The 71,470-nt window shown below is 36.6% G+C and overlaps 5 protein-coding genes, 5 long non-coding RNA genes and 3 pseudogenes across 10 annotated transcripts in view; 5 read left to right on the top strand and 8 right to left on the bottom strand.

Annotated features, from left to right (window-relative positions):
- The window catches only part of LOC125201191 (F-box family protein), a 4,138-nt gene extending 2,664 nt beyond the window's left edge, over nt 1–1,474 (top strand). The window contains exon 2 of the mRNA XM_048099200.2: nt 1,194–1,474. Coding sequence (XP_047955157.1) covers nt 1,194–1,206 — 13 coding nt within the window. The 3' untranslated portion in view covers nt 1,207–1,474. The remainder of the gene's footprint in view (nt 1–1,193) is intronic.
- Nucleotides 1,475–6,333: 4,859 nt separating this feature from the next.
- On the bottom strand, nt 6,334–9,015 carry LOC148932229 (uncharacterized). The gene is made up of 2 exons (XR_016135133.1): nt 8,521–9,015; nt 6,334–6,525 (listed from the first exon to the last, which is right to left on the bottom strand). It is a non-coding gene; the product is annotated as an uncharacterized LOC148932229 (long non-coding RNA).
- Nucleotides 7,783–9,226, top strand: LOC148932228 (uncharacterized). The gene is made up of 2 exons (XR_016135134.1): nt 7,783–8,220; nt 9,012–9,226. It is a non-coding gene; the product is annotated as an uncharacterized LOC148932228 (long non-coding RNA).
- Nucleotides 9,227–9,875: 649 nt separating this feature from the next.
- Nucleotides 9,876–17,124, bottom strand: LOC125193181 (transcription factor MYB3-like). The gene is made up of 4 exons (XM_089065038.1): nt 17,016–17,124; nt 16,812–16,941; nt 10,022–10,269; nt 9,876–9,928 (listed from the first exon to the last, which is right to left on the bottom strand). The coding sequence occupies exons 1-4, from the start codon at nt 17,122–17,124 to the stop codon at nt 9,876–9,878; spliced, it is 540 nt and encodes a 179-aa protein (XP_088921164.1).
- A 3,676-nt stretch (nt 17,125–20,800) lies between these two features.
- LOC125193190 (transcription factor MYB7 pseudogene) lies at nt 20,801–21,931 on the bottom strand (annotated as a pseudogene).
- Nucleotides 21,932–26,392: 4,461 nt separating this feature from the next.
- LOC148932227 (transcription factor MYB7 pseudogene) lies at nt 26,393–27,605 on the bottom strand (annotated as a pseudogene).
- Nucleotides 27,606–43,221: 15,616 nt separating this feature from the next.
- LOC125193201 (transcription factor MYB7 pseudogene) lies at nt 43,222–44,425 on the bottom strand (annotated as a pseudogene).
- A 1,116-nt stretch (nt 44,426–45,541) lies between these two features.
- LOC148932226 (uncharacterized) lies at nt 45,542–46,226 on the bottom strand. The gene is made up of 2 exons (XR_016135046.1): nt 46,153–46,226; nt 45,542–45,690 (listed from the first exon to the last, which is right to left on the bottom strand). It is a non-coding gene; the product is annotated as an uncharacterized LOC148932226 (long non-coding RNA).
- A 548-nt stretch (nt 46,227–46,774) lies between these two features.
- LOC125197934 (uncharacterized) lies at nt 46,775–48,706 on the top strand. The gene is made up of 2 exons (XR_016135294.1): nt 46,775–47,184; nt 47,278–48,706. It is a non-coding gene; the product is annotated as an uncharacterized LOC125197934 (long non-coding RNA).
- A 3,267-nt stretch (nt 48,707–51,973) lies between these two features.
- On the bottom strand, nt 51,974–53,423 carry LOC148932225 (uncharacterized). The gene is made up of 2 exons (XM_089065037.1): nt 52,343–53,423; nt 51,974–52,032 (listed from the first exon to the last, which is right to left on the bottom strand). Exons 1-2 carry the CDS (start codon nt 53,421–53,423, stop codon nt 51,974–51,976), a joined length of 1,140 nt encoding a protein of 379 aa, XP_088921163.1.
- Nucleotides 53,424–57,085: 3,662 nt separating this feature from the next.
- On the top strand, nt 57,086–59,017 carry LOC148932224 (uncharacterized). The gene is made up of 3 exons (XR_016135290.1): nt 57,086–57,473; nt 57,567–58,634; nt 58,722–59,017. It is a non-coding gene; the product is annotated as an uncharacterized LOC148932224 (long non-coding RNA).
- Nucleotides 59,018–61,246: 2,229 nt separating this feature from the next.
- LOC148932223 (transcription factor MYB7-like) lies at nt 61,247–62,452 on the bottom strand. Its single transcript, XM_089063711.1, has 3 exons — nt 62,344–62,452; nt 62,142–62,271; nt 61,247–61,715 (listed from the first exon to the last, which is right to left on the bottom strand). Exons 1-3 carry the CDS (start codon nt 62,450–62,452, stop codon nt 61,286–61,288), a joined length of 669 nt encoding a protein of 222 aa, XP_088919837.1. The 3' UTR covers nt 61,247–61,285.
- Nucleotides 62,453–65,588: 3,136 nt separating this feature from the next.
- On the top strand, nt 65,589–70,123 carry LOC148932222 (uncharacterized). Its single transcript, XM_089065036.1, has 6 exons — nt 65,589–66,496; nt 66,623–66,719; nt 66,774–67,252; nt 67,355–67,502; nt 67,572–67,655; nt 68,318–70,123. The coding sequence occupies exons 1-6, from the start codon at nt 65,589–65,591 to the stop codon at nt 70,121–70,123; spliced, it is 3,522 nt and encodes a 1,173-aa protein (XP_088921162.1).
- Nucleotides 70,124–71,470: the final 1,347 nt, after the last annotated feature.

Raw genomic sequence — 71,470 nt, 5'->3', positions numbered from 1 at the left:
ATTTCTATAACAAAATGTATAACTCTCATTTCACAAGTATAAGGAAATTGAGCTGAACAACATGCTTCTATCTCATAAAATCATGTAATGATGTCTTTATATCTCAAATAGCTTATAGTATAATATGAGGTTATTCGGTTGCTTTTTATCCATGAACCATTTTGTTTCAAGAATAAAAAGTTTCTGTTAAATAATGAAATAAATTTAGGATAGTATTATAGAGTCTTTAGTTGCCTAAGCCACGGACTAGAAAATGAGGAAGAGAAAGTGCCATCCCTCACCCAACTTCTACCTTTTATGTCCTCTATTCCTATAATTATTGTGCCTCCTAAAGTTTCTACGAGTTCCTAAGTAGGTTCATAACAACTTTGGAACTGATCCGTCTTAGTTGTCCATCAAGATTGTCAGAGTGACTATATAAGCAGATTTGATAGATTTTCAAAAGGATTAATTTTCAGGGTGCTATAAGTAGATATGATAGTTGTCAAACGGATTAATTGTCAGCGTGCTGTAGTAGACTTTATGATTGTTGACTAATATCTCGAGTCTCCATAGATGATCAGATTCTTTTGGTCTCTGGGAACTGTAGTTGAAAACCTTAGTTCTAATAGGTGTGGTTTTATCTCCAAATTTTGACATCAGAATAATAACAAACGACTCTGTTTCTGTATATACAGAACATAATTGCCTCTTGATATTTCAGTGTAAGGATCCTATTCAGTACTTGAAACTAACCCTCCCACCAAGGATGAAAACGTGGTGTTTATGAAAATATTAGTATTGCATCTTACTATATATTGGCGGATATATCGATATGAAGATCGATATTGGCATGAAAAATGATATTTTCCTTATATTCTCTGTATATTTCTTCATATTGTTAAACTTGTGCTATAAAACTCACAGATTTTGATATTTACATATTTACCGAAATTCAAGTGGAAAATTACTTGCCCCTAGTTTAACCCTGCCGCATTAAAACAAACTAGCAACAACAGAACATCTAGCCATGTAAGCGCGGTTCATGCAACTGTGGATGCATAGGCTGGTGTAGTTTGCTAGTCCTTTTTGAGATAACATAAGCAAAAATGTTCTTTACCACACTTTGATCTATTCATACTAGTTTTTGCATCGTGTTATCCACCCCAGGTATGTTCTTTTTGAAATCTTGATTTCTGATTATCTGTTCGCAGGCAATACATGTAAAGAACAACCTCTATCTCGTTGGGTGGCAGAGAACTTCACAGTGATCAAAGGAATGTTTAGATTTGTCTTGTACACCAAAAGAAGAGCTCCCTCTCCTGAATACAGAGGTTTGACACGTATTTCCAACTGTAGTTATTGTGATACGATTATTGAATCAGAAAATAAGCCAATGTATAAATTTGGCATTTGGAAATGTAAATTGTGATGTCTTAGCAGCAAGGAATTGTACCATAATTATTTAAGCAATGATAGAGTGTTCATTCCTCGACGACGAAGAGCGTCTAGTTGGTAAAACACTTCTCCCCCTTATAGAGGTGCCCACGGTTCAGGAACCGGCGGTTACGGTTCGGAACCGCCGGTTCCGGTTTTGGAAATTGTTGAAGCGGAACCGAACCGCGAGGGTGTTTCGCGGTTACGGTTCCGGTTCCAAAACCGCCGGTTTTGGTTTCGGTTCGGAACCGGCGGTGTTTCGGTGGTTTTTTTACGGTTTTTCACGGTTCCGAACCACCAGTTTTTTGCGGTTCCGGTTTAGTTTCACGGTTTTCCGGCGGTTTTTTGCGGTTCCGGCACGGTTTCGGTTCGAAATTTTTTGAACCTGAACCGAACAACGGTTCAAAAATCGACGGTTTCGGTTCGGGTAAATTCTCACGGTTTCGGTTCGGAACCGCAACCGACGGTTACAGTTTCGGTTTTAACTGCCGGTTCGGTAAACCTTGGGCAGGTCTACCTTGAAGTTTCAAGCCAGTTTTCGGGGACATGGTTGTGTGTGAGTTGCAACTCTCAAAATTTCTCAAAATTTCGAGATTTGATCCCAAAATCTGAAAAGCAACAACTTCGGTTAACAACAAAATATGTAGAATATTGAATTGAATTGATCTTACATTATGAGGTTCTACTCACTTGTTCTTTTCCCTCCTCTAAACAAGATACTATTAATTGCAGAAAAGATGGAATTGAAATTCGATAAATAGGACCAAATCCCTCCTTGTTGCTTGATATCTCATTTGTACACATCTCTTTGTTTCATGAGCCTCTAGTGAGTCAAACAAAGTTTGAAAATGTTAAATCTTTAATGGTTTCATCATCTATCATTGAGTTATGAAACTGAGGATATATAGATGATAAGAACACGTAGAGCTCATATTCTACTAACTCAATCTCACGCATATTACTCCCTTCGCCCTATAAATATGTCTCACTAAAAGATGTCACATTTTTACTTTTGAGAAAAGTTCTCTCTTAAATAAATAAAAAATTTATATTTTCTCTTACAACTTAAAACACAACCAACTAAAACTCTTAAAGTCCCGTGCCTTTCCACAAGTGTGACATTTTTAAGGAGTATTTAAAAATAGGACCAGCATCTTAGTAATTTTTTCAACTCACTTTTTTATTTCATTTCTTAAAATTCGTGCTCGATTAAAATGTGACAAAATTTAAGGGACGAAGAGAGTAAAGATGTTTCCCCCCACTTTGTGACTTATTGTAATATGTTAATATGTTGATTAGTTTATTTTTTATTTTTTCATAAATTTACAGCAATTCAAAGTTTACTAAATTAATTACTCTTACTCGATTATTAAATTAAAAATTAAATAAGTGACGATACTACAAAAACGGTGAAAAGTGTAAGAAAATTAATTAGGTAATTTTTTTTCCTTTTTCTAACTTTAATAAATCAAATCCAAAAAATAGATTTTGCTAGAATAAAATCTCTTAGGGTTGGTAGACATAATTTGAATTGAATTGTAATTAGAATTCTACGGAATTGTAATTCAATTCCAAATCCTTCATCCGTTAAAATAATAAACGAAATTGAATTTAAAGGAATTGATATGAAGTGTGTGCAATGTTTGTGTAGTGTGTGTGCAATATGTGTGCAGACTGCACTGTGTGTGCAATGTGTGTGCACTGTGGGAATAGACTTACACATTTAAACCCTGGTTTCTTTGTAGTTGGTAACACCTACCTTCACCATCTTCAGTCCTTTGAAATCACAAAAAACCACAAAAAGAAAATGAATTAACAAGTTAACTAATTCAAAACCAAAGGGAACAGACTCTATTTCCAAAAAATGTCTTAATTTTGCAGCTTCATCATTTGATGATCAGTAGAGATGAGATGAGGTCTTATGGATAGTTCCAAATTGATTTGTGGACGAGGTTTGATGGAAAGATCCAAACTGATTTGGGGACGAGGTCTCATGGAAAGATCCAAATTGATATTGGGACGACGATTTGCAGCCGTAAATACATTAAAACCGACGTCGTTTCTGATCGTCATGGACTCGTCTCTCTGCATGGAGACAATTCAAGGGTTTTGGTTGTTCGATAGCCGTGGATAGAAGGGTGTGTGGGTTTGACTTTGGGGTGATTTTACATGCTTTGGGGGATATAATGCACAAATCGTGTGTTTAAGCGTGTAGGATGGCTACTGGATCAGTTAAACAGTGCAAACTAGCCGAGCAGATGCACATGAACCAAAATGGAGTGAAAATGCAGAAATGCCGCCCAACTGATCAAGAGGAATTACCATAAAGAGCATGCAATGTAAGGAGTAGGGGGGAAGAGAGAGAATTCGAAGATACCCTTTGCTGTAAGGGTACAAATGTCAAATTATGAAGGATATACCCTAGGGATTGGAGCTTGGATCCGTCCTATATAAAGGAATCAACATTGAAGGAAGAAGAGAGCCCCTTTTTGATAGAGTCTCTCCACACACACTCACAGCAGCAAGTCCACTCCACACTCCAGATTTGCTCTCTGCCTCCTAGCTCGGAGGGGGGGCACCTAATTAGCTCTTGCCGTTTTAACCATTCCGTTAATATTCCAACGCTCTACGAAACGAAGATACAATCTTTTATTTCTGTTTTGCAATCGCTTTAGTTCTATTTCTCAAGTGTTTTAGTGTTTTGGTTGTTTGATCTGGATATTGTCATTTGAAGCTTTGGATACTGTTCTATTTTGAGATTATGGAAGTTCTTTGGAATTTTGTGATGTTCGGTTTCGTTTCTGTTTGTTGGATGCTTTACGCAGTTGTTAGTTGTTTCGAACCTTTTAGATCTGTTTTACTTCGTGATTTAATGCATGATTATGGTTCATTCATGCTTATTCGTCACTCTAGTTGATCAGTTAGCGTAGATCCAATAGTTTCTAGCTTAAATTTCTCGTTTACATTCCGTATGAAGCATGTTCTGTTTTCTTAAAGGAAAAAGGAGAGTGTGGGATGAGAAGAGACAAAGAAGGTTTAGAGTTGTTAGACTAAGTTGGTGTGTGTGTGAGTAAGTGAGATACTACTTGAATGGTTGGTGCTCTGATACCAAATTATGCAAAAATGAACGAAGAATCGTATGAGAATGACTGAACTGGTAATAAAAGACTCAAAGAATTGAGAACTTCAGAGTATAAAACTCAATGTAAAATTATATACTCAAAGTCTGTCTTTTAAGATCAACAATGAGGCCTTTATATAGACAAAGGGAAATCCTAAACTTATGGAAAGAAAATAACTAAAAAGATAATAAGCAAAAATAACTATAAGGAAAATAAGCAAAGCAAAGGAAAACCTAATTTAGTAGAAGGAAAAACCAATTACTCCTAATATTTTTCCATCTACTAATTCTATTAACTAGGAAATAAATAAAAACAAAAATATATTTTTCTTAGCCTCCTAGACTTGTCTTCCATAACTGCATCATAGGTTTATTTTTATTTGTCAAGTTTCATTTACTTTCCATTTAATTAATCTCTGGTTTATTTTTATTTGTCAAGTTTCATTTACATTCCATTTAATTAATCTCTGACTTTTCTTTCATTCAAATTTCTTAATCCCAACCATTTTATTTCTGTGCATTTTATATGGTGTAAATTGGTAGTGACTGTTGCTAGGCTCGTATAAAGAGTTACTCTTTTTGTTTATTAAAACTTTAGATTCATTGCAATGTTCTCTTCAATTTTTTGTGTGCGGTTTCGACTCATACGGAGGAATTTTCAATTTTTTGTTGGTAGTTTTGCAGTGGACGGAGGAGTATTCAATCAAAGATTTTAACAATTGAACTATTTGTATTTAGAATGAGTTGTATGGAGAGTGAAGAGGGAAGGGGGATTGTAAAGGAGGACAAAGGGAGTGTGGGATGAGAAGAGACAAAGAGGGGATAGAACCGTTTGACTAAGTTGTTGTTTGAGTGTGTGTTAGTTAGATACTTGAGTGGCTGTTTTATTTTTTGGGTTGGTAGGGTAGTGATAGAATACAAACTCTATATATTATAAAAACTCTAAACTCCTCAAAACAGTGCCAATACATTGTAAAATTTCATGATTTTGAAGTTAACTCACTGTCAATACATTATCAACACAATGTCAACCGTTGACATTTTCTAACGGTCCAAGTCATAGTTTGGAGTTTGTACAATATATAGAGTTTCAGTTTGCATTTAATTACATTCGTAGGTAAGTATTTTTTTATAAAATTTTTATTTATTTTACATAAATTTATCTCTTCCTTTCCTTTGATTCAAATATCTTAATCTCAACCTTTTTGTTTTTGTGTGCTTTATGTGGTGTAAATTGTTAGTTACTTCATCCGTCCCATAAATTTTGTCACATTTGACTGGGCACGAGTTTTAAAAAATATAATGGAAAGTGAGTTGAAAAAGTTATTGAAATGTGGGTCATACATTTACATGTTAGTTATATAATAAAATGTGACCGAGAATGAGTTAGTGGAATATGAGATCCACTATTAAAATGGTTAAAAAAAGAGAAATATGACAAATTTTGTGGGACGAGCGGAAACGGAAAAATGTGACAAACTTTCTGGGATGGAGGGAGTACTACTTATAGGCGCATATGAGGAACTATTCTTTTTGTTTATTATCTATTCAGATTCATTACAATGTGCTCTTCAATTTTCTGTGTGCGATTTTGACTCATGTTGATGAATTTTTCAAATTTTTGTAGTTTTGCAGTGGATGGAGGAGTATATACATTCAATTAGATATTTTTACTATTAGACTATATCTGTCACGACCGCACTTTCTAAGGATAGAAAACCCGGTTGATCGTGACTAGGGGAGGATGAAAGAAGCGGGGAAGAAAGGGGAAAACTGTGGCACAACTGATCTTGAACTGAAATAACTTGGAATATATATAAAAATCAGAGTGCATGGTACAAGAGAATGAAATCTCGACTTTTACATTGCAGCGGAAGAGTCAAGAGCAGATGACGTCGTGTATGGAGACACGACGCATCCAAGTACTATTCTATCGAAGGATCTTCATCGTCTATGCTCAACACCGCCCGCCGTCATCACTGCTCAACCTGCACATTTTTAAAACATATGCAGGGCTGAGTACTTGGTGTACTCAATGGACACGTGCCGAAATATTTTACTAAAAAAAAACTGGTTTTGTCAAGCCACTCTTGAGTGAACTCGGGGTTTTAGGAAAAGTTCCGAGAACACTAAAACATTTTTCTTCTCATTTTTTCAAAAGCGATCTGTCGATCTATTTTCCTGGAACATATGCCATATCTGACTAACTCCTGGGGAACATAAGCCCACTAAAACTCCTAGTGAACAGAATTCACGAAACTCCTGGTGAACTGGAATGTATGGGCTCATCCCACTTACAAACCCGAATTCACAAAACTGAAACTCCTGGTCTAGTAGCGACATTGTCCTTGCTAGTCAATCAGATAGGCAAAGTTCAAAACAAAACATGGCTTGGCATAACCTTTGCAACTTTAATTTTCTCATAAAACCTTTTTGGAACATAAACTCATTTTTCTTTTATCAAATGCCGAGCACATACTTTCAAGACTTCCTTTCCTCATAAACATTTTCGACTAAAACTCATTTTTCTATCGGTCAAAGCCGAACTCATAACTTTCAAAACTTCTTTTTCCTCGTAAATATATTTGGAACAAAACTCATTTCTATCGGTCAAAGCCGAACTCATGACTTCGACAAAGGCTAAACAGTTCACAAGTACTCGTAAGGCAACACATAACATCATACTATAAATCACATCACTTTCACTTTATGCAAATAGCACTTTTCATAAAACTGCACATTAAATAGCAAGCTCGCACTTAACATCATATCTTAAGTAGAAAGCGCACCAAATACTTTTCATAAAAACTGCAATCATACTTTCAACTGAAAGCTCACTAAACACTTTAGTTCGAAAGCCCACCTCGTTCGCTTAAAGCTCCCTAACTTGAATTTTTCCTGACTCCACCCTTAACTCGCGGAGATAACTTTTTTTTAAAAAAAAACAACGCAACTTACTAACAAGACTTAAGAAAATTCTTAAACTTTTAATTAGAATGCATGCCCCTAAGAAATCTTGGCCCAAGAACTTAATTTAGAATTCTAGTATAAGACCAAATTAATTTAAGCCCAAGCTCCTTCGTAAAATAATTCTATCCGGCCCAATACACTCCTCCCATTTATCCTCTTCTCTAGGCCCAAATCAAATAAATCCTTGGCCCAAAACATCAACAATATGAAGCAGCCCAACTATTAATTTATGTTGCCCAAAATGTTAGGCAGCCCACAAATTATACTCCCCCATCGGTCCCTCTCTCCAATAACATTCCCAAATTCATTCTTCTCTCTTTAAATCCCTCTTCGTTGTTTGATTCCAGAGGCAGCGCCGCTGCCGCCTCTCGTCCTTTCACGGTGATTCAGCTCCGTCACCGGAGAGCACTTCTCGCTCCCTTTCCCTCTACAATTTGTTACTGAAATCAGAGAACTAAAATTTCCTTCTCCATCTTTCTTCTACACATCTCTCTCATTTCCCAATTTAAATCTCAATCCAGCCCTACGCTTTCTCTCTTCTAAATTCGACAGCCTCTCTACTTTGCACCTCTCCGCCGAGCTCCCCGGAAGGCAGCGACTCCATCGCCCCTCTCTCTATCTTCACTCGGCAGCGCCGAACCAGCCGCCGCTATGATCAGCTCTCCGGAGCTCCGTCCTCACCCCGTCATCACCGGAAATCATCTACTCACTAAGCTAAGCCTCTAACTCCCATCATCTAGTTCATTATGTTGAGTTCCTCTTTGGGCATTAGCTTTGTGAGATTAAAATTCTTGTATTTGATGGGTAATCAAAACTGGAAAGGGCTTGTGTATGGTTTTTGTGGGTTTGCTACTGAATTTGAGCATAAAGGCAGCTACTGTACTCTTGTTCCATTTATGTGCTAAAGCTCTAGTTAAGAATGCTACTGTCATGAGATTTCTATAGCCATGATTCCATGTTCTTGAGCCTAGCATGATGTTCGACATAAAGCAGAGGGTGTTCTAGTCTATTACCTCATTCTCGATGACTCCTTCGAATGCCGGGCTGCTCTTAAGCTCGCCGCCATTTCCTTCTCCTCCGAAAATTTTGGTATTTTAAGGGTGGTGAGAATGAGGTGGTGATGGGCTGCTTATATAGGCCTCTTGTGTTGGAAACTTGGGGACAAAGACTCTCATATTTGGCTGCCAGCTTGCTCCCTTTCGAACATGATGTTTATGCTTGGTATGCTATTTTGGAGTAAGCTGGGGCTGCCTCTCTAGGCTGCTATCTCAGCCTCGGTTGATGAGGAAAGAGAATCTGCCTCGGTTGAGGAGGAAAGAGAATCTGATGTTGCCTCTAAAAGGCCATAGGGATGAGCTCACTCCTTGCTCATTCTTGTCTTTTTCCTTTCTTGGAAGATTGATGATGCATTGTATAGATTGTCATACTTACTAATTGAAGAAGTCTCCAATCTTGAGCCTTTGTGAAGCCTATTTCTAATATCCTTTTCGGTGCTAATTCTTAGGTATATGGGTTGTCATCCTTGGAGCTTGTGGAGGCCGAAAATCGAGAAGGATGGGAAAGAGAAGAGAGTAGAGTAGAAGATCTTGTACTGTAAAAATGTAGCTTTGAAAGGAGTCTTACTTGTAGCTCCATGTATCCAATTTGTATAGCATGTGTTGTATTTTGTACTAATTTATTCTCTTTCCTTCTTCAATAATTGTAGCTTACAAACTTAAATTTCCTTGCACTTTACTTTCAGTCATTTCTTTGTCAAATTTTTTTTTTACTCCAAAACTAGTGCTCGAAAACTCGGGTTGTTACAATATCTTTATCGAGAATTGTTCTTGCTATCAGATATTTATATATGTGAACACCACCAAAATTAAAAACAATAAAAAGACTATTCCACCATTGAAATAAGACTCCTATTCGTGGACTTAGTGTGTGTGCGCAGTGTGTGAATGTGCCAAATTTTATTAATTTTTTAATTATTTGAAATTTTAATTATCTATTTTTGATATGAAGTTCAAATTGTGGAATTGAAATTTTAATTCAATTCCAAATCCAAATACTTGGTGTACCAAACATTGGATTTGGAATTCAAGACACCGATTTCGATTCCGCTTGCTCAATTCCATGATACGGAATAGAGCCTTACTTCGGTTCAGATACGACATAAGTTTAATTCGAATCGCAAGGTTAACTATATATGAACTCATAATGAGTAACAAAGAGAAAAATGCATTCATATTTTTATTTCATAAAGGCCAAAAACTTCCACATTTAATCAAAGGGTACAGACTCAGACACAATAACAATTAGTTAATGATAATTGTCGAGAGCCATTTCCAAAAAAATGTGTTAATTTTGCAGCTTCACTCGATGATCAGTAGTGATTAGGAGGTCTGATGGAAAGATCCAAATTAATTTGGTAACTAGGTCTGATAGATAGATCCAAATTGATTTGGGGACGAGGTTGGATGGGTAGATCCAAATTGGTTTGTGGAAGAGGTCTGGTGGAAAGATCCAAATTGATATTGGGACGACGATTCGCAGCTGTAAAAACATTAAAACCGACATTGTTTCTGACCATCAAGGGCGCGTCCCTATGCGTAGAGAAAATTCTAGGGCTTTGGTTTATCGATAGCGACAGATTGAGGTTTATGTGGGTTTGAGGGTCAATGCCACGGCCGAGGAGCATCCGTTTCACATGACGGTTCCAGTAGTTTTTGATATCATTGTCTGTTCTCCCGGGCAATTGGGCAGCGATAAGAGCCCATCTGCATGGTTAATTAAGATAGTAAATGTCACGACCGCACTTTTGCTAAGGATAGCAAAGCCGGGAACCGGTGACTAGGGGTGGGAAATAAGAAGAAGGGAATAGAAGGGGATAACAATAACTAAAACTTTCACTTAAAAATCAAGGAAGACAAATTCAAAATAACTCTTGGTCACCAGGATTTTGAATCAAAACCTAAATCATCAATAGCCATTTATCACATTGTGGAAGAACAGTCGATGGTATGAATACTCATTCAGAAATAAAGTGGAACCAACTTCAAATTAACTCTTGATCACTATAATTGGAATGGAATCTTACTGTTCAATAAATAATTATCAGAGTATAGGAGAGTAGTCAATGTTATCTAGAACCTTAGTAGGCAACGAAATGAACAAGGTCACATGTGTGAAGACATGCACCTCTGAGAGCCTCTACTTAAAATAAAAAGAAAATCATAACTCTGCTCAGCATTCTCCACCGTCACTGCTCAACCTGCACATTTAGAAATATATGCAGGGCTGAGTATAAATGTCACGACCACAACTCCCTAGTACTATGAGCGTAACTATTTCGTGACTAAAATAGTCTCATCGTTCATGGAATAAACATAAGGGGAAATAATTCAACTCTAGGTAATAATTACGAAGGCGAACGAATGGGTACATAGTCAAAAGAGAATCAGAGTATCAAGATTTCAAAATCATAAGTTTCTAGGACATAGTTCTACTGCAGCGGAAGAGTCCAAGACAGAATAGTATGTATGAAGACATACTACTTTGGGGCTACCTAACTGCTTATTAATGATCATTTCCCAACACCTTCGCCTCCTCGTACACGTTCAACCTGCACATTAGAAAAGAAACATGCAGGGCTGAGTACTTGATATACTCAGTGGGCACATTGCCAAAAACATAATTTTCGTAAAAGTTTTGTTAGCCAGTTGAGTGATCACGGGGTTTTAACTTAAAAGGCCCGAGTCACTAAAAGTACTTTTGTTTTGTAGTATTGATTGCGCAATCACGTAACATATATACCATATCTGAAACGTATGTGAACCGGGAATGTGGCCACATTCCACGACGGTCACTGGACCGGCCAACTGAAAGCTAGCTCACGATCCCCATATGTGTACACTAGTCCGAGTAGGCTTTACTTTTCGATTAAACATAATTGGCATAGCCAAGCAGATAGGTAATCCATAAAACATAAAATGGCATGACAAAACATAAATAGCACAATTTTCACATAATCATGCTAAAAGGCAAGTTCACATTTTGAAAGAAATGCCCACCTCAAAAGCTATCTCTCTAGCCAAACAAACTCCTTGAGTTGAATTCACACGACGCGCGAAGACGTCCCTTTAGAAATCATAGAAATAATACTTAATTAGGCTTACTAAGCCACATGAACTCAACATGAATGCATCCTAATCATTTTATTCCCTTCTTTTACTTCCTTAACTCGCAAAAGTCTTTTAGCGCTAACTACTCGAGCGACTTAAATCATTTGGAGGTTTTAACAAAATTAAACAAGTGATTAACTAAAACCCATCAATTTCATTTATCATCGTGGAATTTAATTAGTGGCCCAACTTAGAGGAATTAATACACAAAGGTAGTCCATTTCTCTAATTGATTTCTTAGTACCTGTTTTTAATTAAAGAGGCCCAACATGCACTCCCTTAATTTAAATCCTCTGGCCCAAAGACAAATAAATAAAAAGAGGCCCAGACTTCTCCTAAATTCCATCGGTTCTTACTCTCTCTCTCTCCTTTCCATTTCACCAAATCGATTTGGGGGAAAAAGAAATCCCTAGACTCATCTCCCTCCTTCCTCTCGGTGAAGGCGCCGCTCCACCCGGGTTGCCGGAGCGACGCCGGCGTTTCCCCTCGGCGTCTCGCGTCACTGCCCATCGCCGGATGAATCGCCGCTGCTGCTCACATCTCCGTCACTTCCCACGGTGGCTCTGCACGGTCGGTTTCACCGCCGCCGTCGCGCCTTACTGGAGCTCGGCGGATCTGTGGCGTCAGGACAGAGGAGGCATTGCCTCCGTGACTCCCTCTACCATTACTCTCGTTCGATCCCCAGCCGAACCATCTCCACAGCCTTCATCTCCGGCGAGGGATGATCGGCATCATCGGGACCTGTCTCTCCCTCCGTCTTGCCGCGACGCGGCTGTTGTCCGAGAGCTTGGAAGCTGCTCGTCGCGGCCTCCCGTTGCCGTCGCCGACGCTGCTCAGTCTGCTTCTCAGACCAGCGCCGACGCTACCGTGCCTCGCATCCCTCCGTCGTCGTCCAGATCGGGCAGCCCAATACAAATTTTTTTTTTAAAAGCTAAGTCCTTTATACAACTTCTTTTAATTTGTTTGGCAGTAGCTTATGTTTTGGGATGAAGTCTTGTATAAGCTAATGTTGTAGGAATCTATTGAGCTCTATGTTCTCTAAGTTCTTGGCTAAACTGTGTTGTTCTACAATGATGCAAGAGGGACTTGTTGAGGGGGGGTTACCTCTCGAAATTGACAGTAGCTTGAATCTCTAGTTTCCAAATTTTTCAAAGTTTACACCTTCTCCGAAGCTCCTAGTTTCAGTGTGAGGGAAAAGATGTGAGCTTGAGTTGAGCAAAGAAATGCTTGTGGGAAGAAGAAAAGAAAAGAAAAAATATAAAAATGTTACCTAGGGGTGTAGGAGCCGTCTGCAAGAGCTCTTCTCCTCACTCACAACTCTCTATTGTGGCTGAAAATTTTATGTGGAATTATGTTGTTGAAAAGTGGAGAGGGGAAGTGAGAGGGGCTGCTTTTATAAGCCTCAAACCTTGGCTTCTTGTAGCAGATTCTTGGGCAATGGAGTTCCTATTTTTGGCTACAATTTTAGTTCCCTTTTAAGCTTTATGATTAGGCTTCCATGACTACTTTGGTGTAACTTATGAGGCTTCCTTCTTGGCTGCTCCAAAACGTCTATATGGGTCAAACTTGGGCTGCCCCTTTTTCAAGATCCTTACTCTTTTTATCTTACCACATTAACCTATGAATTGCTGGACTTGTACTTATTCTATTTTTGGTGGTACCTTGGCAGGTTGATGTGGAGGTTCTCTTTTGGCACCTCTCTGGTCTCCAAGACCGAGAAAGATGTGAGAGGGGAAGAAGGTTTACTTATCATTTTTTTTTTGTCTCTTATCCCCTTTGATTAATCCTTCATTCTAGGTTAGAGATAGATGAAAGTTGTACTCCCATTTCCATGTAATACTAGGTATTGGAGTTGTTAAAGAAGTGTATAGTATTCTTTATTTTAGTATTCTTCAATTAAGCATCATGATCATGATGTGGAAATGGTCATGCATAGTTGAATCTGCCTATATGTTTACTCCCAAGTATAAATATATATATATATATATATATATATATATATATTCATTATTCATTTACTTTCATACTTTACAAATTCTTTATCACTCCTTTAATAGAAGTGCCCCCTTTTGATTTCTCCATTTTGAAATTGTTCAAGCCCTTTATTTATGAAACAAAATAGTTAGCATTCAAAGGTCGAGATTACAACGAGAGTTCTATGAGCACACAACTTCCAAAAGAAGCTAATTAAGTTAAAAGTTTCCGATTTATCTTGAAATGAAAGAATGAAATTCCGGGGCGTCACAATAAAAATACTCAGTGAACACATTGCCAAAATATATATACATAAAATGAAAATATTGTCATGCCATCACAGTAACACTCGAGAGTTTTCTCTTAAAAGGCCCGAGCTTACTAAATTCTTTGTGAGCTAAAGTTCGATTGATCAGTCTAAGTTCTTTCTGTACTTTTGCCATATCTGAACACCAAGTGCCGTGGAGATGATGCTCTCCCACGGTCACCTACCTTTTTCTCTAGCCGGGGAGGTGGCCACCTCCCAACGGCCTCCACTTTATCATCTTTGCGCCGTGGAAGGTGGCCACCTTCCACGGTCACTTGTGTACACTAATCCGAGTAGGGACACCACCCTCACTCGGACCCGAATTCGATTCTTACGTTCCAACTAAATAGATAGGCTTCATAAAACAAATCATTTATGGCAAGACAACATCATTTGTATAACTAAATATCAGCTCAAAAGTATTTGACATTTTATCCACATTAGTATGTAGGACAGGAAAGTTCACTTCGTTCGTTTAATTTCCTTAACTTGAATTTCTCGCTCCAACCTTAACTTGCGGAGATAACCTTTTTGAAGACATCACAATATAAAATACTAATCAATCTTCAAGAAATTCTTAAACTTTAATAGGAATGCATGCCTCCTAATTAAGCGTTTTATTCTTCATCGACTTCTAGGAAATTGTAGAGAACTTTCATAAGTCTTAATTAAATCAAGGAATAATATTTTTTTCTATTTTTTTTAAAGTTTACAACCCATCTTCTTTAAATTTAGAGACCCGAGGCTTAATTATATTAAATGGACCAAGACTAAAGCTATATCCAATTACGTAATTTATTTAATTGCAGCCCAACGCAATTAATTCATAAGCCCAAAACTTCCTAAGATAATTGAGGTCCCAACTTCAGCAAAGACTCTCAGTTTCTCTTTTTTCAATGGTGGCCTAATTAATAAGACAAATTGTAAAAATGGAGACACCCATATTTATTGCTCACCATCGTCACTCCTCTCTCTCTCTTCACTCTCACCGCTCGCAAATTGGAGCAGCAACCTCTCCTCTCTATCTTTCCTTCTCACCGTCGCTGCTAGCTTCACTCTTCCGGCGACGTGTGGCCACTCCGCGTCGCCATCCACCTCCTTCTCTCAATTCTCCTTTTTCTAAAACGATCTTCTCCAATTCAATAGCCCTAGCTCTCTCTCCGCCTCACGCCGCCTGTTCTCGTGCCGGTGCCCTGATCGCTGGCTGTTGTGCGACCCAGGTCCGTTGCCGAGCCTAGGGCTCCAACCGCCGCCATCATCTTGCTGCCTCGCGAACTCCGTCGGCGTTGCTGGGAGAGCAACGCCGCTGCTGTTCTGACGCACCGCCTCTGCACACCCTCCGTCGTATGCTTGCTGTTCGGATAGCCCCGAATCGGTATCCAGCAGCCCCGACTGAGCTCGAAACAACCTCGCCGGTATCCGGCAGCCCCCGATTTCAAACGGAACAGCCCCGAAACCAACCCGAACATCTCCGATTTACCCCAAAAGATAAGTTCTTTTACAGTTATGTTCTTTCGTTTCAGTTTTCAATTCGCAGCAAAGGGGGTTTCAATTGTGATGTTCGATCGGTGTTGATTGTTTTAATTTGGTTTCACATGAGAGTTCCGATTATTTTTGTATGATGAGCATGCTTGTGAAATTGATGAATTGAATTGAAGAGGGCAAAAGTTTATACCTTTGTGCAAGATTTGGTCTCTGCCAAGAGAGCTTGGAAGATGAATTAGTGAATACCAAAATTTCCTTAAGAATTGGGAATGAGAGTGAGAAGAATTTGGTGGCTTCCTCTCTACTGTTCTTGCTCGAAATTTGGTGGGACGTGAGTCCTACTTTTAAAGTATTAGTTTTATAATAAAATGTGAGTAGAAATGAGTTAGCGGAATATGAGGTCCATTATAAAGTATCAAATTTTGAGGGGCTGAGGGAGTATTTGTTTTCAGGCGGTGGAGGGAGAGTTGGCCGCTTCTGCTTTTGGGAATGACGCGTGGAGTTGGGGAGTTATATTGGGCTTCCATATGCAATAAAGAGAAGATCATTTGGGCCTCTCTAGTGACTCCAAAAATTATGAAGTGGGCTGGGATTTAGTTGATAGGCCCCTTTAAATTCTTGAATTTCATTTCAATAGTGTGTATACCGGTAGTTAGATTTTTAAAATAAAAAGCCAGTCCCAATAGTGTGATCATGTATGACATTCCATTTACTGGAATTATAATAATTTTTAATATTCTTTAATTCTTTTGAAATTTTCAGCTAAATATTAGATAACATTTCGAGAAAGAAAATGAAAAAAAAAGAAAACGAAAAAAAATCGAAATATTACATTTTACCCACCTTAACAAGACGAAAAAGTTGAGATGTTACAGTTAATGAATTGCTTAGTAAAGATTAGCTCTATTAAAGTTCACATTAATTCTATGACAAACAAAGGGAGATAGATATACATATCGATGCAAACTCACCACAAAAATGAATTAATTTAAATTGCTTAGTAATGATTAGCTCTATTAACATTCACATTAATTCTATGACAAACAAAGGGAGATAGATATACATATCGATGCAAACTCACCACAAAAATGAATTAATTTAAAGAAAAAAAGACATGAAATCCTAGTTTTTTGAATTTAAAATGTACATTATAATAACCAAAACTTACTACTCCAATAAAATTCACTAATTATAAATGGTTTAGAAACCCTAATAAGAGTTTTAAAAAATAAAACTTAAAATCAATAAAAGGACTATTTATCCAGTTAAATGAATCATCAGCTCGTTGTGCAAGCACGGTGCGAATTTCAAATAATTTTGACACAAGTGTGCGCAAGAGAGAGAGAGATCGAGAGAAGAACAATAAATATACTTGTTTCCGAGCAAACAATGGAGGTCGATGATGGCTGCAGTTTCTTCCCTGTTGAAATTTCCTCTCTTGAGATCAGGCCTGAGGTAGTTGATCCATCGAAGCCGGCAGCTTTTGCCGCATCTCAACAGACATGCCGCATAAAATTAAATCAAAATAAATATTTACAGACCATGATTATAATGAGATGAGATGAAAGAGATATACCAGCAGCTCCAGGAATAGATTGCCAGTTGCTTAAACCATGCTCATTGATATGCTTGGTGAGAATCTCGTCTTCTTCTTTGGTCCATGCCCCTTTCTTAAGATGGTCCATGTCTAATTCTATATCTATTTGTGTGTGTTTATGTGTGTGTTTCAGCTTCTAACATATACAAGCAACGTAGAGTGAGTGCATGTGTGAAGAGAGTGAAGAGGGAAGAGGGTTTATAAATGAGGGAAAAGGGAGTGTGGGATAAAAAGAAACAGAGGGGATAGTGATGGTTGACTTAGTTGGGTTGTGTGTGTATGGTTGGGAGTGCGTTTGAATTATGCTTTATTCTTTAATTGGGTTGGTAGGTCTGTTTTTATGTCTTATCTTTCATTTATTTTCCAGTATTTAATCTTTTATTTTTCTTTCATTATAATCTCTTGATCCCTACATTTTGTTTTTCTATGCTTTATGTGTTGTATTATTCTTTTTCTTTTTATTTATTAAATATTTGATTCAATACAGGATGCTTTTAGTGCTATGGGTGGTTTTGACCGATGTTAAGGATTTTTTTACAGTTTTACTGTTGAACATCTATATAGGTATGTATCGAGAATATATTGTTCTTGCTATCGGATATTTATATACGTGGATACAAACAATATAGTACATTTATATGCGGGATTTGATCGAACGTTGCAAACAAACAGTAAGACTTAACACAAAAATATTTTGTTCGATGTGCTTTAACTATATATTCAACGCACAATCTTAATTATGATGGAGATCTTATTATATAATGCTTGTACTTTTCGATGCGACAAGAATTACTAATAATTTATCTATATTAATTATGAATTGAGATCTTATTATTGTTTCTATTATTCGACGCGACAAGAATTACTAAGAATTTAGCAATAAATATCCATTTTTCAACGCGACAAGAACTACTAACAATTTAACCATAAATATCCATTTTCTTTTTTTACATCAATAAATGAGATCGTGTCCATATTCCTTGAAATCGAACGGCTGCAAAATGCATGATTAATTGTGGCATATTAAGTACTAGTTGGATAGACCTCAAAACTCAATCCTAATACTAGCCATAGCTGGTAATATCAACTTATCCCTCATCTCATTCCAATTTTCGTTTTGCAAAATTTGTTATTAATTTGATATAGTCTTGTACTTATTTGTTCAGTTTTTTTGTTCTCTTTACAATATTAATTCATAAGAATATTTCTGAAACATATAAAGTTGGAAATATGCAAGAACTGGCCAATATTCTATTCAAGTAAAAAAAGAAAATGAATATTTATGGATAAATTGTTAGCTATTCTAGTTGCGTTGAAAAATACAAACAATAATAAGATCTTGATTCATAATTAATATAGACAAGTTATAAGTAATTTTCGTCGCGTCGAAAAATACAAATAATAATAAGATCTTCATTCATAATTAATATGGATAAATAGTTACTAATTCTTGTTGCATAAAAAAACAAACAACATATAATAAGATCTCGATTCATAATCAAGATTGCGCGTTGAATAGTTAAAACACAACGGACAAAAATGTTTTAATAAACAAAAAGAAACAATAACTACCAATTTACACCACATAAAGTGCAAAAAATGTTTTTAATGAATAAAAAGAAACAATAACTACCAATTTACACTCTATAAAGCGCAAAAATATAAAATGGTGGGGATGAAAGAGATTTGAGTGCAAGACAAAGAAGATATTAATTAATAGAAAATAAATGGTTCTTACCACATAAAAACATAACTACCTAACAAAAAATAATGCACCAAGTAGTATGATTCTCGCTTAATTTTCCAAATTTCTAATATAACAAAACAGATTGACTTGGAAAACTTTGTTTTTCCAAATCACATAGCATGGGATGTGATATTCTATCACAAATTATCAATTAGCTGGCCTATTTAAACAATAAATAAGAACAATAGGCAAAAAATATGTCAAGAGGATAATGTTGAAATTCACAAATAAAAACTGGAAAGAACCAAAATTGTAAATTATTTTTCTCAAATTTTTTAAAAAAACTATGTCATATAGACAAATTAACATATCTAAAAAACATATAGACATAGACAAACTATGTCATATAGTTTGTCATATATGACAAACTATGTCATATAAACCCTAAAAAACATATCTAAAAAAATTACAATCTTAATAAAATTAAAAACTCCCTCCGATTCCTAAACTATTTTCTTTTTGGTCTGTTTTCTAAAAATGGAAACTTTCTATTTTTAAGGAATAGACCCCATAATCCACTAATACACTGATGCCATTCCAAAGTTCTAAATTTATCACATTTCACTTTTTGCCATTTTTAGTAGTGGACCTCACGTTCCATTAACTTAATCCCACACACATTTTATTGTAAAACTAATATTTAAAAGTAGGATCACATTTTAGTAACTTTTTCAACTCACTTTCTATTACATTTCTTAAAACTCATGCCCGGTCAAAATATGACAAAATTTAAGGGATGAAGAGAGTATTTGATGTTTACCCCCCCCCCCTTGTGACTTATTATAATATGATGATATATTGATCAGTTTATTTTTTGTTTTCTCGTAAATTTACAACAATTCAAATTTTACTAAATTAATTACTCTTACTCGATTAGTAAATTAAAAATTAAATAAGTTACGTTACTACAAAAACGGTGAAAAGTGTAAGAAAATTAGGCAATTTTTTTTCCCTTTTCTAACTTTAATAAAACAAATCCAAAAAATAGATTTTGCTAGAATAAAATCTCTTAGGGTTCGTTCGGTACACATAATTTAAATTGAATTGGAATTAGAATTCTACGGATTTGTAATTCAATTCCAAATCCTTCATTCGTTGAAATGATATACTCCCTCCGTCCCAAGGAAGATGACCCCTTTCTTGGGCGGCACAGGATTTTATGCAACTTTATTTTGTGTGTTAAATGGAGAGAGTAAAGTAAGAGAGAGGGGATAAAGTAGAGATAAAGGGATTTCCATTTTAAGTAATGGGTCATCTTGATTGGGACAAACCAAAAAGGAAAGTGGGTCATCTTTAATGGGACGGAGGGAGTACGAAATTGAATTTAAAGGAATTGATATGAATTGTGTGCAATGTTTGTGTAGTGTGTGTGCAATGTGTGCGCATTGTGTGAACAGACTTCCACATTTAAACCCTGGCTTCGTTGTAGTAGTTTGTATTTTTCGATGTGACAAGAATTACTAACATATTATCCATATTAATTATGAATCGAGATCTTATTATTGTTTGTATTATTCAACGCGACAAGAATTACTAACAATTTAGCTATATTAGTAATGAATCAAGACCTTATTATTGTTTGTATTTTTCAACACGACAAGAATGACTTGAAAATATATATATCTATATTAATTATGAATCAAGATCTTATTACTCTTAGTATTTTTCAACGCGACAAGAATGACTTACAATTCCATGATACGGAACATAGCCTTATTTCAGTTTAGAAACAACACAAGTTATAATTGGAATCACAGCTGATAGCAAACTACGTAAAACTCTACATAAATGCAACTCCAAAAGCTTGACTAAATCGCTAGGTTATCTATATATGAACTCATCATGAATAACAAAGAGAAAACTGCATTCATATTTTTATTTCAAAAAGGCCAAAAACTTCCACATTTAATCAAAGGGTACAGTCGTACAGACTCAGACACAATGACAATAAGTTAATGATAGTTGTTGAAGAGCCATTTCCAAAAAAATGTGTTAATTTTGAGGCTTCACTCGATGATCAGTAAGGATTTGAAGGTCTGATGGAAAGATCCAAATTAATTTGGGAACTAGGTCTGATAGATAGATCCAAATTGATTTGGGGACGAGGTTGGATGGATACATCCAAATTGGTTTGCGGACGAGGTCTGGTGGAAAGATCCAAATGGATATTGCGACGACGATTCGCAGCCGTAAAAACATTAAAACCGGCGTTGCATCTGACCATCAAGGGCACGTCCCTATGCGTATAGAAAATTCTAGGGTTTTGGTTTATCGATAGTGACAGATTGAGGTTTATGTGGGTTTGAGGGTCGATGCCACGGCCGATGAGCATCCGTCTAACATGAGTGTTCCAGTAGTTCTTGATATCGTTGTCCGTTTTCCCGGGCAATTGGGAGCAATAAGAGCCCATCTGCATAATTAATTAAGATAGTTAATGAATTGCTTAGTAATGATTAGCTCTATTAAAGTTCACATTAATTAATTCCATGTCTAACAAAGGGAGATATATATATATCGATGCAAACTCACCACAAAAATGACTTAATTTAAAGAAAAATGACATTGAAATCCTAATTTTTTGAATTTAAAATAGTAAGTATATTATAACAACCAAAACTTACTACTCCAATGAAATTCATTATAAATGGTTTAGAAACCCTAAGAATTTTAAAAACTAAAACTTAAAAACAATAAAAAGACTATTTTTCCATTTAAATGAATCATCAGCTCGTTGTGCAAGCCCAGTGCGAATTTCAAATAATTTTGACACAAGTGTGCGTGAGAGAGAGATCGAGAGAAGAACGATAAATATACTTGTTGCCGAGCAAACGATGGAGGTCGATGATGGCTGCAGTTTCTTCCCTGGTGAAACTTCCTCTCTTGATATCAGGCTTGAGGTAGTTGATCCATCTAAGCCGGAAGCTTTTGCCGCATCTCAACAAACCTGCGGCATAAAATTAAATCAAAATAAATAAATATACACAACAAGGATTAAAATGAGATGAGATGAAAGAGATATACCAGCAGCTCTAGGAAGATGCTCAGTGATATGCTTCGTGAGAATCTCGTCTTCTTCTTTGGTCCATGCCCCTTTGTTAAGATGCTCCTGCTGGGGATTGGAGCCCCTTGCACAGCGGAAGACATGCATACTCAAATAGATCTGTATATCTGATTTATTTGTGTATGCATGTCTTCCGCTCGAGCATGTCGCACGGATAGAATTGCTTGTATACAAGCAATTCTATCCGTGCGACATGCTCGAAATATGCTTTTCAGTATACCAATCCTAACAGCTCCATGTCTACTTGTATATCTATTTTGTGTGTGCGTTTCTGTGTTTATGTGTGTGTTTTAGTTTCTAACATACGCAGGCAACGCAGAGTGAGTGAATGTGTGAAGAGAGTGAAGAGGGAAGAGGGTTTATAAATGAGGGAAAAGGGAGTGTGGGATGAAAAGAGACAGAGGGGATAATGATGTTTGACATACTTGGTGTGTGTGTGGTAGGGAGTGTGTTTGAATTATGCTTTATTCTTTGGGTTGGTAGGTCTGTTTTTATTTTTATGTGTTAATTTTAATTTATTTTCTATTATTTAATCTTTTATTTTTCTTTCATTCTAATCTCTTAATCCCTACATTTTGTTTTTTTGGCTTTATGTGGTGTATTATTCTTTTTGTTTGTTATATTTGATTCATTACAAGGTGCTCTTTAGTTTTCTGTGTGTTACGCGTGGTTTTGAATTTTGACCCATGTTGAAGATTTTTTTTCAATTTTACTGTTGAACTATATATGTATGTATCGAGAATATATTGTTCTTACTATCGGATATACATGAATACAACCAATACAATACATTTATATGCGGGATTTGATCGAACATTGCAAACAAACAGTAACACTTAACAAGGAAACATTTTGTCCGCTGTGCTTTTACTATTCAATGCACAATCTTAACTATGAATCGAGATCTTATTATTATTTGTATTTTTCGATGCAACAAGAATTACTAACATATTATCTATATTAATTATGAATCTAGATCTTATTATTGTTTGTATTATTCAACGTGACAAGAATAACTAACAATTTAGCTATATTAATGATGAATCAAGACCTTATTATTGTTTGTATTTTTTGACGTGACAAGAATGACTTGAAAATATATATCTACATTAGTTATGAATCAGGATCTTGTTACTCTTTGTATTTTTCAACGCGACAAAAATGACTGACAATTTATCCATAAATATCCATTTTATTTGTTTACATCAATAGAATATTGGCCAGTTCTTCTATATTTCCAACTTTATGCTTCATAAATATTTCATATCTATTAATATTGTAAAGATAAAAAAGTACTCCCTCCGTCCCCCATAATTTGTCACCATTTGACCCGGCACGGGTTTTAAGAAATTTAATAGAAAGTGGGTTGAAAAAGTTAGTGGCATGTGGGTCCTACTTTTATATATTAGTTTTATAATAAAATATGAGTGGGAATGAGTTAGTGGAACATGGGGTCCACTACCAAAAATGGTAAAAGTGAAAGGTGACAAATTTTTAGGGACGAACGAAAAAGGAAATAGGTGACAAATTTTCAGGGACGGAGGGAGTAAAAAATAAAAAAATACAAATAAGTACTACTATAAGATAATGCATAAGTAATACTCCCTCCGTCCAAAAAATTTCTCATTTGTGGACGGCAGAGTTTTTATAAGATATAAGTAAAGTAAGAGAGTATGGAAAAAAGTTGAAAGAAATAAGGAGAAAAAGTGGTAAAATATAAGCGATAAACTTTTCATTTTTGAAAATGAGAATAGTTTCTTTGGAAATCTACAAATAGCAAAATAGGACTATTTTCTGTGGATGAATGGAGTAAATGAGAGTCATAAGACCGTGTCTAGATTCCTTGAAATCTAACGGCTATAAAATGGCATATTGAATTAGCAAATAAGTAGTTGGATGGACCTCAAAACTCAAGCCAAATACTAGCTGGTAATATCAACTCATCCCTATTCTTATTCCAATTTTCGTTTTGTAAAATTTGTTAATAATTTTTAAACGCGACAAGAACTACTAACAATTTAGCCATAAATATCCATTTTCTTTTTGTACATTAATGAATATTGGCCATTTCTTTTATATTTCCAACTTTATGCTTCATAAATATTCTTATCAATTAATATTGTAAAGATAAAAAAGTAAAAAATAAAAAATACAAAAAAAGGATATTGTATAAGTAATACTCCATCCACTCACAAAAAATAGTCTCATTTGTGGACGACATATGTTTTAATATAAAATTGGTAAAGTAAAAGAATACAAGAATAAGTAGGTGAAGTAAAAAAAAATAAAGAGAAAAAATGGATATAGTATGAGAGATAAATTTTACATTTTCAAAAATGAGAGTATTTTTTTTGGACATCCCCAAATAACATAATATCATAATATGACTATTTTTCATGATGAATGGAGTAAATGAAGTCACGAGACATATTTATTTAGCAAATAAGTAGTTGGATGGACCTCAAAACTCAAGCCAAATACTAGCTGGTAATATCAACTCATCCCTCGTCTCATTCCAATTTTCATTTTGTAAATTTTGTTAATAATTTTATATTATCTTGTACTTATCTGTCCAGCTTTTTTATTACTGCTACTTTTTTTTTTCCTACTTTTTATCTTTACAATATTAATAGATAAGAATGTATATGAAACATATAAGGTTGGAAATATGCAAGAACTTGACAATATTCTATTGATGTAAACAAAGAAAATGAATATTTATGGATAAATTGTTAGTGATTCTTGTCGCGTCGAAAAATACAAACAATAATAAGATATTGATTCATAATTAACATAATAAATTATAAGCAATTCTTGCCGCGTCGATAAATATATCATATTAGTGGTATTTACGTATATAAATATCTGATAGTAAGAACAATTCTCAAGCCTAAAAAAATTGAAAAATTCCTGAACCGCACAAAGAAAACTAAAGAGCACATTGAAATCAGTCTGAAGTTTTAATAAATAAAAAGAATGGCTCTTTATATGAGCCTAAAAACAATAACTGCCAATTTACACCACATGTATAAAGTAAAAAAAAAAAAAAATGGTTGGGATGAAGAGATTTGAACTAACGAAAATGAATAGATTAATTAATGAAAAAAACAAATGGTTGGGATGAAGAGATTTGAACGAAAGAAAAAGAAGAGATTAATAACTGAAAAATAAATGATTCTTAACACAAAAAGACATAACTACCTAAAAAAAATAATGCACAAAGTAGTATCTCACTTATATGTTAGTACTCCCTCCGTCCCGGAGTATTAGACTCACTTCTTTTGGGCACATGATTTAAGGAAGTGATATTTAAATAGTTAAAGTGGAGAGAGTAAAGTAGGAGAGAGGGAAAAAATAGGGGAGAGAAGAGAGAAAAAAGTAGGTGGAGAATAAAATAAGATAGATGCTTTTTGCTAAAAAGGGAAATGAATCTAATATGTTGGGACATCCCAAAAAGGAAAGTTGGTCTAATACCCTGGGACGGAGGGAGTACTATCTTTCTAAATTTCTAATATAATAAAACAGATTGACTTGGAAAACTTTGTTTATCCAAATCACATATCATGCGATGTGACATTCAATGCATTGTAAAATTTAAACTCCTTTTTCAATATGTTTTTCCATGACAAAATTTTCGAGTTTCTATTATTTTCCTATAAATATTTTCAAGTGAAATGCGATAAATATTTTGGGACCGACGGAAATGGAAAAATGTGACAAATTTTCTGGGACGGAGGGATTACTAATTTTAGGCTCGTATGAGGAGCTATTGTTTTTGTTTATTAGCTATTTAAATTCATTACAATTAATGTGCTCTTCAGTTTTCTACGTTGGGTTTTTACTCATGTTGATGAATCTTTCAGTATTTTGTTGGCAGTTTTGCATTGGATGGAAGATTATGTACATTCAATGGGATATTTTTACTATTGGACTATATCTTTATCGAGAATTGTTCTTGCAATCAGATATTTATATACGTGACTACAATCAAAATTAACAAATAAACTTAAAAACAATAAAAAGACTATTTCACAATTTAACGTGACTCCTATTAATGGACTTTGTGTGTGCATTGTTTGTGCAGTGTGCGTATAGTGTATGAAAGTGCCTAATTATATTAATTTTTTAATTATTAGAAACTTTTATCATCTACTTTTGATATGAAATTCAAATTGTGGAATTGGAATTGTAATTCAATTCCAAATCCAAATACTTCGTGGTACCAAACATTGGATTTGGAATTCATGACACCGATTCCGATTCCGCTTGCTCAATTTCATGATACGAAATAGAGCCTTACTTCCGTTCAGATACGACGCAAGTTTTAATTCAACTCCAAAAACTTGACTAAATCGCAAGGTTAACTATGAACTAATAATCAATAACAAAGAGAAAATTAAACTGCATTCATATTTTTATATCAAAAAGGCCAAAACCTTCCACATTTAATCAAAGGGTACAAGCTCAGACACAATGACAATTAGTTAATAATAATTGTTGAGAGCCATTTCCAAAAAAATGTGTTAGTTTTGCAGCTTCACTCGAAGATCAGTAGGGATTAGGAGGTCTGATGGAAAGATCCAAATTAATTTGGGAACTAGGTCTGATAGATAGATCCAAATTGATTTGGGGACGTGGTTTGATGGATACATCCAAATTGATTTGTGGAAGAGGTCTGATGGGAAGATCTGAATTGATTTGCGGACGAGGTCTGGTGGAAATATCCAAATTGATATTAGGACGACGATTCACAGCCGTAAAAGCATTAAAACCGGCGTCGTTTCTGACCATCAAGGGCGCGTCCCTATGTGTAGAGAAAATTCTAGGGTTTTGGTTTATCGATAGTGATGGATTGAGGTTTATGTGGGTTTGAGGGTCGATGCCACGGCCGATGAGCATCCGTTTGATATGAGTGTTCCAGAAGTTCTTGATGTCGTTTTCCGTTCTCCCGGGCAATTGGGAAGCTATAAGAGCCCATCTGCATAATTAATTGCATAATTAATTAAGATAGTTAATGAATTGCTTAGTAATGATTAGCTCTATTAAAGTTCATATTAATTCCATGACAAACAAAAGGTATATATATATATATATATATATATATATATATATATATATATATATATCGATGCTAACTCACCATAAGAATGACTTAATTTTTTGAATTTCTAATACATTATAATAACCAAAACTTACTACTCCAAATGAATTTCACTAATTATAAATGGTTTAGAAACCCTAAGAAAATTAAAAAATAAAACTTAAAAACAATAAAAAGACTATTTTTCCATTTAAATGATTCATCAGCTCGTTGTGCAAGCCCGGTGCAAATTTCAAATAATTTTGACAGAATTGGTGTTTTCTGCATTGTTCGTTGAAACTGCATCATGTACTAATTAATTGTGTGCGCGCACGAGAGAGAGATAGAGATAGAGAGAAGAACATATATACTTGTTTCCGAGCAAACGATGGAGGTCGATGATGGCTGCAGTTTCTTCCCTGCTGAAATTTCCTCTCTTGAGATCAGGCCTGAGGTAGTTGTTCCATCGAAGCCGACAGCTTTTGCCGCATCTCAACAGACCTGCCGCAGAAATCAAAATAAATACATACACACCAAGATTATAATGAGATGAGATGAAAGAGATATATATACCTGCAGCTCTAGGAATATGTTGCCAGTTGCTTACACCATGCTCAGTGATATGCTTATGAGAATCTCGTCTTCTTCTTTCGTCCATGCCCCTTTGTTAAGATGCTCCATCTCTAATTCTATATCTATTTTTTGTGTGTTACTGTGTTTATGTGTGTGTAAACAGAGTGAGTGAGTGTGTGAGGAGGGTGAAGAGGGGAGGGGGGGTATATATATGAAGAAAAAGGGAGTGTGGGATGAGAAGAGATAGTGCTGTTTGACTTAGTTGGTGTGTGTGAGTCAAATACTACTTGAGTGGTTGGGAATGTGTTTCAGTTATGCTTTTATTTTTTGAGTTGGTAGGTCTGTCTTTATGTGTTAACTTTTTCCATTATTTAATCTTTTGTATTTCCTTTGTTCAAATCTCTTAATCCCTACATTTTGTTTTTCTGTGCTTTGGTGGTGTACTATTCTTTTTGTTTATTAAATATTTGATTCAAAGTGCTTTTTAGTTTCTATGTGTTATTAGTGGTTTCGACCATGTTGAGGATTTTTTCAGTTTTACCGTTGGACTATATAGGTATGTATCGAGAATATATTGTTCTTACTATCGGACATTCATATGCGGGATTCGATCGAACGTTGCATACAAACAACAACACTTAACAATGAAACATTTTGTCCGTTGTGCTTTAACGATTCAACCCACAATCTTAATTATGGATGGAGATGTAATTATTGTTTGTATTTTTCAATGCGACAAGAATTACTAACAATTTATCCATATTACTTATGAATCGAGATCTTATTATTGTTTGTATTATTCAACGCGACAAAAATTACTTAGTATAATTTAGCAATATATATCCTTTTTTCAACGCGACAAGAACTACTAACAATTTAGCCATAAATATCCATTTTCTTTTTGTACATTAATGAATATTGGCCATTTCTTTTATATTTCCAACTTTATGCTTCATAAATATTCTTATCAATTAATATTGTAAAGATAAAAAAGTAAAAAATAAAAAATACAAAAAATAGGATATTGTATAAGTAATACTCCATCCACTCACAAAAAATAGTCTCATTTGTGGACGACATATGTTTTAATATAAAATTGGTAAAGTAAAAGAGTACAAGAATAAGTAGGTGAAGTAAAAAAAAATAAAGAGAAAAAATGGATATAGTATGAGAGATAAATTTTACATTTTCAAAAATGAGAGTATTTTTTTTGGACATCCCCAAATAACATAATATCATAATATGACTATTTTTCATGATGAATGGAGTAAATAAAGTCACGAGACATATTTATTTAGCAAATAAGTAGTTGGATGGACCTCAAAACTCAAGCCAAATACTAGCTGGTAATATCGACTCATCCCTCGTCTCATTCCAATTTTCATTTTGTAAATTTTGTTAATAATTTTATATTATCTTGTACTTATCTGTCCAGCTTTTTTATTACTGCTACTTTTTTTTTTCTACTTTTTATCTTTACAATATTAATAGATAAGAATGTATATGAAACATATAAGGATGGAAATATGCAAGAACTTGACAATATTCTATTGATGTAAACAAAGAAAATGAATATTTATGTATAAATTGTTAGTGATTCTTGTCGCGTCGAAAAATACAAACAATAATAAGATATTGATTCATAATTAACATAGATAAATTATAAGCAATTCTTGCCGCGTCGATAAATATACCATATTGGTGGTATTTACGAATATAAATATCTGATAGTAAGAACAATTCTCAAGCCTAAAAAAATTGAAAAATTCCTGAACCGCACAAAGAAAACTAAAGAGCACATTGAAATCAGTCTGAAGTTTTAATAAATAAAAAGAATGTCTCTTTATATGAGCCTAAAAACAATAACTGCCAATTTACACCACATGTATAAAGTAAAAAAAAAAAAATGGTTGGGATGAAGAGATTTGAACTAACGAAAATGAATAGATTAATTAATGAAAAAAACAAATGGTTGGGATGAAGAGATTTGAACAAAAGAAAAAGAAGAGATTAATAACTGAAAAATAAATGATTCTTAACACAAAAAGACATAACTACCTAAAAAAAATAATGCACAAAGTAGTATCTCACCTATATGTTAGTACTATCTTTCTAAATTTCTAATATAATAAAACAGATTGACTTGGAAAACTTTGTTTATCCAAATCACATATCATGCGATGTGACATTCAATGCATTGTAAAATTTAAACTCCTTTTTTAATATGTTTTTCCATGACAAAATTTTCGAGTTTCTATTATTTTCCTATAAATATTTTCAAGTGAAATGCGATAAATATTTTGGGACCGACGGAAATGGAAAAATGTGACAAATTTTCTGGGACGGAGGGATTACTAATTTTAGGCTCGTATGAGGAGCTATTCTTTTTGTTTATTAGCTATTTAAATTCATTACAATTAATGTGCTCTTCAGTTTTCTGCGTTGGGTTTTTACTCATGTTGATGAATCTTTCAGTATTTTGTTGGCAGTTTTGCATTGGATGGAAGATTATGTACATTCAATGGGATATTTTTACTATTGGACTATATCTTTATCGAGAATTGTTCTTCCTATCAGATATTTATATACGTGACTACAATCAAAATTAACAAATAAACTTAAAAACATTAAAAAGACTATTTCACAATTTAACGAGACTCCTATTAATGGACTTTGTGTGTGCATTGTTTGTGCAGTGTGCGTATAGTGTATGAAAGTGCCTAATTATATTAATTTTTTAATTATTAGAAAATTTTATCATCTACTTTTGATATGAAATTCAAATTGTGGAATTGGAATTGTAATTCAATTCCAAATCCAAATACTTCGTGGTACCAAACATTGGATTTGGAATTCATGACACCGATTCCGATTCCGCTTGCTCAATTTCATGATACGAAATAGAGCCTTACTTCCGTTCAGATACGACGCAAGTTTTAATTCAACTCCAAAAACTTGACTAAATCGCAAGGTTAACTATGAACTAATAATCAATAACAAAGAGAAAATTAAACTGCATTCATATTTTTATATCAAAAAGGCCAAAACCTTCCACATTTAATCAAAGGGTACAAGCTCAGACACAATGACAATTAGTTAATAATAATTGTTGAGAGCCATTTCCAAAAAAATGTGTTAGTTTTGCAGCTTCACTCGAAGATCAGTAGGGATTAGGAGGTCTGATGGAAAGATCCAAATTAATTTGGGAACTAGGTCTGATAGATAGATCCAAATTGATTTGGGGACGTGGTTTGATGGATACATCCAAATTGATTTGTGGAAGAGGTCTGATGGGAAGATCTGAATTGATTTGCGGACGAGGTCTGGTGGAAATATCCACATTGATATTAGGACGACGATTCACAGCCGTAAAAGCATTAAAACCGGCGTCGTTTCTGACCATCAAGGGCGCGTCCCTATGTGTAGAGAAAATTCTAGGGTTTTGGTTTATCGATAGTGATGGATTGAGGTTTATGTGGGTTTGAGGGTCGATGCCACGGCCGATGAGCATCCGTTTGATATGAGTGTTCCAGAAGTTCTTGATGTCGTTGTCCGTTCTCCCGGGCAATTGGGAAGCTATAAGAGCCTATCTGCATAATTAATTAAGATAGTTAATGAATTGCTTAGTAATGATTAGCTCTATTAAAGTTCATATTAATTCCATGACAAACAAAAGGTATATATATATATCGATGCTAACTCACCATAAGAATGACTTAATTTTTTGAATTTCTAATACATTATAATAACCAAAACTTACTACTCCAATGAATTTCACTAATTATAAATGGTTTAGAAACCCTAAGAACTTTAAAAAATAAAACTTAAAAACAATAAAAAGACTATTTTTCCATTTAAATGATTCATCAGCTCGTTGTGCAAGCCCGGTGCAAATTTCAAATAATTTTGACATAATTGGTGTTTTCTGCATTGTTCGTTGAAACTGCATCATGTACTAATTAATTGTGTGCGCGCGCGCGAGAGAGATAGAGATAGAGAGAAGAACATATATACTTGTTTCCGAGCAAACGATGGAGGTCGATGATGGCTGCAGTTTCTTCCCTGCTGAAATTTCCTCTCTTGAGATCAGGCCTGAGGTAGTTGTTCCATCGAAGCCGACAGCTTTTGCCGCATCTCAACAGACCTGCCGCAGAAATCAAAATAAATACATACACACCAAGATTATAATGAGATGAGATGAAAGAGATATATATACCTGCAGCTCTAGGAATATGTTGCCAGTTGCTTACACCATGCTCAGTGATATGCTTATGAGAATCTCGTCTTCTTCTTTCGTCCATGCCCCTTTGTTAAGATGCTCCATCTCTAATTCTATATCTATTTTTTGTGTGTTACTGTGTTTATGTGTGTGTAAACAGAGTGAGTGAGTGTGTGAGGAGGGTGAAGAGGGGAGGGGGGGTATATATATGAAGAAAAAGGGAGTGTGGGATGAGAAGAGATAGTGCTGTTTGACTTAGTTGGTGTGTGTGAGTCAAATACTACTTGAGTGGTTGGGAATGTGTTTCAGTTATGCTTTTATTTTTTGAGTTGGTAGGTCTTTCTTTATGTGTTAACTTTTTCCATTATTTAATCTTTTGTATTTCCTTTGTTCAAATCTCTTAATCCCTACATTTTGTTTTTCTATTCTTTTTGTTTATTAAATATTTGATTCAAAGTGCTTTTTAGTTTCTATGTGTTATTAGTGGTTTCGACCATGTTGAGGATTTTTTCAGTTTTACTGTTGGACTATATAGGTATGTATCGAGAATATATTGTTCTTACTATCGGACATTCATATGCGGGATTCGATCGAACGTTGCATACAAACAACAACACTTAACAATGAAACATTTTGTCCGTTGTGCTTTAACGATTCAACCCACAATCTTAATTATGGATGGAGATGTAATTATTGTTTGTATTTTTCAATGCGACAAGAATTACTAACAATTTATCCGTATTACTTATGAATCGAGATCTTATTATTGTTTGTATTATTCAACGCGACAAAAATTACTTAGTATAATTTAGCAATATATATCCTTTTTTCAACGCGACAAGAACTACTAACAATTTAGCCATAAATATCCATTTTCTTTTTTTACATTAATGAATATTGGCCATTTCTTTTATATTTCCAACTTTATGCTTCATAAATATTCTTATCAATTAATATTGTAAAGATAAAAAAGTAAAAAATAAAAAATACAAAAAATAGGATATTGTATAAGTAATACTCCATCCACTCACAAAAAATAGTCTCATTTGTGGACGACATATGTTTTAATATAAAATTGGTAAAGTAAAAGAGTACAAGAATAAGTAGGTGAAGTAAAAAAAATAAAGAGAAAAAATGGATATAGTATGAGAGATAAATTTTACATTTTCAAAAATGAGAGTAATTTTTTTGGACATCCCCAAATAACATAATATCATAATATGACTATTTTTCATGATGAATGGAGTAAATAAAGTCACGAGACATATTTAATTAGCAAATAAGTAGTTGGATGGACCTCAAAACTCAAGCCAAATACTAGGTGGTAATATCAACTCATCCCTCGTCTCGTTCCAATTTTCATTTTGTAAATTTTGTTAATAATTTTATATTGTCTTGTACTTATCTGTCCAGCTTTTTTATTACTACTACTTTTTTTTTTTTTTTTTTCTACTTTTTATCTTTACAATATTAATAGATAAGAATGTATATGAAACATATAAGGTTGTAAATATGCAAGAACTTGACAATATTCTATTGATGTAAACAAAGAAAATGAATATTTATGGATAAATTGTTAGTGATTCTTGTCGCGTCGAAAAATACAAACAATAATAAGATATTGATTCATAATTAACATAGATAAATTATAAGCAATTCTTGCCGCGTCGATAAATATACCATATTGGTGGTATTTACGTATATAAATATCTCATAGTAAGAACAATTCTCAAGCCTAAAAAAGTTGAAAAATTCCTGAACCGCACAAAGAAAACTAAAGAGCACATTGAAATCAGTCTGAAGTTTTAATAAATAAAAAGAATGGCTCTTTATATGAGCCTAAAAACAAAAATTGCCAATTTACACCACATGTATAAAGTAAAAAAAAAAATGGTTGGGATGAAGAGATTTGAACTAACGAAAAAGAATAGATTAATTAATGAAAAAAACAAATGGTTGGGATGAAGAGATTTGAACGAAAAAAAAGAAGAGATTAATAACTGAAAAATAAATGATTCTTAACACAAAAAGACATAACTACCTAAAAAAATAATGCACAAAGTAGTATCTCACTTATATGTTAGTACTATCTTTCTAAATTTCTAATATAATAAAACAGATTGACTTGGAAAACTTTGTTTATCCAAATCACATATCATGCGATGTGACATTCAATGCATTGTAAAATTTAAACTCCTTTTCAAATATGTTTTTCCATGACAAAATTTTCAAGTTTCTATTATTTTCCTATAAATATTTTCAAGTGAAATGCGATAAATATTTTGGGACCGACGAAAATGGAAAAATGTGGCAAATTTTCTGGGACGGAGGGATTACTAATTTTAGGCTCGTATGAGGAGCTATTCTTTTTGTTTATTAGCTATTTAAATTCATTACAATTAATGTGCTCTTCAGTTTTCTACGTTGGGTTTTTACTCATGTTGATGAATCTTTCAGTATTTTGTTGGCAGTTTTGCATTGGATGGAAGATTATGTACATTCAATGAGATATTTTTACTATTGGACTATATCTTTATCGAGAATTGTTCTTGCTATCAGATATTTATATACGTGACTACAATCAAAATTAACAAATAAACTTAAAAACAATAAAAAGACTATTTCACCATTTAACGAGACTCCTATTAATGGACTTTGTGTGTGCATTGTTTGTGCAGTGTGCGTATAGTGTATGAAAGTGCCTAATTATATTAATTTTTTAATTATTAGAAACTTTTATCATCTACTTTTGATATGAAATTCAAATTGTGGAATTGGAATTGTAATTCAATTCCAAATCCAAATACTTCGTGGTACCAAACATTGGATTTGGAATTCATGACACCGATTCCGATTCCGCTTGCTCAATTTCATGATACGAAATAGAGCCTTACTTCCGTTCAGATACGACGCAAGTTTTAATTCAACTCCAAAAACTTGACTAAATCGCAAGGTTAACTATGAACTAATAATCAATAACAAAGAGAAAATTAAACTGCATTCATATTTTTATATCAAAAAGGCCAAAACCTTCCACATTTAATCAAAGGGTACAAGCTCAGACACAATGACAATTAGTTAATAATAATTGTTGAGAGCCATTTCCAAAAAAATGTGTTAGTTTTGCAGCTTCACTCGAAGATCAGTAGGGATTAGGAGGTCTGATGGAAAGATCCAAATTAATTTGGGAACTAGGTCTGATAGATAGATCCAAATTGATTTGGGGACGTGGTTTGATGGATACATCCAAATTGATTTGTGGAAGAGGTCTGATGGGAAGATCTGAATTGATTTGCGGACGAGGTCTGGTGGAAATATCCACATTGATATTAGGACGACGATTCACAGCCGTAAAAGCATTAAAACCGGCGTCGTTTCTGACCATCAAGGGCGCGTCCCTATGTGTAGAGAAAATTCTAGGGTTTTGGTTTATCGATAGTGATGGATTGAGGTTTATGTGGGTTTGAGGGTCGATGCCACGGCCGATGAGCATCCGTTTGATATGAGTGTTCCAGAAGTTCTTGATGTCGTTGTCCGTTCTCCCGGGCAATTGGGAAGCTATAAGAGCCTATCTGCATAATTAATTAAGATAGTTAATGAATTGCTTAGTAATGATTAGCTCTATTAAAGTTCATATTAATTCCATGACAAACAAAAGGTATATATATATATCGATGCTAACTCACCATAAGAATGACTTAATTTTTTGAATTTCTAATACATTATAATAACCAAAACTTACTACTCCAATGAATTTCACTAATTATAAATGGTTTAGAAACCCTAAGAACTTTAAAAAATAAAACTTAAAAACAATAAAAAGACTATTTTTCCATTTAAATGATTCATCAGCTCGTTGTGCAAGCCCGGTGCAAATTTCAAATAATTTTGACATAATTGGTGTTTTCTGCATTGTTCGTTGAAACTGCATCATGTACTAATTAATTGTGTGCGCGCGCGCGAGAGAGATAGAGATAGAGAGAAGAACATATATACTTGTTTCCGAGCAAACGATGGAGGTCGATGATGGCTGCAGTTTCTTCCCTGCTGAAATTTCCTCTCTTGAGATCAGGCCTGAGGTAGTTGTTCCATCGAAGCCGACAGCTTTTGCCGCATCTCAACAGACCTGCCGCAGAAATCAAAATAAATACATACACACCAAGATTATAATGAGATGAGATGAAAGAGATATATATACCTGCAGCTCTAGGAATATGTTGCCAGTTGCTTACACCATGCTCAGTGATATGCTTATGAGAATCTCGTCTTCTTCTTTCGTCCATGCCCCTTTGTTAAGATGCTCCATCTCTAATTCTATATCTATTTTTTGTGTGTTACTGTGTTTATGTGTGTGTAAACAGAGTGAGTGAGTGTGTGAGGAGGGTGAAGAGGGGAGGGGGGGTATATATATGAAGAAAAAGGGAGTGTGGGATGAGAAGAGATAGTGCTGTTTGACTTAGTTGGTGTGTGTGAGTCAAATACTACTTGAGTGGTTGGGAATGTGTTTCAGTTATGCTTTTATTTTTTGAGTTGGTAGGTCTTTCTTTATGTGTTAACTTTTTCCATTATTTAATCTTTTGTATTTCCTTTGTTCAAATCTCTTAATCCCTACATTTTGTTTTTCTATTCTTTTTGTTTATTAAATATTTGATTCAAAGTGCTTTTTAGTTTCTATGTGTTATTAGTGGTTTCGACCATGTTGAGGATTTTTTCAGTTTTACTGTTGGACTATATAGGTATGTATCGAGAATATATTGTTCTTACTATCGGACATTCATATGCGGGATTCGATCGAACGTTGCATACAAACAACAACACTTAACAATGAAACATTTTGTCCGTTGTGCTTTAACGATTCAACCCACAATCTTAATTATGGATGGAGATGTAATTATTGTTTGTATTTTTCAATGCGACAAGAATTACTAACAATTTATCCGTATTACTTATGAATCGAGATCTTATTATTGTTTGTATTATTCAACGCGACAAAAATTACTTAGTATAATTTAGCAATATATATCCTTTTTTCAACGCGACAAGAACTACTAACAATTTAGCCATAAATATCCATTTTCTTTTTTTACATTAATGAATATTGGCCATTTCTTTTATATTTCCAACTTTATGCTTCATAAATATTCTTATCAATTAATATTGTAAAGATAAAAAAGTAAAAAATAAAAAATACAAAAAATAGGATATTGTATAAGTAATACTCCATCCACTCACAAAAAATAGTCTCATTTGTGGACGACATATGTTTTAATATAAAATTGGTAAAGTAAAAGAGTACAAGAATAAGTAGGTGAAGTAAAAAAAATAAAGAGAAAAAATGGATATAGTATGAGAGATAAATTTTACATTTTCAAAAATGAGAGTAATTTTTTTGGACATCCCCAAATAACATAATATCATAATATGACTATTTTTCATGATGAATGGAGTAAATAAAGTCACGAGACATATTTAATTAGCAAATAAGTAGTTGGATGGACCTCAAAACTCAAGCCAAATACTAGGTGGTAATATCAACTCATCCCTCGTCTCGTTCCAATTTTCATTTTGTAAATTTTGTTAATAATTTTATATTGTCTTGTACTTATCTGTCCAGCTTTTTTATTACTACTACTTTTTTTTTTTTTTTTTTCTACTTTTTATCTTTACAATATTAATAGATAAGAATGTATATGAAACATATAAGGTTGTAAATATGCAAGAACTTGACAATATTCTATTGATGTAAACAAAGAAAATGAATATTTATGGATAAATTGTTAGTGATTCTTGTCGCGTCGAAAAATACAAACAATAATAAGATATTGATTCATAATTAACATAGATAAATTATAAGCAATTCTTGCCGCGTCGATAAATATACCATATTGGTGGTATTTACGTATATAAATATCTCATAGTAAGAACAATTCTCAAGCCTAAAAAAGTTGAAAAATTCCTGAACCGCACAAAGAAAACTAAAGAGCACATTGAAATCAGTCTGAAGTTTTAATAAATAAAAAGAATGGCTCTTTATATGAGCCTAAAAACAAAAATTGCCAATTTACACCACATGTATAAAGTAAAAAAAAAAATGGTTGGGATGAAGAGATTTGAACTAACGAAAAAGAATAGATTAATTAATGAAAAAAACAAATGGTTGGGATGAAGAGATTTGAACGAAAAAAAAGAAGAGATTAATAACTGAAAAATAAATGATTCTTAACACAAAAAGACATAACTACCTAAAAAAATAATGCACAAAGTAGTATCTCACTTATATGTTAGTACTATCTTTCTAAATTTCTAATATAATAAAACAGATTGACTTGGAAAACTTTGTTTATCCAAATCACATATCATGCGATGTGACATTCAATGCATTGTAAAATTTAAACTCCTTTTCAAATATGTTTTTCCATGACAAAATTTTCAAGTTTCTATTATTTTCCTATAAATATTTTCAAGTGAAATGCGATAAATATTTTGGGACCGACGAAAATGGAAAAATGTGGCAAATTTTCTGGGACGGAGGGATTACTAATTTTAGGCTCGTATGAGGAGCTATTCTTTTTGTTTATTAGCTATTTAAATTCATTACAATTAATGTGCTCTTCAGTTTTCTACGTTGGGTTTTTACTCATGTTGATGAATCTTTCAGTATTTTGTTGGCAGTTTTGCATTGGATGGAAGATTATGTACATTCAATGAGATATTTTTACTATTGGACTATATCTTTATCGAGAATTGTTCTTGCTATCAGATATTTATATACGTGACTACAATCAAAATTAACAAATAAACTTAAAAACAATAAAAAGACTATTTCACCATTTAACGAGACTCCTATTAATGGACTTTGTGTGTGCATTGTTTGTGCAGTGTGCGTATAGTGTATGAAAGTGCCTAATTATATTAATTTTTTAATTATTAGAAACTTTTATCATCTACTTTTGATATGAAATTCAAATTGTGGAATTGGAATTGTAATTCAATTCCAAATCCAAATACTTCGTGGTACCAAACATTGGATTTGGAATTCATGACACCGATTCCGATTCCGCTTGCTCAATTTCATGATACGAAATAGAGCCTTACTTCCGTTCAGATACGACGCAAGTTTTAATTCAACTCCAAAAACTTGACTAAATCGCAAGGTTAACTATGAACTAATAATCAATAACAAAGAGAAAATTAAACTGCATTCATATTTTTATATCAAAAAGGCCAAAACCTTCCACATTTAATCAAAGGGTACAAGCTCAGACACAATGACAATTAGTTAATAATAATTGTTGAGAGCCATTTCCAAAAAAATGTGTTAGTTTTGCAGCTTCACTCGAAGATCAGTAGGGATTAGGAGGTCTGATGGAAAGATCCAAATTAATTTGGGAACTAGGTCTGATAGATAGATCCAAATTGATTTGGGGACGTGGTTTGATGGATACATCCAAATTGATTTGTGGAAGAGGTCTGATGGGAAGATCTGAATTGATTTGCGGACGAGGTCTGGTGGAAATATCCACATTGATATTAGGACGACGATTCACAGCCGTAAAAGCATTAAAACCGGCGTCGTTTCTGACCATCAAGGGCGCGTCCCTATGTGTAGAGAAAATTCTAGGGTTTTGGTTTATCGATAGTGATGGATTGAGGTTTATGTGGGTTTGAGGGTCGATGCCACGGCCGATGAGCATCCGTTTGATATGAGTGTTCCAGAAGTTCTTGATGTCGTTGTCCGTTCTCCCGGGCAATTGGGAAGCTATAAGAGCCTATCTGCATAATTAATTAAGATAGTTAATGAATTGCTTAGTAATGATTAGCTCTATTAAAGTTCATATTAATTCCATGACAAACAAAAGGTATATATATATATCGATGCTAACTCACCATAAGAATGACTTAATTTTTTGAATTTCTAATACATTATAATAACCAAAACTTACTACTCCAATGAATTTCACTAATTATAAATGGTTTAGAAACCCTAAGAACTTTAAAAAATAAAACTTAAAAACAATAAAAAGACTATTTTTCCATTTAAATGATTCATCAGCTCGTTGTGCAAGCCCGGTGCAAATTTCAAATAATTTTGACATAATTGGTGTTTTCTGCATTGTTCGTTGAAACTGCATCATGTACTAATTAATTGTGTGCGCGTGCGCGAGAGAGATAGAGATAGAGAGAAGAACATATATACTTGTTTCCGAGCAAACGATGGAGGTCGATGATGGCTGCAGTTTCTTCCCTGCTGAAATTTCCTCTCTTGAGATCAGGCCTGAGGTAGTTGTTCCATCGAAGCCGACAGCTTTTGCCGCATCTCAACAGACCTGCCGCAGAAATCAAAATAAATACATACACACCAAGATTATAATGAGATGAGATGAAAGAGATATATATACCTGCAGCTCTAGGAATATGTTGCCAGTTGCTTACACCATGCTCAGTGATATGCTTATGAGAATCTCGTCTTCTTCTTTCGTCCATGCCCCTTTGTTAAGATGCTCCATCTCTAATTCTATATCTATTTTTTGTGTGTTACTGTGTTTATGTGTGTGTAAACAGAGTGAGTGAGTGTGTGAGGAGGGTGAAGAGGGGAGGGGGGGTATATATATGAAGAAAAAGGGAGTGTGGGATGAGAAGAGATAGTGCTGTTTGACTTAGTTGGTGTGTGTGAGTCAAATACTACTTGAGTGGTTGGGAATGTGTTTCAGTTATGCTTTTATTTTTTGAGTTGGTAGGTCTTTCTTTATGTGTTAACTTTTTCCATTATTTAATCTTTTGTATTTCCTTTGTTCAAATCTCTTAATCCCTACATTTTGTTTTTCTATTCTTTTTGTTTATTAAATATTTGATTCAAAGTGCTTTTTAGTTTCTATGTGTTATTAGTGGTTTCGACCATGTTGAGGATTTTTTCAGTTTTACTGTTGGACTATATAGGTATGTATCGAGAATATATTGTTCTTACTATCGGACATTCATATGCGGGATTCGATCGAACGTTGCATACAAACAACAACACTTAACAATGAAACATTTTGTCCGTTGTGCTTTAACGATGCGACCCACAATCTTAATTATGGATGGAGATGTAATTATTGTTTGTATTTTTCAATGCGACAAGAATTACTAACAATTTATCCGTATTACTTATGAATCGAGATCTTATTATTGTTTGTATTATTCAACGCGACAAAAATTACTTAGTATAATTTAGCAATATATATCCTTTTTTCAACGCGACAAGAACTACTAACAATTTAGCCATAAATATCCATTTTCTTTTTTTACATTAATGAATATTGGCCATTTCTTTTATATTTCCAACTTTATGCTTCATAAATATTCTTATCAATTAATATTGTAAAGATAAAAAAGTAAAAAATAAAAAATACAAAAAATAGGATATTGTATAAGTAATACTCCATCCACTCACAAAAAATAGTCTCATTTGTGGACGACATATGTTTTAATATAAAATTGGTAAAGTAAAAGAGTACAAGAATAAGTAGGTGAAGTAAAAAAAAATAAAGAGAAAAAATGGATATAGTATGAGAGATAAATTTTACATTTTCAAAAATGAGAGTAATTTTTTTGGACATCCCCAAATAACATAATATCATAATATGACTATTTTTCATGATGAATGGAGTAAATAAAGTCACGAGACATATTTAATTAGCAAATAAGTAGTTGGATGGACCTCAAAACTCAAGCCAAATACTAGGTGGTAATATCAACTCATCCCTCGTCTCGTTCCAATTTTCATTTTGTAAATTTTGTTAATAATTTTATATTGTCTTGTACTTATCTGTCCAGCTTTTTTATTACTACTACTTTTTTTTTTTTTTTTTCTACTTTTTATCTTTACAATATTAATAGATAAGAATGTATATGAAACATATAAGGTTGTAAATATGCAAGAACTTGACAATATTCTATTGATGTAAACAAAGAAAATGAATATTTATGGATAAATTGTTAGTGATTCTTGTCGCGTCGAAAAATACAAACAATAATAAGATATTGATTCATAATTAACATAGATAAATTATAAGCAATTCTTGCCGCGTCGATAAATATACCATATTGGTGGTATTTACGTATATAAATATCTCATAGTAAGAACAATTCTCAAGCCTAAAAAAGTTGAAAAATTCCTGAACCGCACAAAGAAAACTAAAGAGCACATTGAAATCAGTCTGAAGTTTTAATAAATAAAAAGAATGGCTCTTTATATGAGCCTAAAAACAAAAATTGCCAATTTACACCACATGTATAAAGTAAAAAAAAAAATGGTTGGGATGAAGAGATTTGAACTAACGAAAAAGAATAGATTAATTAATGAAAAAAACAAATGGTTGGGATGAAGAGATTTGAACGAAAAAAAAGAAGAGATTAATAACTGAAAAATAAATGATTCTTAACACAAAAAGACATAACTACCTAAAAAAATAATGCACAAAGTAGTATCTCACTTATATGTTAGTACTATCTTTCTAAATTTCTAATATAATAAAACAGATTGACTTGGAAAACTTTGTTTATCCAAATCACATATCATGCGATGTGACATTCAATGCATTGTAAAATTTAAACTCCTTTTCAAATATGTTTTTCCATGACAAAATTTTCAAGTTTCTATTATTTTCCTATAAATATTTTCAAGTGAAATGCGATAAATATTTTGGGACCGACGAAAATGGAAAAATGTGGCAAATTTTCTGGGACGGAGGGATTACTAATTTTAGGCTCGTATGAGGAGCTATTCTTTTTGTTTATTAGCTATTTAAATTCATTACAATTAATGTGCTCTTCAGTTTTCTACGTTGGGTTTTTACTCATGTTGATGAATCTTTCAGTATTTTGTTGGCAGTTTTGCATTGGATGGAAGATTATGTACATTCAATGGGATATTTTTACTATTGGACTATATCTTTATCGAGAATTGTTCTTGCTATCAGATATTTATATACGTGACTACAATCAAAATTAACAAATAAACTTAAAAACAATAAAAAGACTATTTCACCATTTAACGAGACTCCTATTAATGGACTTTGTGTGTGCATTGTTTGTGCAGTGTGCGTATAGTGTATGAAAGTGCCTAATTATATTAATTTTTTAATTATTAGAAACTTTTATCATCTACTTTTGATATGAAATTCAAATTGTGGAATTGGAATTGTAATTCAATTCCAAATCCAAATACTTCGTGGTACCAAACATTGGATTTGGAATTCATGACACCGATTCCGATTCCGCTTGCTCAATTTCATGATACGAAATAGAGCCTTACTTCCGTTCAGATACGACGCAAGTTTTAATTCAACTCCAAAAACTTGACTAAATCGCAAGGTTAACTATGAACTAATAATCAATAACAAAGAGAAAATTAAACTGCATTCATATTTTTATATCAAAAAGGCCAAAACCTTCCACATTTAATCAAAGGGTACAAGCTCAGACACAATGACAATTAGTTAATAATAATTGTTGAGAGCCATTTCCAAAAAAATGTGTTAGTTTTGCAGCTTCACTCGAAGATCAGTAGGGATTAGGAGGTCTGATGGAAAGATCCAAATTAATTTGGGAACTAGGTCTGATAGATAGATCCAAATTGATTTGGGGACGTGGTTTGATGGATACATCCAAATTGATTTGTGGAAGAGGTCTGATGGGAAGATCTGAATTGATTTGCGGACGAGGTCTGGTGGAAATATCCAAATTGATATTAGGACGACGATTCACAGCCGTAAAAGCATTAAAACCGGCGTCGTTTCTGACCATCAAGGGCGCGTCCCTATGTGTAGAGAAAATTCTAGGGTTTTGGTTTATCGATAGTGATGGATTGAGGTTTATGTGGGTTTGAGGGTCGATGCCACGGCCGATGAGCATCCGTTTGATATGAGTGTTCCAGAAGTTCTTGATGTCGTTGTCCGTTCTCCCGGGCAATTGGGAAGCTATAAGAGCCCATCTGCATAATTAATTAAGATAGTTAATGAATTGCTTAGTAATGATTAGCTCTATTAAAGTTCATATTAATTCCATGACAAACAAAAGGTATATATATATATCGATGCTAACTCACCATAAGAATGACTTAATTTTTTGAATTTGTAATACATTATAATAACCAAAACTTACTACTCCAATGAAATTCACTAATTATGAATGGTTTAGAAACCCTAAGAACTTTAAAAAATAAAACTTAAAAACAATAAAAAGACTATTTTTCCATTTAAATGATTCATCAGCTCGTTGTGCAAGCCCGGTGCAAATTTCAAATAATTTTGACAGAATTGGTGTTTTCTGCATTGTTCGTTGAAACTGCATCATGTACTAATTAATTGTGTGCGCGCGCGAGAGAGAGATAGAGATAGAGAGAAGAACATATATACTTGTTTCCGAGCAAACGATGGAGGTCGATGATGGCTGCAGTTTCTTCCCTGCTGAAATTTCCTCTCTTGAGATCAGGCCTGAGGTAGTTGTTCCATCGAAGCCGACAGCTTTTGCCGCATCTCAACAGACCTGCCGCAGAAATCAAAATAAATACATACACACCAAGATTATAATGAGATGAGATGAAAGAGATATATATACCTGCAGCTCTAGGAATATGTTGCCAGTTGCTTACACCATGCTCAGTGATATGCTTGATGAGAATCTCGTCTTCTTCTTTCGTCCATGCCCCTTTGTTAAGATGCTCCATCTCTAATTCTATATCTATTTTTTGTGTGTTACTGTGTTTATGTGTGTGTAAACAGAGTGAGTGAGTGTGTGAGGAGGGTGAAGAGGGGAGGGGGGGATTATAAATGAAGAAAAAGGGAGTGTGGGATGAGAAGAGATAGTGCTGTTTGACTTAGTTGGTGTGTGTGAGTCTAATACTACTTGAGTGGTTGGGAATGTGTTTCAGTTATGCTTTTATTTTTTGAGTTGGTAGGTCTGTCTTTATGTGTTAACTTTTTCCATTATTTAATCTTTTGTATTTCCTTTGTTCAAATCTCTTAATCCCTACATTTTGTTTTTCTATTCTTTTTGTTTATTAAATATTTGATTCAAAGTGCTTTTTAGTTTCTATGTGTTATTAGTGGTTTCGACCATGTTGAGGATTTTTTCAGTTTTACTGTTGGACTATATAGGTATGTATCGAGAATATATTGTTCTTACTATCGGACATTCATATGCGGGATTCGATCGAACGTTGCATACAAACAACAACACTTAACAATGAAACATTTTGTCCGTTGTGCTTTAACGATTCAACCCACAATCTTAATTATGGATGGAGATGTAATTATTGTTTGTATTTTTCAATGCGACAAGAATTACTAACAATTTATCCGTATTACTTATGAATCGAGATCTTATTATTGTTTGTATTATTCAACGCGACAAAAATTACTTAGTATAATTTAGCAATATATATCCTTTTTTCAACGCGACAAGAACTACTAACAATTTAGCCATAAATATCCATTTTCTTTTTTTACATTAATGAATATTGGCCATTTCTTTTATATTTCCAACTTTATGCTTCATAAATATTCTTATCAATTAATATTGTAAAGATAAAAAAGTAAAAAATAAAAAATACAAAAAATAGGATATTGTATAAGTAATACTCCATCCACTCACAAAAAATAGTCTCATTTGTGGACTGTCACGACCACAAACTTCCTAATGATAGTGACTGCATCTAAACGTGATTCAATAGCACCTTAGAGTCAAGGGATGAAAAAAATAAACATGATTTAAAAGAAGAAGCCTAGGACAAAAGTCTCACAGGTGAAAGTGAAATGGGACAACATAAAGTCAGAGTGCGGTCTAGGTTCACAATCCTTCTAACATAGAATCCTATTACAGCGGAAACGTCCAAGACAAGGCAGTATGTATGGAGACATACTACCCTGGGCTACCTATTGACTTATTCGAGGATTCATGCCCAACACCATCGCCTGCCCGTCCACGTTCAACCTGCACATTTAAAAAGAAACATGCAGGGCTGAGTATTTGATATACTCAGTGAGCACATTGCCAAAAACAGTTTTGATTTTAATTGTCAAGCCACAGTTGAGAGATTCACGGGGTTTTTATTTAAAAGGCCCGAGTCTCTAAATACTTTTCCTTTCATAAGAATTTTGATTGCGCAATCACGTATCATAGATATACCATATCTGATCATTGTGTGAACCGGGAATGTGGCCACATTCCACGACGGTCACTGGACCGGCCAACCCCTTTTGTTAGCTCACGGTCCCCTTATGTGTACACTAGTCCGAGTAGGTTTTGCGGCCCTACTGGGACCCGAATTCGATTTAACATGAATTGGCATAGCCAAGCAGATAGGTAATCATAAAACAAAACATGGCATGACAACATATTTAAACAAGGATTTCACATTTTCATACTAAAATCACATTTCGAAAGGATGCCCACCTCAAAAGCTAAAGCTCCTTCCGGAAATTCCTTAACTTGGTCTTAGATGACGTTCGAAGACGTCCCTTTAGGAAATAAAAGATACTTAATTAGACTTTTGAAATATCCATTAAGCTTAGACATGAATGCATCCTAAGTGCGATGATCATTTTATTCTTCCTTTAAATTTTCTAGAAGAGTCCTAGAATTTTTGAATATTAATTAAATCGGTAGATTTAATTAAATTAGAGGAATTGTTCACTTAACTAGAGGGTGCTACCTCACATGCCATTTATTTAAACATACTAAAATTTTGGCTCGAGGTATAAAATACTCGTTAGTGTATCGTAATTTCTTAAAATTAATCATTTGAGCACTCTTGCCAATTTTCGGAAAAATTAGACTTATCTTCGTGGAGTTAACTTTCGGACTCTTAATTAATAAATCCGTAGTATAGCAAAGCCCATGATTTAATTAAATTCCTACTTTAATTTAATTAGTGGCCCAAGACATTTATACATACTCTACTGGCCCATCTCTTTAATTAATATGAGGCCCAAACTCTAGAATAAGGAGAGGCCCAAACAAAAAATAAAAGGGAGAAGCCCAAAACATCTCACAAAACCATCGGCTCTCCCTCATTCCCATCCCTAATTCGAAACCCTAAAACAGAGAGAGAGAGCTCGGCGGCGCCTCCTCACCTTCCGCCGCCAACCGCTCCGATCGGCGCCTCCCCGTGCGTCGCCGGAGACTCAGCCGCTTTCCCCTCCTCTCTCTCTCAACCTCATTTTCGCAAACCAACTCAAAACCCTACTCCAAATTTCTCTTCTCTCTCGGCGGCATCGCCGCCTCACCCGCTCGCCGCCATCTCGGCGTCAACGCCGCCATCTATTGACTGGCGACGATCTCGTGCCTCTGTCGTTGCTGGAGGATTTGGAATCGATGCCGCCGTCGGTCGCCGCCTCTCCTCTGTACAGAACTGCCACCGCTAGTGTGCATGCACCGGCGGCAGCTTCGGCCTCCACCCCGCCTCGCTCCACCGGCTATCAACAGGTGAGAGGATGAATTTTGACTCCCCTTTACATTTGCTTTATTTTTCTTAAAATTTTGTCTAGGTTTACAAGTTTTGCAAAAACTATTATGTAGGTTTGCAAAGGCCGTGGCTTTAGTGATGGATTAGAGGTGTGAGGTTGTCAAAGCTGTCTCCCGGGTACTTTAGAGCCGTCGCCGGAGCTGTCCAGCCGGGTAACCTGCCGCTCGTGGGGTCCCCGCGGCTGCCCTCCTGGCTTTGCCGTCTACGGTGGTCTCCGAGGGATCCCCTCGTTCTTTAAGCTACGTTCTCAACCCCCTTTCATTTCTATGCATTTTGTTGAGATTTAGGCAGTAGTTATGTTGGTGGCTTTTGATTATTGTGATTTGAGTTTGTGATTTCTGAGATAAAACTAGCTCACTGGAATGAGCTCGATTTTGGGGCTAAAGTGTTGATCTTGAAAAGGTTATAGTTTTGCTACTGAAAATTAGCATAAAGGCAGCCTATTGTGCTCTTGTTCCAATTATGTGTTAAGCTCTAAGAATGCTACTACTGTCATGAGATTCCTATAGCCATGGTTCTATATTCTTGAGCTAGCATGATGTTCTAACAAGGGCAGGGGGTGTGCTTGTGTCATATTGGCTGTGGTTCTTAAATTGTGGTGCCTCTATAAGATGACATGAAAATTGATTTGTAGGAGAGAAAGGGGTGGAGGTGTATTACCTCTGGAAAGGTTGAAGGAGTGGCTGTCTTTGTTGAAATTCTCGGCTATGTGCCACTCTTCACTCTCTATCTTGCTGAAAATTTGAAGTGTGGGTGAAAGGAGTTGGTGTGTGGTGTGGAGGGGGATTTATAGGCAGATTGTGTACTCTTGAGCCTTAAATGGCTGCTGCATCGTTTGTTGTCATGCTGCAGAAAATATCACTTTTAGTGATCTCCTTGTCTCTCCTTCATGGCTGCAAAACTTGCATCTTTATGAGTAACTAGTACTAGTTATAAATTGGGGTTTGTTGGGATTTTGGCAGAGATTGAATCTGGACTCTTTGGCTCCTTGCTAGCTATTCTTTTGGTGGTTTATGGAGTATGTACTCGTGAGAAATAAATGGCTGATGTGTAATAGTTGTTGCAGGGCTGACTTGCCTTCTATGGCAAATCCTTGGTCCTCTATAACTAAAGGAAATGTTGTTCTTTTCTTCAATTAATAGCCCCCTTTATTTTCTTTTGTTTCCTAGCCACTAAACTTGTTTTTTTTTTACTTATTTTGTAGGTGAAAGAAAAGGCTTGGCTGCCTTGCTGCTGCTTTGAGACGTGGGCCATGCTATCCCGGGCTCGACGGCTCGTTCGGATATGGCGCGGTGGTAGTGCGGCGTGGGCTCGGGAAAAGAAGTCCAAGTGCAAGCTACCCTAGACTTTATTTCCTTGAGCTTTTGGTTCATTCAAGAGTATTGTAACATTAATATCCCATCTCATCCTTTTGTAAGACCATCATGAACTTCCAAAGAAACAAATTTTTGGGCATTATGTGGACCTTTTCTTTCGGGAACACTTGAATAGCATTCCTTTTTATTCCGCAGCGTACATTAGTTGGTTTAGTTCGTTTGATTATTTCTTTAACTTTTACTTTGCAATTAACACTATTAAGTTCATCAAAGGCTCGAGTTCCATTTATTTTCACGAAACAAGAGAACGATAGATTTCTAGTTCGACGTTAACATATATGAAAAGATAATAAAAGAAGCGGGTGCTACATTCTACCCTCCTTAAAGAAAATTTCGTCCCGAAATTTTGCTTATGTTACTCAAACAGTTCTGGGTACTTTTCTTTCATCTTGTCTTCCAATTCCCACGTAGCTTCCTCGTGACTATGATGTTTCCATAGAACTTTCACCGTTACAATAGATTTATTCCTCAATTCCTTGACCTTCCTATCCAAGATTGCCTCTGGCTTCTCTTCATAGCTTAAGTCTGGTTCCAACACCATCTCCTCTTGGTGGATTATATGTTTTGGGTCGAACACATATTTCCTCAATTGAGACACGTGAAAAACATTGTGCACGTTCCCGAAACTCGGTGGGAGTGCCAATCTGTACGCCACAGGACCCACTTCTTCTAAAATTTCGTAGGGTCCGATGAAACGTGGTCTTAGCTTGCCCTTGACGCCGAATCTTGTAATTCCTTTAGACAGAGATACCTTTAGAAAAACTTTGTCTCCCGTCTTGAACTGCAGGTCGGTTCGGCGGGCATCCGCGTAAGACTTCTGCCTGTCTTGAGCTTCCTTGATTCTCTCACGGATCTGGCGGACGATCTCTATCATCTCCTCTACTGAATCCGGTCCCAGCGTCTTTCTCTCACCGACCTCATCCCAATAAAGCGGTGATCTACACTTCTTCCCATACAGTGCTTCATATGGGGCCATGTTTATGGTTGCCTGATAACTGTTGTTGTAAGCAAACTCTATAAGTGGCAATACTGGCTCCCATTTTCCTCCGCGGTCGAGCACTACGGCTCTTAACATGTCTTCCAAGGTCTGGATTGTTCTCTCGGACTGCCCATCAGTCTGCGGATGAATGCTGTACTGAAATTCAACCTGGTGCCTAGTTCTTGCTGTAGGCTTATCCAAAATCTAGAAGTAAATTTTGGATCCCTGTCTGATGTGATCGTCACCGGTATTCCATGTAACCGTATGATCTCTTGCACATAGATCTGAGCTAACTTGTCTGATCCGTAAGTGATACGAACTGGTACAAAGTGGGCGCTCTTGGTGAGGCGATCTATAATCACCCAAATAGCAGTATTCCCTCGTTGTGACTTTGGCAATCCTGTCACGAAATCCATTGCAATGTTGTTCCATTTCCACTCGGGAATTTCCAGGGGTTGCAATTTCCCATAGGGTCGTTGATGTAGAGCCTTCACTTGTTGACATGCTAGGCACCTTTCTACAAACGACGCTATGCTCCTCTTCATGCCATCCCACCAAAAATGCTTCTTCATATCTTGATACATTTTTGTACCTCCTGGGTGGGCGGTATAGGGTGTCTCATGCGCTTCGCTCATGATCTCTTTTCTAAGAGCCTCGTCATTGGGCACGCATAATCTCCCTTCAAAAGTGAGGGCGTTATCCGCTTCTTCGCGGTAACTCACCTCTTTTCCTGTCCTCACCTTAAGTCGAATTTTCTCTAATGCTTCATCACTCCTTTGAGCTTCAACAATTCTGGCCCTTAAGTCTGGTTCAATCACTAGAGTGGCGATCCTACTTTCCACCGTCTCTGGTGCTCCCACTATTTCTAGCCGCATCTTGGAAAATTCTCGTATGAGCTCCTCATTCTGTGTGAGGAAAGTGGCCACTTGGGGAATGGTCTTCCTGCTCAAGGCATCTGCCACTACATTAGCCTTGCCTGGGTGGTAATTTATGCCACAGTCATAATCCTTGACTAATTCGAGCCATCTACGTTGTCGCATATTTAAATCCTTCTGCTCGAAAAAGTACTTAAGGCTCTTGTGGTCCGTGAAGATCTCACATCGAACTCCGTAGAGATGATGTCTCCAAATCTTCAAGGCATGTACCACTGCCGCTAGTTCCAAATCATGAGTGGGGTAGTTTAACTCGTGTGGCCTGAGTTGGCGTGACGCGTATGCGATCACCTTGCCATTCTGCATCAATACGCATCCAAGTCCGACTTTTGAAGCATCGGTGTACACTACATAGCCTGCTTCTGGTGCTGGCACGGCTAGGATTGGTGCGGTGGTCAATTTTTCTTTTAATAATTGGAAACTTGCTTCACACTCCGGCGTCCAATTGACCTTAGCTCCTTTCTTGAGCTGTTGAGTCATTGGTCTGGCTATTTTAGAAAATCCTTCAATGAACCTCCGATAATATCCAGCCAAACCTAAGAAACTTCGAATTTCACTCGGTGTTGTCGGTGACTGCCAGCGTTGCACTGCCTCCACCTTGGCAGGGTCCACTCGGATCCCATCTGCCGTTACTATGTGTCCGAGGAAATTCACCTCGTTGAGCCAGAACTCACACTTGCTAAACTTAGCATAGAGCTTCTCGGCTCTCAACGTCTCTAAGGTGGTTCTCAGATGTTCCTCGTGTTCCTTCTCGTTCTTCGAGTAGATGAGTACATCGTCTATAAAGACTAGGATGAACTTGTCCAAGTACGGGTGGAACACGCGGTTCATTAAGTCCATGAACACTGCCGGGGCATTTGTGAGTCCGAATGGCATTACAGTGAATTCGTAATGGCCGTATCTGGTGCGGAATGCTGTCTTGGGTACATCGTCATGTCGGACTTTCAGTTGGTGATAACCTGATCTCAAGTCCATTTTTGAGAATACACCAGCCCCTCGAAGTTGGTCAAACAGGTCGTCAATCCTTGGTAGAGGGTACTTGTTTTTGAGCGTCAGTTTATTCAACTCTCGGTAGTCGATACACATTCTCAACGTTCCGTCCTTCTTCTTCACGAAGAGCACTGGTGCGCCCCATGGTGACACACTAGGTCGGATGAAACCAAGATCTAATAATTCCTGTAGTTGTATTTTGAGTTCTTCTAACTCTTTAGGCGCCATTCTGTATGGTGCCTTTGATACTGGGGCCGATCCTGGTTCGAGATCTATTGTGAATTCTAACTGCCTGTCTGGCGGCAATCCAGTAGTGCGTCTGGGAAGACATCTGGAAATTCTCGTACCACTGCTACATCCTCAATCTTACGGTCCTCTTTCACTTCTCCATTCAGATAAACGAGGTATGCAGGGTATCCTTTCCTTATCATAGTGGTTGCTTGTAGTGCAGAAATTATGGACTTCCGTCGCCTCATGGAGATTCCGTGGAAGATTGCGGGTTCCTTTCCTGGGTTTTGCAGCGAGATCTGCCTTTCCTTACAAAGAATGGTAGCGTAGTTTGCAGCTAGCCAATCCATTCCCAATATGATGTCGACGCTCCACATCAACATCACATGCAAATTGTGAGCCACTAACTTAAGGTTTCCCATAGTGAATTCTACGTTTGAGCAAGTTCGTGTGATGTCTATAAGGCCTCCTACGGGTGAGGACACCCTCATCTTATGTTTTACTTCGCCAGTAGGCAGTTCTAAGGTATCCACACAAGGTGCTGATATGAACGAGTGTGATGCACCAGTATCAAACAAAATGGTAATAGGTATGTTGAGGAGAGTTCCCATACCTGCCAGATTGCCCTGCTCTTGGTTCCCTGGCTCCGTCTTAGGCTGCCTCTGTCTCAGTGCAAAAGCTCTGGCCTGAGTGGGAAGCCTCTGCCGTAACTGCCGCTGGTGTTGCGGAGCTTGGGGTAGGACCGCTTTTCCTTTCGGCTCAGCTTGAAGTTCCCGCAGTTGTGGACGCTGCCCTTGATAGTTCTGCCTCCCTCTGACTCCAGCGTTCCTATCCGGACATTCTCTGGAGAAATGTCCACCCTTGCCACAGTAGAAGCACCTATCAGTCCCAGCCTTGCACTCCCCATGATGATTCTTCGAGCACTTGGCACAGGCAGGGGCTCTAGGTCGGTACTCCATCATCTGATTTGGAGCAGTTTGCCTTCCACTATTCTGCGGTGGCTTCAGAGCAAGTTGTGGTCTCTTAATTTCATTTGGAGCACGATCTCCATCCCACCTCCTTTTCTCTCGGAAGTTTTGCTGTTGTTGGGGTGGTGCTGCGGCAACAAGTACAGTTGACTTCTCTTTGGGCATGGCTGCCTCAATGTCCAAGGCTCGACTCAATGATTCAGGGTACGACAACCCTCCAAGGCTTGCCAAGGCCATCTTTATTTCGTACCTCAGACCGGCACAAAACTTCTCAGCCATCTTCTCATCAGTATCGACTTGGTCAGGCGCATAGCGAGACATGTCGCAGAACATTCTATCATACTCAGTAACGGACATCCGTCCTTGTTTCAGATTATAGAATTCCACTTCCTTAGCCTTACGGTAACTCTTCGGGATGTACTTGTCATACATTCCAGTTTTGAACTCATCCCAAGTCATTTGAGCCAGTTGTTCCGGTGTTAAAATTTTCTTTCGTGCCTCCCACCAGAAATCAGCTGATCCTGTCAGTTGGAAGGTCACACAAGTCAAGCGTTCCTGATCATTGCAGTGCAGGAAGTTGAAGATACGTTCCATGGCGCGTATCCAGTTTTCAGCCACAACTGGGTCCCCTAAACCATTGAAAATCGGAGGGTTTTGTCTCAGAAAAAGTTCCTCTACTCGCCGCTCCTGTGGAGGTGGAGGCGGCGGAGGAGGTGGTGGGGTCATCCCTCTTCCCGCTCCATTTCCTCGTGGTACATTTTGTGGCACCTCGCCATTCCTTCTTGGCCGTCCGGCACGTCTCCTTGGTGGCATTCTGTTCTAAGGATAACAAGGTTAACATGGATTTATACTCGTCGAATGTCATGATCGCAAGCATTAGGTTCATTAAATGCACCATTCTTTTGAACATAAGGAGTAAAATCAAAAAATCGAATAACATAGCCAAGAAACATCACATGTCATAAGTTAAGGGAAAAATTGCCTCTAGCGAGGACTTAAAATCTGATACATGTGAGGGCAATAAGGAAAATAAGAAAGCTCCTAAAAGGTTCGATACATGGAAAGAGAAAACATGATGCTAAACTACTACGATAAACACGCCTGAGGCCTGCTCAATCAGTCCTGCTCAGAGTCGCTGCTGATCCACATCGGGTCGCCATGACTAGTCCCCTGATGGGACGTCTCGATCGGAGGCACCGGCTCCTCGGGGTGCTCCGGCACTGCCACCGGCTCTGATGGCCCCGGGGCTGCCACTGGTGCAAAGGGAATATCGGTCCCGGCGGCCAACTCTCTGCGCATACGCCAAATGCGATGATACAGCTCGCTGAAAGAGGTCAAATCTATCGGTTGCTGGGACAACCGTAGTGTCTCCGGGTGGGGCTCCACCGGGGGTGAAGGTATCTCTGGTGGTGGTCCGGCTGGTGGTGGGGGAATGAACTCCAACTCCAAATCAGCGAGGCCGCCAATCTGTGGCTCCTCCTCAGCGGAACCATCCTCCTGCATCTCGCCCCACTCCAAAACTTCCTCGGGCTCCTCATCCGAGTCCTCTTCACTGACCTCATCGTCGTCTACGCCCTCTTCCTCCGAGTTCTCGTCGTCATCCTCATCTGCCGCGCTGCTCCCCACAGACCCGGTCTTATCACTCGAGTCGGGCGTAACCTCTACTCGGCCCCTCTCGCGGGCGGGAGCTCGAGACGACTGCCCCTCCTCGAATACTCCGCCTGCACCCCGCATTAGGGCCAAGAGTGGCAACCTGCGGAATCTCTCGCTTCCGGGCGCCTGCGTCTCTGGTGGGGGCCCATCACCGAAGTGGAAGCACCCTGCTGAGACCGCACTCAGGAAGCCGGGCATATCCCCAATAGGCTCATACGTGGGAGGCGGGGACGACGTGTACAACTCGGCAGTGGCCGTCATCCAACTCTGCCACTCCTCAGGAAACAGACCGACGAGCCTCATGATACCCTCATAGGGCTTCACCCCATGACAGTTGGCCTCCTCCCATAACTTCGCGTAGTGTGCCACGAATTCCGCCAGCGTATCCCCATGGCAGCGGCGGTAGGACCGGAAATAGCGAACCACTGCCTCGGAATCCGCGCCAGCTCGGAGCGGCCTACGATGGGTGTAGCGCTGTCGTGCCATCTGTACGAAAGAATGGGCTCTCAAAACGCGAAAAGAGAGAATAAGGTATAGAAGTAATATGCATAGTGAAATATATATAGTACTAGCCGTCGTATCGATAACCTATTAGGGTTTTTCTCCGATAGGGTAGATCGTATTAGCATTCGTTTTGAGTGACTCGTGGGCCCCTCATAATTTTTGGACGTTCTTCCTCTTTTTAAACGTAAAGGTCGTAATACAGTACGCCGTAGTTCGCATTTAAAGTTCTATTTTCAAGACAAGTTAGGGGTTCGCCCTATCTTGCATCTTTCCGTTGATTTCATCGCTCTTGGAAGCGGTGTAAGAGTCGTCATTCACGACTATTCGTTCATAGATATTCTAGCCTAATGTACCTCCTTAGGCGTTCTAGGTTTGCATGCATTAGTCATTTCGTAACTTTCTAAAAACTTCCTCGAGCTATCATCATACTTCACATAATCAGGCATGCATAACTAATAATACTTTAGCATTTGTAAGACGTCCTTATGCTTAACATTTTAAACTTGAAATTCTTTGGTTCGTAGAAAAATGAAATTTACATGCTTTTCCTTGAAATCCTTGAATATTTTTGAAATATCTTTAAAAGAAATCATTTTCCCTTTTATCAAATCCTTTCATAAATAACGGAAAATTTTCTGGTAAGAACTTCTTTCTTACCTCATTGCTGCGGTTGAACGTGACGAGTCGAGGTGTTGGGTCCTTTAACTTTCCATTTAAGTCATGTTCTAGCCTAGTGCTATCATTCTAGACTAAGGCTTGAAGGAAGGTTCTTGGGTCCAGAGCGAAAGAACGGCGCTCTGATACCACTCTGTCACGACCACAAACTTCCTAATGATAGTGACTGCATCTAAACGTGATTCAATAGTACCTTAGAGTCAAGGGATGAAAAAAATAAACATGATTTAAAAGAAGAAGCCTAGGACAAAAGTCTCACAGGTGAAAGTGAAATGGGACAACATAAAGTCAGAGTGCGGTCTAGGTTCACAATCCTTCTAACATAGAATCCTATTACAGCGGAAACGTCCAAGACAAGGCAGTATGTATGGAGACATACTACCCTGGGCTACCTATTGACTTATTCGAGGATTCATGCCCAACACCATCGCCTGCCCGTCCACGTTCAACCTGCACATTTAAAAAGAAACATGCAGGGCTGAGTATTTGATATACTCAGTGAGCACATTGCCAAAAACAGTTTTGATTTTAATTGTCAAGCCACAGTTGAGAGATTCACGGGGTTTTTATTTAAAAGGCCCGAGTCTCTAAATACTTTTCCTTTCATAAGAATTTTGATTGCGCAATCACGTACCATAGATATACCATATCTGATCATTGTGTGAACCGGGAATGTGGCCACATTCCACGACGGTCACTGGACCGGCCAACCCCTTTTGTTAGCTCACGGTCCCCTTATGTGTACACTAGTCCGAGTAGGGTTTGCGGCCCTACTGGGACCCGAATTCGATTTAACATGAATTGGCATAGCCAAGCAGATAGGTAATCATAAAACAAAACATGGCATGACAACATATTTAAACAAGGATTTCACATTTTCATACTAAAATCACATTTCGAAAGGATGCCCACCTCAAAGGCTAAAGCTCCTTCCGGAAATTCCTTAACTTGGTCTTAGATGACGTTCGAAGACGTCCCTTTAGGAAATAAAAGATACTTAATTAGACTTTTGAAATATCCATTAAGCTTAGACATGAATGCATCCTAAGTGCGATGATCATTTTATTCTTCCTTTAAATTTTCTAGAAGAGTCCTAGAATTTTTGAATATTAATTAAATCGGTAGATTTAATTAAATTAGAGGAATTGTTCACTTAACTAGAGGGTGCTACCTCGCATGCCATTTATTTAAACATACTAAAATTTTGGCTCGAGGTCTAAAATACTCGTTAGTGTATCGTAATTTCTTAAAATTAATCATTTGAGCACTCTTGCCAATTTTCGGAAAAATTAGACTTATCTTCGTGGAGTTAACTTTCGGACTCTTAATTAATAAATCCGTAGTATAGCAAAGCCCATGATTTAATTAAATTCCTACTTTAATTTAATTAGTGGCCCAAGACATTTATACATACTCTACTGGCCCATCTCTTTAATTAATATGAGGCCCAAACTCTAGAATAAGGAGAGGCCCAAACAAAAAATAAAAGGGAGAAGCCCAAAACATCTCACAAAACCATCGGCTCTCCCTCATTCCCATCCCTAATTCGAAACCCTAAAACAGAGAGAGAGAGCTCGGCGGCGCCTCCTCACCTTCCGCCGCCAACCGCTCCGATCGGCGCCTCCCCATGCGTCGCCGGAGACTCAGCCGCTTTCCCCTCCTCTCTCTCTCAACCTCATTTTCGCAAACCAACTCAAAACCCTACTCCAACTTTCTCTTCTCTCTCGGCGGCATCGCCGCCTCACCCGCTCGCCGCCATCTCGGCGTCAACGCCGCCATCTATTGACTGGCGACGATCTCGTGCCTCTGTCGTTGCTGGAGGATTTGGAATCGATGCCGCCGTCGGTCGCCGCCTCTCCTCTGTACAGAACTGCCACCGCTAGTGTGCATGCACCGGCGGCAGCTTCGGCCTCCACCCCGCCTCGCTCCACCGGCTATCAACAGGTGAGAGGATGAATTTTGACTCCCCTTTACATTTGCTTTATTTTTCTTAAAATTTTGTCTAGGTTTACAAGTTTTGCCAAAACTATTATGTAGGTTTGCAAAGGCTGTGGCTTTAGTGATGGATTAGAGGTGTGAGGTTGTCAAAGCTGTCTCCCGGGTACTTTAGAGCCGTCGCCGGAGCTGTCCAGCCGGGTAACCTGCCGCTCGTGGGGTCCCCGCGGCTGCCCTCCTGGCTTTGCCGTCTACGGTGGTCTCCGAGGGATCCCCTCGTTCTTTAAGCTACGTTCTCAACTCCCTTTCATTTCTATGCATTTTGTTGAGATTTAGGCAGTAGTTATGTTGGTGGCTTTTGATTATTGTGATTTGAGTTTGTGATTTCTGAGATAAAACTAGCTCACTGGAATGAGCTCGATTTTGGGGCTAAAGTGTTGATCTTGAAAAGGTTATAGTTTTGCTACTGAAAATTAGCATAAAGGCAGCCTATTGTGCTCTTGTTCCAATTATGTGTTAAGCTCTAAGAATGCCACTACTGTCATGAGATTCCTATAGCCATGGTTCTATATTCTTGAGCTAGCATGATGTTCTAACAAGGGCAGGGGGTGTGCTTGTGTCATATTGGCTGTGGTTCTTAAATTGTGGTGCCTCTATAAGATGACATGAAAATTGATTTGTAGGAGAGAAAGGGGTGGAGGTGTATTACCTCTGGAAAGGTTGAAGGAGTGGCTGTCTTTGTTGAAATTCTCGGCTATGTGCCACTCTTCACTCTCTATCTTGCTGAAAATTTGAAGTGTGGGTGAAAGGAGTTGGTGTGTGGTGTGGAGGGGGATTTATAGGCAGATTGTGGTGTACTCTTGAGCCTTAAATGGCTGCTGCATCGTTTGTTGTCATGCTGCAGAAAATATCACTTTTAGTGATCTCCTTGTCTCTCCTTCATGGCTGCAAAACTTGCATCTTTATGAGTAACTAGTACTAGTTATAAATTGGGGTTTGTTGGGATTTTGGCAGAGATTGAATATGGACTCTTTGGCTCCTTGCTAGCTATTCTTTTGGTGGTTTATGGAGTATGTACTCGTGAGAAATAAATGGCTGATGTGTAATAGTTGTTGCAGGGCTGACTTGCCTTCTATGGCAAATCCTTGGTCCTCTATAACTAAAGGAAATGTTGTTATTTTCTTCAATTAATAACCCCCTTTATTTTCTTTTGTTTCCTAGCCACTAAACTTGTTTTTTTTTTTACTTATTTTGTAGGTGAAAGAAAAGGCTTGGCTGCCTTGCTACTGCTTTGAGACGTGGGCCATGCTATCCCGGGCTCGACGGCTCGTTCGGATATGGCGCGGTGGTAGTGCGGCGTGGGCTCGGGAAAAGAAGTCCAAGTGCAAGCTACCCTAGACTTTATTTCCTTGAGCTTTTGGTTCATTCAAGAGTATTGTAACATTAATATCCCATCTCATCCTTTTGTAAGACCATCATGAACTTCCAAAGAAACAAATTTTTGGGCTGGACCTTTTCTTTCGGGAACACTTGAATAGCATTCCTTTTTATTCCGCAGCGTACATTAGTTGGTTTAGTTCGTTTGATTATTTCTTTAACTTTTACTTTGCAATTAACACTATTAAGTTCATCAAAGGCTCGAGTTCCATTTATTTTCACGAAACAAGAGAACGATAGATTTCTAGTTCGACGTTAACATATATGAAAAGATAATAAAAGAAGCGGGTGCTACATGGACGACATATGTTTTAATATAAAATTGATAAAGTAAAAGAGTACAAGAATAAGTAGGTGAAGTAAAAAAAATAAAGAGAAAAAATGGATATAGTATGAGAGATAAATTTTACATTTTCAAAAATGAGAGTAATTTTTTTGGACATCCCCAAATAACATAATATCATAATATGACTATTTTTCATGATGAATGGAGTAAATAAAGTCACGAGACATATTTAATTAGCAAATAAGTAGTTGGATGGACCTCAAAACTCAAGCCAAATACTAGGTGGTAATATCAACTCATCCCTCGTCTCGTTCCAATTTTCATTTTGTAAATTTTGTTAATAATTTTATATTATCTTGTACTTATCTGTCCAGCTTTTTTATTACTACTACTTTTTTTTTTTTTTCTACTTTTTATCTTTACAATATTAATAGATAAGAATGTATATGAAACATATAAGGTTGGAAATATGCAAGAACTTGACAATATTCTATTGATGTAAACAAAGAAAATGAATATTTATGGATAAATTGTTAGTGATTCTTGTCGCGTCGAAAAATACAAACAATAATAAGATATTGATTCATAATTAACATAGATAAATTATAAGCAATTCTTGCCGCGTCGATAAATATACCATATTGGTGGTATTTACGTATATAAATATCTCATAGTAAGAACAATTCTCAAGCCTAAAAAAATTGAAAAATTCCTGAACCGCACAAAGAAAACTAAAGAGCACATTGAAATCAGTCTGAAGTTTTAATAAATAAAAAGAATGGCTCTTTATATGAGCCTAAAAACAAAAATTGCCAATTTACACCACATGTATAAAGTAAAAAAAAATGGTTGGGATGAAGAGATTTGAACTAACGAAAAAGAATAGATTAATTAATGAAAAAAACAAATGGTTGGGATGAAGAGATTTGAACGAAAAAAAAGAAGAGATTAATAACTGAAAAATAAATGATTCTTAACACAAAAAGACATAACTACCTAAAAAAAATAATGCACAAAGTAGTATCTCACTTATATGTTAGTACTATCTTTCTAAATTTCTAATATAATAAAACAGATTGACTTGGAAAACTTTGTTTATCCAAATCACATATCATGCGATGTGACATTCAATGCATTGTAAAATTTAAACTCCTTTTTAAATATGTTTTTCCATGACAAAATTTTCAAGTTTCTATTATTTTCCTATAAATATTTTCAAGTGAAATGCGATAAATATTTTGGGACCGACGAAAATGGAAAAATGTGACAAATTTTCTGGGACGGAGGGATTACTAATTTTAGGCTCGTATGAGGAGCTATTCTTTTTGTTTATTAGCTATTTAAATTCATTACAATTAATGTGCTCTTCAGTTTTCTACGTTGGGTTTTTACTCATGTTGATGAATCTTTCAGTATTTTGTTGGCAGTTTTGCATTGGATGGAAGATTATGTACATTCAATGGGATATTTTTACTATTGGACTATATCTTTATCGAGAATTGTTCTTGCTATCAGATATTTATATACGTGACTACAATCAAAATTAACAAATAAACTTAAAAACAATAAAAAGACTATTTCACCATTTAACGAGACTCCTATTAATGGACTTTGTGTGTGCATTGTTTGTGCAGTGTGCGTATAGTGTATGAAAGTGCCTAATTATATTAATTTTTTAATTATTAGAAACTTTTATCATCTACTTTTGATATGAAATTCAAATTGTGGAATTGGAATTGTAATTCAATTCCAAATCCAAATACTTTGTGGTACCAAACATTGGATTTGGAATTCATGACACCGATTCCGATTCCGCTTGCTCAATTTCATGATACGAAATAGAGCCTTACTTCCGTTCAGATACGACGCAAGTTTTAATTCAACTCCAAAAACTTGACTAAATCGCAAGGTTAACTATGAACTAATAATCAATAACAAAGAGAAAATTAAACTGCATTCATATTTTTATATCAAAAAGGCCAAAACCTTCCACATTTAATCAAAGGGTACAAGCTCAGACACAATGACAATTAGTTAATAATAATTGTTGACAGCCATTTCCAAAAAAATGTGTTAGTTTTGCAGCTTCACTCGAAGATCAGTAGGGATTAGGAGGTCTGATTGAAAGATCCAAATTAATTTGGGAACTAGGTCTGATAGATAGATCCAAATTGATTTGGGGACGTGGTTTGATGGATACATCCAAATTGATTTGTGGAAGAGGTCTGATGGGAAGATCTGGATTGATTTGCGGACGAGGTCTGGTGGAAATATCCAAATTGATATTAGGACGACGATTCACAGCCGTAAAAGCATTAAAACCGGCGTCGTTTCTGACCATCAAGGGCGCATCCCTATGTGTAGAGAAAATTCTAGGGTTTTGGTTTATCGATAGTGATGGATTGAGGTTTATGTGGGTTTGAGGGTCGATGCCACGGCCGATGAGCATCCGTTTGATATGAGTGTTCCAGAAGTTCTTGATGTCGTTGTCCGTTCTCCCGGGCAATTGGGAAGCTATAAGAGCCCATCTGCATAATTAATTAAGATAGTTAATGAATTGCTTAGTAATGATTAGCTCTATTAAAGTTCATATTAATTCCATGACAAACAAAAGGTATATATATATATATCGATGCTAACTCACCATAAGAATGACTTAATTTTTTGAATTTGTAATACATTATAATAACCAAAACTTACTACTCCAATGAAATTCACTAATTATAAATGGTTTAGAAACCCTAAGAACTTTAAAAAATAAAACTTAAAAACAATAAAAAGACTATTTTTCCATTTAAATGATTCATCAGCTCGTTGTGCAAGCCCGGTGCAAATTTCAAATAATTTTGACAGAATTGGTGTTTTCTGCATTGTTCGTTGAAACTGCATCATGTACTAATTAATTGTGCGCGCGCGCGAGAGAGAGATAGAGATAGAGAGAAGAACATATATACTTGTTTCCGAGCAAACGATGGAGGTCGATGATGGCTGCAGTTTCTTCCCTGCTGAAATTTCCTCTCTTGAGATCAGGCCTGAGGTAGTTGTTCCATCGAAGCCGACAGCTTTTGCCGCATCTCAACAGACCTGCCGCAGAAATCAAAATAAATACATACACACCAAGATTATAATGAGATGAGATGAAAGAGATATATATACCTGCAGCTCTAGGAATATGTTGCCAGTTGCTTACACCATGCTCAGTGATATGCTTGATGAGAATCTCGTCTTCTTCTTTCGTCCATGCCCCTTTGTTAAGATGCTCCATCTCTAATTCTATATCTATTTTTTGTGTGTTACTGTGTTTATGTGTGTGTAAACAGAGTGAGTGAGTGTGTGAGGAGGGTGAAGAGGGGAGGGGGGGATTATAAATGAAGAAAAAGGGAGTGTGGGATGAGAAGAGATAGTGTTGTTTGACTTAGTTGGTGTGTGTGAGTCAAATACTACTTGAGTGGTTGGGAATGTGTTTCAGTTATGCTTTTATTTTTTGAGTTGGTAGGTCTGTCTTTGTGTGTTAACTTTTTCCATTATTTAATCTTTTGTATTTCCTTTGTTCAAATCTCTTAATCCCTACATTTTGTTTTTCTATTCTTTTTGCTTATTAAATATTTGATTCAAAGTGCTTTTTAGTTTCTATGTGTTATTAGTGGTTTCGACCATGTTGAGGATTTTTTCAGTTTTACTGTTGGACTATATAGGTATGTATCGAGAATATATTGTTCTTACTATCGGACATTCATATGCGGGATTCGATCGAACGTTGCATACAAACAACAACACTTAACAATGAAACATTTTGTCCGTTGTGCTTTAACGATTCAACCCACAATCTTAATTATGGATGGAGATGTAATTATTGTTTGTATTTTTCAATGCACAAGAATTACTAACAATTTATCCGTATTACTTATGAATCGAGATCTTATTATTGTTTGTATTATTCAACGCGACAAAAATTACTTAGTATAATTTAGCAATATATATCCTTTTTTCAACGCGACAAGAACTACTAACAATTTAGCCATAAATATCCATTTTCTTTTTTTACATTAATGAATATTGGCCATTTCTTTTATATTTCCAACTTTATGCTTCATAAATATTCTTATCAATTAATATTGTAAAGACAAAAAAGTAAAAAATAAAAAATACAAAAAATAGGATATTGTATAAGTAATACTCCATCCACTCACAAAAAATAGTCTCATTTGTGGACGACATATGTTTTAATATAAAATTGGTAAAGTAAAAGAGTACAAGAATAAGTAGGTGAAGTAAAAAAAATAAAGAGAAAAAATGGATATAGTATGAGAGATAAATTTTCCATTTTCAAAAATGAGAGTAATTTTTTTGGACATCCCCAAATAACATAATATCATAATATGACTATTTTTCATGATGAATGGAGTAAATAAAGTCACGAGACATATTTAATTAGCAAATAAGTAGTTGGATGGACCTCAAAACTCAAGCCAAATACTAGGTGGTAATATCAACTCATCCCTCGTCTCGTTCCAATTTTCATTTTGTAAATTTTGTTAATAATTTTATATTGTCTTGTACTTATCTGTCCAGCTTTTTTATTACTACTACTTTTTTTTTTTTTTCTACTTTTTATCTTTACAATATTAATAGATAAGAATGTATATGAAACATATAAGGTTGAAAATATGCAAGAACTTGACAATATTCTATTGATGTAAACAAAGAAAATGAATATTTATGGATAAATTGTTAGTGATTCTTGTCGCCTCGAAAAATACAATCAATAATAAGATATTGATTCATAATTAACATAGATAAATTATAAGCAATTCTTGCCGCGTCGATAAATATACCATATTGGTGGTATTTTGATACGCCCGGATTTTGCACTGTTTTAAGGCCATTATTTGGTCCGTTTTTGTTATCAAAATCACTCTACATGTCCATTATTTGCATATTCTATACATTTTGGTATTTTGACGTGTTTTGTGAGAAATGTGCATATTTGAGCCGAAAAGGGGAGTAAAAACGCATAGTCTGGAAATCTGGAGTCAGACGGCGACCAGCGACCGCCGCGAAGTTGTACGGCGACCGCTGGCGCCCGGCGGTCAGAGCTATGTGGCGGCCCGCCTCAGAAATTTACGCTAGGAGAAGAGTCTCGCCTGGCGACCGCCGGAGGACATGTGGCGGTCCGCCACCGAAGGGTCAGAGTCTCTGGACTCCAACGCGGCGACCGCCTGCCAAGGTGCGGCGGCCCGCCGGAGAAAGGCGTCGAATCCGACCAGCCCTAGATTTGCTCCAAGATTTACCAAACTTTGAAGATCTTTTCCTTCTATGATGAGGAATAATCTTCCCCTATAAATAGGACCTCAAGCTTCATCAAAAAGAGTTTTCACACAACAAGAACACATTCATAGAGAAAGAGAGTGACTACTTGCAACATTCATAGAGATCAAAAGCTAGAGTACTTCAATTGTGCAAGGAGTTGGAGAAGGATTTCAAGAACATCAAGAACGACAAGGATTCAACCTACGGGTTTTATTTGCTTTAGTTTTATGTTCAAATTGTTTTCCCTTCAATCTATGTTTTTAGTTTATTCAGTCATGTGTAACTAAACTCATAGGATTCTAGGGATGTGTTAGTAGCAACTTTGGTTATATAATTCCATTTTCTATTTAATATCCGTTTTGTTTTTACTTTGTTTCTTCCCTAAGTTAATCATGATGCTTCATAATTGAGTGACACAATTATGTATGATTCAATACAACTTGCTTCATAACTGTGACAAAGTTCTAGCGAGTTAGATCCACTTAGTAGACACTACAGTTAGCTTCCTTTAAAACGGCACTGTTAATTGAGAGTGAGGACTTTTCAAGGGTCTTAGGAGCTTTTTGGAGTTACGTGTTAGGATTGACAACCCTAATGTTAGTAATCAACGTTTGTATCGCATGAGCATAAGCTAGGTGACTCGTCCTTTCAAAGTATTAACTGTGCTAGGGTATTGTAGTTTGGAATTTGTATAACCATAAAAGTGAAAGCACATCCCTGGAATTCCCCTTATCTTTATACTTTTCTCTCCGTGATTTGCTTGCATTTAGTTGTTTACTGTTTTCAAAAGTTTCCAAAAATTCTTGTTTCTCCAGATAGTAATTGAGTTCTAGTAGAAGATAGACACTTTGTGTACATCTTCCCCGTGTTCGATACCCGGTACTAACCTTTTGCTATACTATACCTACTCTGTATACTTGCAGGTATTTATAGTGCAAATAAAAAGTGCATCAAGTTTTTGGCGCCGTTGCCGGGAAGACAATTCACTTTGGAGTGATATCTTCAAACGGATAATTTTACTACTTTGGATTTTAATCGATTTCATTTTTATTTTATTTTATTTATTTTATTTTATTTTTCTTTTTGTTTTAATGGATTTTCCTGCAGGCGTAGGAAATCCATGTGGTTATTTTGATGAGCAGCATAGGGGATCGCACTACGTCCCAGACTGTTCTGATTACTCCTATGATGCACAAGAGTACTGTTCTAATGATTATGAAACATGTGCAGGTATGGAGGATCAACCCCGCTCCAGTTGGGAGGTTCTGTTAGAAGTTTGCATTACTGAGGTTCTCAACCATAGAAAGGTGACGAACAAAAGGTTGGAGAATTTGGAAAGAAATACCAGCGCCTTGGAAAGAGGGTTGGCAAACCTCGCTACTCAAGTCGGGATGCTGGAATTCAACCTTGGGATCTTAGCCACAACCATAGGAAACAGGCACACTCCAGGGTCGCTTCCTAGCCTGCCAGAAATAAACCCGAAAGGAAAATGTCACGCGGTGCAGCTACGCAGCGGGACTACATATCAACCTCCGAAGGCAGGAGACCTGGGCAGGAGAGGAAGAGAAATAGAAAAACCACCTGGTACCTTGTCTGTCGATGATGTGCGGCGGCCCGCCGCATTCCAACACGGCGACCCGCCGCGTACACACCAACAGGACGAGGAAGATTCTGGAATTGGCATGGCTGAAGACCCGGCGGCCGCCACGCCTCATCGCGGCGGTCCGCCGGCCGATAAACAGCAAGCAGATGCTCTACCACAAAGCAGTGTCACCATTCCATATCCTCAACGATTGAAGAGCAAGAAGCTTGACGCTCAGTTTACCAAGTTCTTGGAAGCAATGAGCAAAGTCCACATCAACATTCCACTGGTAGAAGCCCTTCAACAAATGCCCAATTACGCCAAATTTTTGAAAGATGTTGTGGCAAAGAAGAGAAAGTGGGGGAAGTACGAGACAGTGGGCCTAACGGAGAGCTGCAGCGCTATCATTCAAAAAGGGTTACCCACCAAGCACAAAGATCCAGGGAGTTTTACATTATCTTGTGTTTTAGGGAATGATGTGAAAGGTAAGGCGTTATGTGATTTAGGATCCAGTATTAATTTGATGCCTTTATCTTTTTACAGGAAACTCGACGTTGATAGTATCCGTCCAACCTCAATCACGTTGCAAATGGCAGATCGTAGCACAACAACGCCAATGGGGATAGTGGAAGATGTCTTGGTAAGAGTGGGAGAGTTTATTTTTCCTGCTGACTTCGTTGTGTTGGATATGCAGGAAGACAAGAAGGTGCCTTTGATCCTTGGAAGACCATTCTTAGCCACTGGCGGAGCCATGATAGATGTACAAAAGGGAGAGCTGACATTGAAGTTGAACGATGAAAGCATCACATTTAACATCTACGGTGCACTGAAATTCCATGGAAAGGAGGGGGCAGAAGGCTATCAAGAATGCAGTGTCATACAAATCGTTACCGACTGTGTGGGAGAAGTAGAAGTCACTTATCATCAAACCCAGGATCCTCTTGAATCTTGTCTCATAAACTCATTTACTCCTAATGCTGATTTATCATCTTGTGATGCAAGTGTTTGTGCAGTGGTGACAGAATTGGAAGCGCTACCGGAGAGAATTCCTCAAAAGGGAAATGCATTTTTGCCATTGCGTACCCCCGAAGAAGAGGAAGAAAGAAGGCAGGCAGTGGGAAAACCACGGGGACCACCAAAGGTGGAGCTAAAGCCGCTCCCCGAACATCTCAGGTATGCATTCTTAGGGCCAGGTAACATTTTTCCAGTTGTGGTGTCCGCTGCATTGAATGAAGAGGAGTGTGAAAAGCTTTTGTGTGTGTTAAATAAGTATAGGTCTGCCATAGGATGGTCTATTAGTGATTTAAGGGGGATTAGCCCGACCACATGCATGCATAGAATTTTACTTGAGGAAGGGCATAAACCTCGTGTGCAAAACCAACGTAGACTTAATCCTATCATGCAAGATGTAGTACGAAAAGAGGTAATAAAGTTACTAGATGCAGGGATTATCTATGCAATATCTGATAGTGAATGGGTAAGTCCTACGCAGGTAGTAGCTAAGAAAGGGGGGATGACTGTAGTGCCTGGCCAGAATGGAGAGATGATAGCCACTAGAGTAGCTACAGGATGGAGAGTATGCATTGATTATAGGATGTTAAATGCAGCCACTAGGAAAGATCACTTCCCTTTACCTTTTATTGATCAAATGCTTGATAGATTAGGGGGATATGATTATTACTGTTTTCTTGATGGTTATTCTGGTTATAATCAAATTGCTATTGCTCCCGAGGATCAACATAAGTCTGCCTTTACATGTCCTTATGGTATTTTTGCGTATAGAAAAATGTCTTTTGGGCTATGTAATGCTCCCTCTACTTTTCAGAGATGTATGATGGCTATATTTCATGATTTAATTGAGAAAGTAATGGAGGTTTTTATGGATGATTTTTCGGTATTTGGCAAATCCTATGATCACTGTCTTGAAAATTTGGCTAAGGTTTTGCAGAGATGTGTGGAAACTAACCTAGTTCTCAATTGGGAAAAATGTCACTTTATGGTGAAAGAAGGTATAGTTCTAGGACATAAAGTGTCCTCTGCAGGTATAGAAGTCGACAGGGCAAAAATTGCAGCCATTGAAAAGCTCCCGCCTCCGTGCAATGAGAAGGGAGAAAGAAGTTTTCTAGGACATGCTGGCTTCTACGGAGATTCATCAAGGATTTTTCAAAAATCTCTAAACCTCTTTGTAAATTGCTTGAGAAAGATGTGAAATTTGATTTTACTTCTGATTGCTTGCAGGCTTTTGAGACCTTGAAGAAAGCTCTAGTGAGCGCTCCCATTCTCATTACCCCAGATTGGAGTCAACCATTCGAGATTATGTCTGATGCAAGTGATGTTGCAGTTGGCTCAGCTTTGGGACAAAAGAGGAACAAGATTTTTAGAGTCATTTATTATGCTAGTAGAACTTTAGATTATGCTCAAGCTAATTATACGACTACCGAAAGGGAGATGCTCGCTATCGTGTATTCTTTTGATAAATTTAGAGCTTATCTTGTGGGGGCTAAAACTATTGTTTATACTGACCATGCAGCTATAAGGCATCTGTTCGCAAAGAAAGAAGCAAAACCCAGGCTTATTCGATGGATTTTGTTACTTCAGGAATTCGATGTTGAGATAAGAGACAGAAAAGGGTGTGAAAATGTTGTGGCCGATCATCTGTCGCGGTTGGAACATCCGGTGGAAGGAGAAGACTTATCACTTGAAATCAACGAGGATTTTCCCGATGAACATCTGTTTTTCACTCAAGCCACTTTCCCATGGTACGCTGATATTGTCAATTATTTGGCAGCCAAGGTACATCCTCCTAATCTCACTCCTTATCAGAAGAAGAAATTTTATAGAGATGTACGATCTTATTTTTGGGATGAGCCCTACTTGTTTAAAAGATGTGCAGATACTATACTTAGGAGGTGTGTACCTCAAGAGGATTGGGCGGCCATTGTTGAGAAGTGTCATTCATCCCCTACTGGAGGACATTTTGGTGTGCAAAGGACCGCAATAAAGATTTTGCAAAGCGGTTTCTATTGGCCCACCATATTCCGCGACTCTGCTAGTTTTGTTCTTCAATGTAATGAATGTCAGCGCACGGGGGGAATCACTAAGAAGAAGGAGATGCCTATGAATACCATTATTGAGGTGGAATTGTTTGATGTATGGGGGATAGATTTTATGGGACCATTCCCAAAATCAGGAGAGTACCAATATATCTTACTTGCAGTAGAATATGTTTCTAGATGGGTGGAAGCAATTCCAACCAGAACTAACGATTCTAAAGTGGTTACTGCTTTTGTTAGAAAGAATATTTTTTGCAGGTTTGGTACTCCTCGTGCCCTCATTAGTGATGGAGGATCTCACTTCAACAATAGATGGTTAGACAACGTGTTGGACAAATATGGAGTCAAGCATAGGGTCACTTCTCCATACCATCCGCAGGCGAATGGACAAACGGAATTAGCAAACAGAGAGATCAAGTCGGTTCTTCAAAAGACGGTGAGTGTGAACAGAAAAGATTGGGCACTTCGGTTGGAAGATGCGTTATGGGCTTACCGCACTGCCTACAAGGGTCCCATAGGTATGTCTCCTTATCAACTTGTGTTTGGAAAGTCATGCCATTTGCCTCTTGAGTTGGAATACAGGTCGTATTGGGCAATCAAGAAGTTGAATCAAGATTTTCAAAAGGCCGGTGAGGAAAGACGTCTTTTTCTTAACGAGATGGACGAATTTCGAATGGAGGCTTATGATAGTTCATCCATCTACAAGGAGCGAATGAAGGCTTATCATGATAGGATGATCAGTCCAAGAGAGCTCACCTTGGGGGATGTGGTTTTGTTGCATAACTCGAGACTATCTTTGTTTCCCGGGAAGTTGAAGTCCAAGTGGACTGGTCCATACATAATCAAGAAAATCTATGATAGTGGAACAGTTGAGTTACTAGCCCCGGATGGACAGTTGTTTCAAGCAAATGGTCACCGTGTTAAGAAGTATTACAGTGCAGACAAAGTGTTAGATGAAGAGGTTGGTCTCGAAGAGCCACCCAAGGAGTGAAAAAGGGGGGTAAAAGTCAAGCTAATGACTCTAAAGGAGCGCTTGTTGGGAGGCAACCCAACAATTTTTGCTTTAATTTTAAGTATTTTTGGTTTTGGTTTAATTTTGTGCTTTGCAAAAATTTTCGCAGGTTCTGACCTCTCCGTGGCGACCGCCGCAAGCTCTGCGGCGGTCCGCCACCTGAACGCTGGAAAGCATCTTTGACGTGCGGCGACCGCCGAACAGCTGCGGCGGACCGCCACCTGGGCACAATTTTCCAGCGCGATTTTTCGAAATTCTTCGAATTTTCGCCCCGCTCAACCTCTACGCGAAATTTTTCAGGGTACGTTTTTTTTTCAGTAGTATACTCACGTCCCTACCGACTCTACAAACTTATTTTACACTTTGTTGTAAATAAGTTTGGGGGGATGAAGTGGTGGACCGTGAGTTTAGGGTTTTCTTTTTGTTGTTAGTTTGTTTTTGCTTTAATTTTCCAAAAACCCGTAGGAGATTTTTGTGTTCTAAAAATGTTTTCTTGAATCCATGTCATGAACATAACATGAAGAACTTAGAAACACGCATGCTTAGGGACACATTAGACCGAGTTGCCAATGATATTATATTCCATCTATGTTTAAGTGTGGCTTAACGTTTTGATATGATGGTTGGGTGAAAAGGTGCATAATTAGTGAATTGCTTGTTCGCCTTGAATCGTGCTTTTACCTTGTGAGATTTGAGCCTTAAATTCTTTCTTGTGTGATTTATCTGTATGCATGTATATGTTTCTAGAACTTGCTCCTAGTCTGCCTAAGTTTACATAGTGTTTAAGTTGATTTAGGAGGATGCTAGGCCGTCTTTTCTTAGCTACTTTTATATCCAAAATTTTCGACCCTCTCAAATTTTTCCTTTGGAGCCAATTTTGAGCCTTTAAGCCTTTTCTTTGGAAGCCAAAATAAATGGGGGGACAATTCCTTGGGTTAGTATAGTTTTTGTTATCTTCTTTTGTAAAGGAATTGGAGAGATAAGGAGGAAAGTATAAAAAGTAGTGTGCTTAATATTAAGAAAGTACAAGTTGTGAAATTGAGAAAAATTCCAAATATGTGCTTGATCTTAGGAAAAAAAAAGAAAGGATGTGTAAAAACAAAAGAAAAAAAATGTGTGAAAGGTTGTGAAAAGAAAATAAAATCAAAGGATTGAAAGTAAATTGAAGGAGAAAAATAAAGTGTTAGAAGTGCCTTAAGTTTTAGAAAAGTGGAGTCATCTTAACTCTACTTGGGATATTTTTATATTTGAGTAACTTTTTAGCCAAATATTCCTCACCTACCAAAGAGCCTACGTTACAACCGAAAAGAAAGACCTTTCGGACTT

The sequence above is a fragment of the Salvia hispanica genome, chromosome 2 (genome assembly GCF_029641045.1).
Source record: "Salvia hispanica isolate PSC_SH4W2 chromosome 2, Shi_PSC_v1, whole genome shotgun sequence".
Classification (NCBI taxonomy): domain Eukaryota; kingdom Viridiplantae; phylum Streptophyta; class Magnoliopsida; order Lamiales; family Lamiaceae; genus Salvia; species Salvia hispanica.
This window is presented reverse-complemented; position numbering and strand designations above follow the sequence as displayed.

Coding starts and splice junctions, on each gene's coding strand:
- LOC125193181 (XM_089065038.1), bottom strand. CDS start 17,124: ATGGACCATCTTAAGAAAGGGGCATGGACCAAAGAAGAAGACGAGATT. Junction 16,942..17,015: donor ATCTATTCCTGGAGCTGCTG/GTATATCTCTTT, acceptor TTTATGCGGCAT/GTCTGTTGAGATGCGGCAAA. Junction 10,270..16,811: donor CATTGTTTGCTCGGAAACAA/GTATATTTATTG, acceptor TTAACCATGCAG/ATGGGCTCTTATCGCTGCCC.
- LOC148932225 (XM_089065037.1), bottom strand. CDS start 53,423: ATGACCCCACCACCTCCTCCGCCGCCTCCACCTCCACAGGAGCGGCGA. Junction 52,033..52,342: donor AGAGCAGGGCAATCTGGCAG/GTATGGGAACTC, acceptor TTGTAAGGAAAG/GCAGATCTCGCTGCAAAACC.
- LOC148932223 (XM_089063711.1), bottom strand. CDS start 62,452: ATGGAGCATCTTAACAAAGGGGCATGGACGAAAGAAGAAGACGAGATT. Junction 62,272..62,343: donor ACATATTCCTAGAGCTGCAG/GTATATATATCT, acceptor TTTCTGCGGCAG/GTCTGTTGAGATGCGGCAAA. Junction 61,716..62,141: donor CATCGTTTGCTCGGAAACAA/GTATATATGTTC, acceptor TTAATTATGCAG/ATGGGCTCTTATAGCTTCCC.
- LOC148932222 (XM_089065036.1), top strand. CDS start 65,589: ATGGATTTTCCTGCAGGCGTAGGAAATCCATGTGGTTATTTTGATGAG. Junction 66,720..66,773: donor GGATAGTGGAAGATGTCTTG/GTAAGAGTGGGA, acceptor TTGGATATGCAG/GAAGACAAGAAGGTGCCTTT. Junction 67,656..68,317: donor GAGTAGCTACAGGATGGAGA/GTATGCATTGAT, acceptor GATTGCTTGCAG/GCTTTTGAGACCTTGAAGAA.